Here is a 72,089-nt window from a genome sequence, read left to right on the forward strand (position 1 = left end):
CACATCCTCTTTGTAAGTTGCTTGAGAAGGAATCTACCTTCAACTTTGACGAAGCGTGTCTGTCACGACCCGAGCCTACACCCTGGACATGGCCAGCACTTGAGAACCATTGTTGGTCCCCAAGCGAACCCTCATCCTGGCTGACTACAAGTGAAAGACTAACTGACACATACATAAGCTTAAAAACTGAATTAAATTAATTAAACTCCAATAGTGAACTTTAAGAAAGTCTGGAAAATACTCAAAGAAAAGTAAATACAGAAAAACTCTTCAACTCTATCTATCTATGAAGCCTCTACTATTACAGAAAGATATAGGGACAAGATCCACGACATTTCAAAACTACTATCTGTAAGGTAAAGTTAAAGTCCTCCGAAATATAAGAAGGCTCACCAAAGCTGACTGTAATATCACATGACCTCTATGAAACGCCTATTGATGATCCTGAATACATATATCTCCATCATGAAATGATGCAGGCCAAATGGCTCAGTACGTGAAATGTACGAGACTGTAAGGGAAATTAAAAAGCATAAACATAGGCTTGAACTTGATAAAAATGAAAAATACTTACCTCTTCTCAACTCACTCAACTAAACTAAACTCAAGAATAAGATACTCAACTCAAAGATATGATACTCAACTTTAAGGTACTCAACTCAAGATATGACTCAACTCAAGGTACTCAACTCAAGATACTCAAGGATAAAGCAACAATAAAAGATGCAATATATGGAAAACTTTTAAAACATTAGATAATAACTCAATTGTATTAAAGAATACAATAATAACTCAATTTGTGTATAAAAATACAATATAACTCTGTGGGAGATTCTCTAACCAGCAATCATCACTATGAGCTATGTGATGATACATCATCTCGCCTACGCTGCCAAAATTGTTCTATACTTTGTCGGGGTATAGAACCTACTACTAAGTGGATCCACTAGTCTATGCTAAATAACATTAAGGAATCATCTAAAAAGTATGACCTTTTCTGCCCACATTGGCTACATAGTTTATGGAGACTTGAGGTGTCTGAACTCGTCCCCATATTAGTGCTCAATACTACTCCCAAAATGTAACTAGATCATATATTAAATAACATAACTCTTTCAGTGGTTTGAGATTATTACTCAAAATCTTTCACTTATAAAAACTTACTCACTACGAAGGATGGTTCAAGTCTTAGCTCAAAAAAATTTGCTGGGGTGTTACAATATCTCCCCCTTGGGATCATTCGTCCTCGAATGACGACTAGACTGGGTATGGAATGGGGTTACCCTTACTAAGGTCTGAGTTTAATGGTATGCTCTTACTATATTCAAGCTTAACCCAAATCCGAAGGTTCGGGTTCTATACCTCTCTATAGGGAGTCTCATCCCAAAAAACATTACTCTTTATCACCATATTTAATCAACATTGGGCTCATATCAAGAACTACCTCATGTTTAACAACACCACATTCCAGCTTAGTATTCTAACAACTCCATGGAATCTTACTAACCAACTCCCTAAGAATTTCTCACTCTCTCATCATCCCTGCCATACCAACTAGGATTTCCCGCATTACCATTTGAAACCAACTAATGGCTCTCATTTAACTATTTCTCATAGTAAAACCTCATTTTCTTCTTCCTCCTCATTTATAACCTTGGATAGAATTATCATACCATCATTATCACAATAGGATCATTAACCTTCTATTTCTAACATTACTCCATTACTAAAAGGACCTCTGAAAAGATATCTCTCATACTCCTTTGAACTCATTACTATCTTATTCTCAACACTTGACTTGATTTCCAATCTTATCATCTCCCTCTTAGGTCTAAAGTTGACGCTTGAAGGCTATGGACCTATTCCAACATCTCTAACTGGTCTACAATATCTTTACTCTAACACTCGGGAGAAGCTTATCTCATGACTACCAAACTCTCCAAAAGTAGGTACTATGACTTCTTTCTAAGGTGTTTCTGTTAACCTCTTCTTATTACATACCCTCTCGGTACACCTCGTAATGCTCTTTTTACTCTTGTGACTTAGCCACACTTCACTACCATTGTCAACAGGTTTAGGGTATCTCACTTGTACCACTCATATTTATTGTAGCTAATCACCTCAACTCCTCACCTACTCTGTGCCAAGTCTTCTAGATAAAATCTCAACTCTATGCCAAGTCTTCTAGATAAAATCTCAACTCTATGCCAAGTCTTCTAGATAAAATCTCAAGACTAACATCATCACCCTCATGCTGCCATCCTTTTGTCAAGACACTCATCTTAAATTCAAGCTTAATGTTTATTACTAAACCCAAATATCAATTTGATTGCTCGCTTACTATACTAACTTACAACTACTAGATACAATTTAAAAACACTCGTCCCCTAGGACCTCATGACAAGTAGTCAATCCTTACCTCTTAGTCTCCATACTCACGAATTACCATCATATTCGACTTCGAAACTTAAGTACTACTTACTCATTTACTGCGCATTATCTCTCGAATAGTTTTATCATCCTCTGAATATCATAGGGTTTCCCCCTTCAAAATTCATCAGCCTAGCTTGGGTCTACCACCTCATGAATACTCTCATCGATTATTCAACATATGAATTTAGTCTTATCTAACACGATGGTACATTGACATCAACTCTATTCTGGTTAAAAATATACTCTATCTCATCATGACTAGTAACTATTCCTCTTCCTTCTATCTAGAACTCTCTACAACAATATTATTCTTTATTTTTACTCATAAGGGAAACTCATCACTTATAACTGACTGGGTGCATGATTGCAGTCATATAATATGCCCCATCACTATCTTTTTTCCTTAGATTACTAAACCTCTGCATACTTTCCTCTAATCCTGGGAACTTTCACTACTATTGTTCATAACCTCGTAATTCATACTATCTTTTAGGTAAAAAATACTACCCAAGCTCTAAACATACCATCCTCTTAAATGTCTCAGTTGAATAAGGTTTAAGGAAGAGTGTACAACTCACTTTTAGCTCAAACGCACGATTCATATGAACATGAGTGTATTCCTTTTAAACTCAACACTTAACTCACTCATAGGCTTCTCTCAAGCCCATCTGGAGTCATATGACTTCCTCAAGACTCTTGTTAAGAGAAACTCATCGATAAAGGATTGACTTTTCTTTTTAACCTCCTCTAGTATGACAGGTAGTAGAATGAATTTGAGAAACGCACGAGTATGAATAAATCTCTCTCACATAGCTCTATTGCATGATTAAGAGTATAAAAGAAGTGATATAGTTCCTAAATGTTGCAGCCTTCTAATTATAGATGTGGTGCGCTTCACACCGATAACTAGGACTCTACAGTCATGGCTTCATAGACACCCTAGGATTCTTGAACTTTGTGCTCTGATACCAAGTTTATCACGACCTGAGCCTACACCCTGGATGTGGCCGGCACTCGAGAACAATTGTTGGTCCCCAAGCGAACCCTCATCATGGCTGAGTACAAGAGGAAGACTAACTCAAGCATACTTAAGCTTAAAACTAAATTAAATTCATTAAACTCCAATAGTGAACTTTAAGAAAGTCTGAACAATACTCAAAAGAAAGTAAATATAGAAAACTCTTCCACTCTGTCTATGATGAAGCCTCTACTATTAAATATAGATATTGGGACAAGATCGTACGATATCTCAAATCTACTATATGTAAGGTAAATATAAAGTCCTTCGAAATATAAGAAGGGTCACCAAAGCTGACTGGAATATCACATGACCTCATCAAAACACATGTTGATGATCCTGGATACATGTATCTGCATCATGAAATCAAGCAGGCCCAATGGCTCAATAAGTGGAATGTATGAGCATGTAAGGGCAATTCTAAAGTATAAACATAGGCTTGAACTTGATAAAAAGGAAACATACTTACCTCTTTCAACTCACTCAACTAAACTCAACTCAAGAATAAGATACTCAACTCAAAGATGTGATACTCAACTCAAAGGTACTCAACTCAAGATATGATACTCAACTCAAGATACTCAAAGATAAAGCAACTATAAAAGATGCAATATATGCAGACTTTTAAAACAATAGATGATAACTTAATCGTATTGAAGAATCCAATAATAAATTAATTTGTATATAAAAATATAATATAACTCTGTGGGAGATTCTCTAACCGACAACCATCACTATGAGCTATGTTATGATACAACGTCTCGCCCACGCTGTCAGAACTGTCCTATACTTTTATGGGGTATAAAACCTACTACTAAGTGGATCCACTAGTCTATGCTAAATAGCATTAAGGAATCATCTAAAAAGTACGACCCTTTCTACCCACGTTGACTTCATGGTTTATTGAGACTTGAGTTATCTGAACTCGTCCCCATATCGGTGCTCAATACTACTCCCAAAATGTAACTAGCTCATATGCTTAAAAACAAAACTCTTTCTGTGGTTTGAGATTATTACTCAAAATCTTTCTCTTAAAAGAGATGGTACTAAAATTGTTCATGAAAACTCATTTGGAAATCAGTGTTTCCTCTTATCCTTAATGTGAAAACATTTAATCTTGGGAAAACTTAGTTCCCATATATCATTTTAAAGAAAATGAAGTCAGCTCTACTCTTCCTCAAGCTCATATGCTCAAGTCTTAAAACAAGATTTAAAACAATTTGTAAGATAACTTCTTAAAATAGGGTTCATGCCGAATTATGGACATGAAGGACTCAATTAAAGGTTTTCAATAACCATGCATAAAACTCAATACTTGGAACTCAACAACTCCAGAACTCAAGGAGTCAATGATACTACTCATCTCAAGAATACTCGACTCGGAGGGTTCATGCAGAATTATGGGCACGAACTACTCAACTTAAGGCTCAATGATACTTCTCATCTCAAGACTGCTCAACTCATAGGGTTAATGCAGAATTATGGTCATGAACTACTCAACTCAAGGACCTTCATGGGTAACATGTAGTAGTCCAGCCATGATTAGGAATATAATCCCAAAATGATTAAGAACTCAATACTCAAGACTTAGAACTTGAAGATACTACTCCTCTCAAAGATACTAAACTGATGGAGTTCATGCTGAATTTATTGGCATGAACGACTCAACTCAATGGTCTAAATAACAATATGGAACTCAGGTATACGACTCTTCTCATTCTCATACTTACTTCCTCAAAACATAGCTCAAATTGATAGTTGATCTCAAAGGATTCACAATTGAACTCAAAGACTTTTTTAAACTGTACTCTTAACTCTTTCTTGAATTTGAATTATGAATTCAAGAGTTATGATTCATGATATGAAGGATTTCAATAACAATATAGCAATTCGATAATTAGGAATAGAATTTTTAAAATAAACATGAACTGAAGAACTCAAAATCAACAAATCTCAAGAATAGTCAAATCTAGGGAAAGTATCCTAGATTACTCTTTTACTGATCTGAAAGTAGATGTAGGGCGTGAGGAGGAACTAGTCCAACACAATGATAGCCTTAAATGCCTGCAAGAACAAAGTTCTTGAAGAATCTTGAAGAAGAACTTGATTAGAAGCATTGAAATTCTAGCTTGAAGATAAACGATCAAGAAAACCTTTCTTGAGATTATTGAATTAGTTTCTTGAAATATCTATGGCCAAGAATTATGATTTTAATTAATGATTCATAATTGTATGGAGGAATTTGAGTTGAAAAGAATGGAATTGTCATGCCCCGAAGCTACCTCCAGGATGCGGACACGGGACCTAGGATCACGAGTGACCTCAAGCTAGCCCTGCTGGCATATCATAAGCATACTAAAGTAATCTGAAGTAACTGTGTGAAAGATAAATCATATAAGAATCTGAAATGATGGGGAATACCCATATACTAAATCTGAATATAAGAAACTGAGAGTTTAAATACAAATGAAAAGTCAAACTCTAACACTAAAGTTGAAACTAACTATGTCTAAAATAAGCCTCTAACTGACTAGAAGTGTTGCGAAATGCCCCAGGTAAATCTAGCAAAACTGAAACTAAAACTAAGAGCAAGAAAGATAATCATGTCACTAGTCCTCAAAGAATGAGGACTCACCACTGATGCTGCTGAACTGAAGATCGGGAATCAATCTATGCATGATCTGACTGCTGAGGACCTGAACCTACATCACGAGAAGATGTAGCGCAGAGTATGTGTCAGTACTTGAAAGGTACTGAGCATGCATGATAGAGTAAAGTTGAGTAATGACATAACTGAACATGAAAGAAAGTTATGATGTAATCTGAATATAATAAGGATACTGGAAATACTGAACATGGCTAAACTGAATGCAATGACCAAGTTTATAACATGCTTAGACTGAATATTGAACTATATTGCTAACATGGTCAATTCAATAGAATCTGACTGAACTATAAGAAGCTACTAATAATGGACATAAAACCACATGAGCTAAATGTAGAGTCAGAAGTATACTCCCCATCAAGAGGACCTAATATACCCTGCTAGAGGTACAGAGGCATGCTGGCGTGATTACTAAAATGATACTCACAGAGGAGATTTACAACCTACGGGGCACGTAGTTCTGGGACTTGAGTGTGACTAAACATAGTCCACTCGATATTAAGCTTCTCCTAATTGATTAAGTAATTAACACTTTATGACTGAAATGTTGTAATATTGGATAACTTAAAATACTGACATGCAAACTAAGAATGCACCATTAATATACTGATAATAATGTATTCGAAAACTAAGGCATGTTTATATATATCTAAATTAACTAACCTAGCATGTGTAATTCATGAACTAAAAGAAGTACGTAGCTAGGGTTCTGAGTTTATGCATAAATCTGGGAAAAAACAATACTACAACATGACAACATGATCTAGATCATTCTAGTAGCTAGAACCCAACAATTCTAACATTCAAGAAACCCTAGGTTTAGATAATATTAAGGAAATCAAGAATCTGACTGAATTCTAGGGACCTAATGGGTGAAAGGAACCCACTAGTGAAATCCCAGATAACTGTTGATGAATTTAATTGAGAAATCTTTCGATTTCAGGGTTGGAACTGATGGAACCTTGATACGTTCTTGAAATAGGGTTCTTTACCTCTTTCTCCTCTCACGCTCTATTTTTTTTAAAGTTTTGATGAATGATTTGACTTAGGTAAGTTCTAGTTATGTTTCTAGGCTAAAGCTAACCAAGACTGCGTAGTTTAGGGTTTAAACGACGTAGTTTAGGGGTCTAACGCATAAGGAAAAAACCCTTGAGTTTACTGTTACCGTGGTCACCAATGGACCGCCGATCGACTGACGGTCCGTGCTGGTCAACCGTCAATCATGACTGGAGGTTGGAAACTAAGGGTCTAATCCACAAACACGGACCACGGTCCGAATGGGTCAACACTAAGAGAAATTTCTTGGGCTGAGTCTGGGGAGGGTTGCAGATGTGAATCACGGACCACCATCACGGGCTGTGGGTCACCCTACGATCCGTGGGTAGCAACTGTGGGTTGCACCTGTAACTTCTAAAAATCTACATCGAGGTCTGTTTTCAGATACGGGGTGTTACGTTATCTCCCCCTTGGGAACATTCGTCCTCGAATGTAGTCTAAACTAGCTGAAATGGAGGGAAAGAACTGCAAACCCTACCACTAAGTACTAGAAATTGATTTATGACTGAACTAAGTTCCAAGAACATGCAAATACACTGAAAATGCAAGTACAACCTGAAGGAACCTGATGCTAAGATTGAAACTTCGCATGAATGACTGAAAAAAAAAACTAAAGAGGAACTATTACCTCAAGCTGGAATGGAATCGGAAGGAAAGAGGTGAGGATACTTGTCCTTCATGGCTGCTTCTGCTTCCCAAGTAGCTTCCTCTACGGACTGAATCCTCCACAAAACCTTGACTGAAGTGACTTCTTTGTTTCTCAACCTTCAAACCTGATGATCAAGGATTTCAACTGGTACCTCTTCATAAGTGAGACTATCGTTCACCGCCATGCTTTCTAAAGGTACAATAGATGCTGGGTCACCCACACGCTTCTTCAACAACGAAATGTGAAAAATCGGGTGCATTGCTGCTAGTTCTGTTGGCAACTCTAACTCATAAGCCACTTTACCAACCCTTTTCAAGATCTTGAAAGGGCCTATCTCATCACCCCTTTCATGGGCAACACTTTCAAGAAAACCCAATCATCAACTTGGAATTCAAATTTCCTTCTCCTTACATCTGCATAGGACTTTTGGCGACTCTGGGCTGTCTTAAGTTTATCTCTAATGAGTTGCACTTTCTCTATAGAATCATGAACTGAATCTGGCCCCATCAAGGCTGCTTCACCTACTTCTAACCAACCAACTGGAGATCTACATCTACGCCCATACAATGCCTCAAAAGGGGCCATCTGAATGCTGGAATAGTAATTATTATTGCAGGTGAACTCTATAAAAGGAAGTTGATCATCCCAACTAGCCTTGAAATAGATCACACAAGCTCTCAACATGTCCTCTAAGGTCTAAATGGTACACTCTGTCTGCCCACCTGTTTGTGGATGAAATGTTGTGCTAAGATTAACTTGAGTACCAAGACCTTTCTAAAATGACTTCCAGAAATGAGAGGTAAACGAAGGACCTCTATCTGAGATGTTAGACAAAGGAACCCCATGCAACTTGACTATCTCATTAGTGTAAAGCTTAGTGTAGTCCTCCGCCAAATCTGTAGTCTTGACGCCAAAAAGCGCGCAGACTTAGTAACTCTATCAACTATCACCCAAATGGAGTCATGTTGTCTGGCACCCTATGATGAAGTCCATGTTGATCACTCCCCACTTCCAAGTAGGAATTTCGATCTCTTGAGTCATACCTCCTAGTTTCTGATGTTCTACCTTGACTTGCTGACAATTAGGGCACTTAGCCACAAAATCCTCTATATCCCTTTTCATACCATTCTACCAAAAGACTTCCAGCATATCATGGTACATCTTAGTGGCGCTTAGATGAATAGAATACCTGGAGTTATGGGATTTTGCAAGAATCTGCTGTCTCAAGTCACCCATCTTAGGAACACATAATCGACCCTCATAGCGAAGCACACCATTTCCCCCTTGGGAGAAAACCTCAACTCTCTGCTGATGGACTGCACCCTTTAGTTGCAGCAATATCAGATCACTATCTTGCTTTTCCTTAACCTCCACTACCAATGAAGATTCTGACCCATTCTGAGCTGGTACACCATCTGATATGCTCATAAAACGAACTCCTAAGAGATCAAGTCTATGAACATCCCTTACTAGTTCCTTTCTTTCTTCCTCAACATGTGCTACACTGCCCCATAGATAGCCTGCTAAGAGCATCTGCTACTACATTGGCCTTACTAGGATGGTAATGTACACTCATATCATAATCCTTAAGGAACTCAAGCCATCTCCTATGTTGAAGATTCAACTCTTTTTGGATGAACACATACTGAAGGCTTTTATGGTCTGTGAACATATCTACATGAACACCATACAAGTTATGTCTCCAAATCTTAAGTGCAAACACCACTACTGCAGGCTCAAGGTCATGAGTTGGATAGTTCTTCTCATGCACCTCAAGTTGTCTAGAAGCATAAGCTATAACCTTACTTCGTTGTATCAACACACAACCTACTAGGCCGACTCTGGATGCATCACAATAGATAACATAACCATCTGAACCCTCTGGTAGAGTCATAACGGGAGCTGTAGTCAACCTAGTTTTCAGTTCTGCAAAGCTTTTCTCACAATCATCTAACCATTGAAACTTAACTTTTTTCTGAGTTAACTTAGTCAATGGATAGGCTATGGATGAAAATCCTTCCATGAACCTTTTGTAATAACCAGCCAAACCCAAGAAACTTCTGATATCTGTAGGAGAGGTAGGTATGGGCCATTGTTTCACGACTTTTATTTTTTGAGAATCCACTCGGATTCCTTCGCTAGACACAATATGGCCAAGGAAAGCAACATATTGCAACAAAAACTCACATTTCCTAAACTTAGCGAATAAATGGTGATCTTTGAAAGTTTGCATGACAACTCTCAATAAAGACGATAACGAACAAGTCCAAGTACTGCTTGAACAACCTGTTCATCAAATCCATAAAAGCTGTAGGAGAATTGGTTAGTCCAAATGACATAATTACGAATTCGTAATGACCATACCGAGTTATGAAGGTTGTCTTCGGATTGTCACTATCTCTGACTCTGAGCTGATGAAAACTGAATATAAGGTCTATCTTTGAGAAATGACTAGCACCCTGAAGTTGGTCAAACAAGTCATCAATTCTAGGGATGGGATACTTATTCTTGATTGTGACCTTGTTCAACTGCCTATAATCAATGCACATTCTGAGAGAACCATCTTTCTTCTTCACGAACAATACTGGTGCACCGCATGGGGAAATACTTGGTCTGATGAAGCCCTTATCTAGAAGGTCTTTCAATTTCTCTTTCAATTCCTTAAGCTCAGCTGGAGCCATTCTGTAAGGAGGAATAGAGATAGGCTAGAAATAGATCAGTTACAAAGTCAATTTTCCTTTCGGGAGGAACTCCGGAAAGATCTTCTGGAAACACTTTTGGGAACTCATTAACTACAGAAACTAACTCAATAGTTGGGGTCTTGGAGCTTGAATCCTTAACCCGAACCAGATGATTGAGATACCCCTTAGAAATCATCTTTCTGGCCTTAAGGTAAGAAATAAATCGACCTATTGGCGCTAAGCTACTACCCTTCCATTCTAAGAATATGTCCTTTAGACTTTGCTAGAAATAGCTGAACACTAAAAAATTGGTGGAAAACTAGCTTAAGTTGGTTGTACTTTGAAGTTCGTTCAATTCACACAAACAGGGTGATTGAGGTGTGTGCTTCAACATCTAAGTTTCACACAAGGAACCTCCTGCTCTTAAGGATAAACTACGATATTTGATGGACTGGTAGGTCAGCCACATAATTTATCCCTCAAGCTGAACAAACTTGACCTGCTTATTTAGTTTAGGGCTATAGAGTTTACTTACTTCTCACTAACGGCATAATCATGAGCTTCATCACTCAACTCTAAACCAAATTAAAAACACGCAACTATATGATGACAATCCTTTACTCCGGAAGGGTAGGTTACATACCGACAAGACCTCTTATCCCAGAATCCGCTCATTTCACACCAAATAAAGCGGAACATCATCACCAAGGTAGAGTTGTATAAATTCCTAATGTAACTGAATGAAGTGGAAACCCACACTGAAAATAAACAATCCTAGTTCTACAATCGACTGAGGCATAACAGGAATGTAACTAATCCATGCCTAGAATGACATTGAAGCCTACCATTTCTAATTTTACAAGATCTGCTGAGGTGAATTTCTGGGAGACTGTGACATTTCTATATACCCGTCTAGCTATAACTGGGTCACCGACTAGAGTAGAGACTGACAAGGGTTTTGAGATAGTTTATGGACTAACATCGAATTTGACTGATATATAAGGAGTTGCAAAGGAAAGAGTAGCCCTTGGGTCTAACAAAGCATAAACATCTAAGTTAATGACTCGTAATGTACCAGTGACTACATCCGGTGAATCTTCCTGATCTTGGCGAGCCTAAAGATCATACAACCTGTTTTGGCGCTAACCGCCACCTGTACCAGATGAGCTATCCTTCTGAGTCGGGCGACCTCCTGGTGCTACTGAAGTTGTGGACTGAGCTCTACCATTGTTACCTCCTTGACCCTGTATAGAAGGACAATCTTTTAATCTATGACCAGTCTGACCACACCCAAAACATCCTTCCTTTCCTACAAGGCACTCGCTCAAATGGTTGTTACCACACTTTGGACAAGTTGGTTAGGTTTTGGTGCCTAAAATACTACCTTGAGATTTGGTGCCTCATGCCCTACCTTTCTGATCATTTTGGAACTTGGAGGATGGAATGCTAGCTGATGAAGGAACTGGAGTTGAAGACTTCTACTGAAACTGCGAGTGATTTCCATCACCCAATTTCTGTTGAGAATAATCATAGTTATCGGTCCTAGCCTTCTTATTCTCCTTAGCCCATTCCCTAAGCTTATCACCCTCAACCTGCTGAGCATGAGTCATGAGCCTAGAGATGTTCATATCTTCCAGCAACATAGTATTTCTACACTCTCTTTTCACAAGATCAGATACCCAATACATGAACTTGTTCATTTGTGCCCTGGAATCGGCTAGGATATAAGGACCATACCTGGAGAGTATGGTGAAATTGAGTCCATACTCTTGGACTGTCATAGAACCCTGTCTCAAATTCATAAACTCATGAGCTTTTGCCTCCCTTTACTCTCTTGGGAAGAACCTGTCCAGAAAGGTCTCACTAAAGCATTCCCAAGTGATAGGAGATGCATCTGTACCACTGTTCTCTTTCCACTAAGTATAACAAATATGAGCTACATCCTTAAGCTGGTAAGATGCCAACTCAACCCGATCATTCCCAGTTACCTGCATCACCCCAAAGATCTTCTTGACCTCATCAATGAAGTTTTGGGGATCCTCACCAGTCTGTGATCCTAAGAACTCAGGCAGATTCATCCTAATGAAAGCACGAACTCTAGCTGTAGTTAACCCAACATTAGCATTTTCCAGAACTGAAACCTACTGATTGTTCTAGTTGGTCACACTCTGAGCCAACAACTGGATAGCGTTCCAAAATTCAGCATTTGAAACTTCTTGATCTGGGACTGGACGAGCTGCGTTAGCATTGCGTGCATTCGCACCCCTTTCATAAGCTCTATGAGGAGGTATAATCTAAAATGTAAAATGACGAGTCAGAACGAGGAATTGATCATAACTTACGCATGATAAGAGTAACGAAGAGAGTGAAGTTCTTCCTAAAACACTTTGTAGCCTCCCTCTCATTATATGTGGTGCACTTCACGCCCATGAAAATGACTTCACTTAGTGTAGCTTTTTAGATATCCTAAAACACTTAAACCTAATGCTCTGATACCAATTTTGTCACGCTACGAAGCTACACCCAGAATGCGGACACGGGACCTAAGATCACGGGTGACCCCATGCTAACCCTGCTGGCATATCATAAGCATACTAAAGTAAACGGAAGTAAAGAATTACTGTGTAGAAGCTAAATCATATAAGAATCTGAAATGATGGGGAATACCCATATACTAAATCTGAATATAAGAAACTGAGAGTTTAAATACAAATGAAAAGTCAAACTCTAACACTAAAACTGAAACTAACTATGTCTGAAATAAGCCTCTGAATTGATTGGAAATGCTAGGACATGCCCCAGCTAAATCTAGCAAAACTGAAACTAAAACTAAAAGCAATAAATATAATCATGTAACTAGTCATTGAAGAATGAGGACTCACCACTGATGCTACTGAACTGAAGATCGGGAACCGATCTATGCGTGATCTGACTGCTGCGGACTTAAACCTACATCACGAGAAGATGTAGTGCAGAGTATGTGTCAGTACTTGAAATGTATTGAGCATGCAGGATAGAGTAAGGCTGAATAATAACATAATTGAACAAGAAATAAAGCAATGATGTAATCTGAACATAATAAGGATACTGGAAATACTGAGCATGGCTAAACTGAATGCAATGACAAAGTTTATAACATGGTGAGATTGAATACTGAACTATACTGCTGACATGGTCAATGTAATAGAATCTGACTTAATTTGTAACATCTCAGAATTTGAAATAACTAGAAAAGAAGTGTAAAATCAAGAAATAGTCATTTTTGGAAAGTGTAAGGAAATCTGGAAAATTTTAAGTTAAAGTGAGTTTTGGTCAAATTCAAATGACCATAACTCCTAGCTCAGAATGAGTTAGGTGCAGTTCCAAATATGATTAGCAATCTCTTGGAATGATGTTTCCAACGCCGCTGAGTTTGCATGATTTTGATATCGTATAAGTAAGTTATGCCTTTCGGAAGTTGGGCTGTTGGATTAGGAAATGTCCAATCCGGATTTTTGAAGGGTAGTTTGGTCTTTTCCTTACCTGATTTGTTTAAATCCTTTTTAGTAAATTAAGTGGGGTCAACTGAGTTAGTTCAGTTTACGCTTTTGAGAAATAGAGTTAGGGATTTTGGAGAAAGAACGCAAGAGAAAGGAGAAGAGGAAAAGCAAGATTCGCCAAGAATGATCGATTTTGGTTGTGGATTCGCCAAGGAATTGATCCTACGAGGTATGTGAGTCTCTCATAGCATTGGGCTCATTCACCCACATGCCAAGCATGTTTAATTCAGTGAGATTCATCCTAGAAGAGTTGGAAAATTGATGTTCTTGACAAATATTCTTGAATTCAAATGATGTTAGCGAATTAGAACGAATTCACAAGTCTATGAGATCCTTACTTTGAGTTTAGAGATTGCTTTGAGTTAGTTTCTTGAGTATACATGCTAGGCATCATGTTTTAAAATGAATTTGAGGAAGATAATCGAATTTAGGTGGTTTGAGAATGAAAAACGAAGAAGGAAAAAGTCGAGTAAGGTTCATAAAACAAGTCCGTGTCGCGGACGTATTCCCCAGTGAACAAAAATATGCTCAGCGTCGCGGAGAGGACGCAGTCTCCACTATCTCAAAATTTAATTACGCAAATAATTATTTAGGAACACCTTCGCGTCGCGGACTTGTTCCAAGACGGTGATTTCGTAACTTTTCTCAAGTTTAACTATTCGAAATCATTCCTAAACATCGAGAGACCTTTCCTATCATAAATCATAATCCTTGAATCCATAATTCAATTCAAGAAAAGTTAAGAGTCAATTCAAGTGAATTTAAGAGTCAATTCAAGTGAATTTAAGAGTCAATTCAAGTGAATTTAGGAGTCAATTCAAGTGAATTTAAGAGTCAATTCAAGTGAAGTTAAGAGTCAAGTCAAGTGAAGTCGTCAAAGTTTTCAAGGGTCTTTTACAAATGCTTTAACTTTGTTTTATGACTTAAGTTTCAAGTTAAGAAAATAGTAAATAGTTCAGTTCATTTCTCAAAAAGCTATTAGGGAACTAAGTATTCCCAATGAGTTTATAAATGTTTTCACATTTGAACAAGAAAAGGGAACATCGATTTCAAGAAGAGCTTTTAAGCTAAGTTTTGAGTAATTATCTCAAACCAAAGAAAGAAGTTGTTTTAAAACATATGAGCTAAGTATATTTTGGGAGTAGTATTTAGCACCGATATGGGGATGCGAGTTCATATTAACTCAAATCTCCATAAACCATGTAGCCATCATGGGTTTTAATGGGTCATACTTTTTAGATGATCACATATGTTAAGCTAGTGGATCCACTAAGTTAATTGTTCTATATGATGTCAAAGTATAGGACAATTCTTGCAGCGTGGGCAAGACGATGTATCACTACTTAGGCTCTTAGTGGTGGTTGTCGGTTAGAGAATCTCCCACAGAAACTATATTATTTTATTATATGAGTAAAGTTGAGTCTGTTATTGCATTTCCTTTAATGAAAAAGTTGCTTTTACTGTTTGATAAAGATTTTTCATATATTGCATGTGTTCATTGCATTATTCTGAGTTAAAGTTATTCATGAGTTGAGAAGAGCCAACGTAAGTGTTTCTTTCAAAATCTTTTCAAGCCTATGTATTATTTAGCATTTCAACTCGCATACTCGTACATTCAATGTACTGATGCCAGTTGGTATGGATTGTCTTAGGATGTAGACAGAGGTAACCAGGATCAACATGCATCACCTCGTTGATCCAGCTTGAGCACTCCGAGTTTATGGTGAGCCTCCTTGCATCCGGAGGACTCCTTTATTTGCTTTCTAGTTTAGTTCATTAGGATGTTGTGGGGTTTGTCCTAACATCCCTCTCAGTTGTTTTAGAGGCTTCATAGACAGTCAATTAATTGTTCTGTAGTCTTCTCATTTTATATTATGTTAAGACTTGGGTTGCCATTTTGGCTAAGTTAAATGTTTAATTCTTCTAACATTCTAAGTTATACTATTACGCTATTTGAGTAATTTCATTTGATAATTGTAATCATGCTTAGAGTCTTCCGTTGAGTTAAATAAGCCAGGCCAAGGGTTCGCTTGGGGCCATCAATGGTTCTCGAGTGCCAGTCCCACCTAAGGTATAGATTCGGGGCGTGACAAACTTGGTATCAGAGCCTAGAGTTCAAGAGTCCTAGGGAGTCTATAAAGCCATGTCTATAGAGTCCGAGTTAATGGTGTGAAGCACGCCACATCTATAATTAGGAGGCTGCAACATTTAGGAAATTCCTCAGTTCTTTCATACTCATTTCATGTGTTAGAGATTTATCTCTAAAAATCTTTCTTCTAATTCATTCTTGTGCGTGTTTTTAGATAATAATGCCTCTACAAAGAGCTATTAGAAGTCGTCCTGCTAGGCATATTGTTGAGGAGCAAGAGTTACTAAATGCACCTGAGGTGCAACCTCAAGGCGAAGTCACCAATGCTGAGTTATGTGAGGCTATCCAGATGTTGAGTCAAGTTGTTACCAACCAAGCCGGGAAGCAGAGAGGAGCTCGACAAGAAGAGGCTGACACTTCAAGGATTCCTGAGTTCTTGAGGATGAACCCTCCAAGTTTCACGGGTTTGAGCCCTACTAAGTATCCAGAGAACTTTATTGAGGAGCTGAATAAGGCATTTGATGTGATGAATGTGGCAGATACTGAGCGAGTTGAACTAGCTGCATATCAACTGAAGAATGTTGCTAGGACTTGGTTTGATCAGTAGAAAGGGGGTAGAGCTGAGGTGCACCACCTGCGAGTTGGGCATGTTTTGAAGAGGTTTTCTTGGGGCGTTTTCTTTCCCTGAGAACTGAAAGTGGCCAAGGTACGTGAGTTCCTCACATTTAAGCAGGATTCTCTAAGTGTTCATGAATATGGGTTGAAGTTCACCCAACTATCCCGTTATGCTCCGGAGATGGTTAAGGACATGAGGAGTAGAATGAGATTGTTTGTTGCTGGGTTGTCTCGTCTGTCGAGTAACGAAGGAAGGGCTGCAATGCTTATCGGGGACATGGACATATCAAGGTTGATAGTTTATGTGCAGTAGGTTGAGGAAGAGAAGTTGAGGGACAAAGAAGAGTTCAGAAATAAGAAAGCTAAGACAAGAAATAAGTTCAGGCATCAGAAGAGTAATGTGAACCGTTTGTCCTTTCAGCAAAGACAAAAGGGACCTGCTCCATTATCTGCTAGTGCACCTGCACCCAAAAATAGAGTCGAGTATAATGGTCAAAATTCGCAGAACTTCAGAGCTAGACCTGCACAGTCTCAAGGTAGTGTGGCACAAGGAGGTAATTGGGCTCCTGCATGTGCTAAGTGTAGTAGAACCCACCCAGGTAAGTGTCGTGAGGGCCAGACATGTTGCTTCAAGTTTGGACAAGACGGTCACTTCTTGAAGAGTGCCCAAAGAACAGGCAAGGTAGTGAAAATCAGGGCAATAGGGCCCAATCTTCATCAGTTTCTCCCCCAGATAGAGCTGCACCTAGAGGAGCTACTTCAGGTACTGGCAGAGGAACAAACCATCTTTATGCGATCACCTATCGTCAAGAGTAAGAGAACTCTCCAGATGTTGTTACTGGTATGATCAAAGTCTTTACTTTTGATGTTTATGCTTTGCTAGACCTAGGAGCAAGTTTATCTTTTGTAACCTCTTATGTTGCAAATAAGTTTGAAGTTATTCCTGATAAACTTTGAGAACCCTTCTGTGTTTCTACACTTGTTGGGGAGTCTATTATAGCTGAGTGAGTTTATCGTGATTGTGTCATTTCCATCAATCACAAAGACACCATTGTTGATTTAGTTGAGTTAGACATGGTAGATTTCGATGTCATTCTAGGTATGGACTGGCTTCATGCCTGTTATGCATCAATAGATTGTAGAACTCGAGTTGTCAAGTTTCAAATTCCTAATGAGCTAGTCATAGAGTGGAGTAGTAGTTCAGTAGTGCCTAAGGGTCGTTTCATTTCGTACCTTAAGGCGAGAAAGTTAGTTTCGAAGAGTTGTATCTATCACTTAGTTTGAGTTAATGACTCAAGTGTTGAGGTACCTCCCATTCAGTCAGTTCCTATAGTAAAAGAGTTTCCAGAAGTCTTCCCTGATGATCTACCCTGAGTCCCTCCTGAGAGAGAAATAGACTTTGGCATAGACATCATTCTAGATACTCATCATATCTCTATTCCGCCATTCAAAATGACACCAGCAGAGTTGAAAGAGCAGTTAAAGGATCTATTAGATAAGAGCTTCATTTGACCAAGTGTCTCACCTTGGGGTGCTCCAGTCTTGTTTGTGAGAAAGAAAGATAGTTCCCTTAGGATTTGTATAGATTACCACCAGTTGAACAAGGTTACCATCAAGATTAAGTATCTTCTTCCGAGGATTGATGATCTTTTCGATCAGCTTCAGGGTGCTTCCTATTTCTTGAAAATTGACCTCAGATTAGGTTACCATCAGTTGAAAGTAAGGGAATGTGACATTCCAAAGACAACATTCAGGACCCGTTATGGTCATTATGAGTTTTTAGTCATGTCGTTCGGTTTAACTAATGCACCAGCAGCATTCATGGACCTTATGAATAGAGTCTTCAAACCTTATTTAGATATATTTGTTATCGCTTCATTGATGATATACTAATATATTCAAGGAATGAAGAGGATCATGCTAGCCATCTCAGAATAGTTCTTTAGACTTTGAAAGATAAGGAGTTGTATGCCAAGTTCTCTAAGTGTGAGTTGTGGCTTGAGTCTGTGGCATGCTTGGGTCACATAGTTTTTGGTGATGGAATTAAAGTTGATACTCATAAACTTGAAGCAGTACAGAATTGGCCTAGGCCCACATCTCCAACTGATATTAGGAGTTTCTTGGGTTTAGTTGGCTATTAAAGAAGGTTTGTAGAGGGGTTCTCGTCTATTTCGTCCCCTTTGACCAAGTTGACTCAGAAGACGGTTAAATTTCAATGCTTTGAAACTTGTGAGAAAAACTTTCAGGAATTGAAAAAGAGGTCGACTACTGCCCCAGTTTTGACCTTACCAGAAGGTACTCAAGGTTTTGTGGTGTATTGTGATACATCTATAGTTGGTCTGGGTTGTGTTTTAATGCAGAATGGCGAAGTTATAGCTTATGCATCCAGACAGTTGAAACTTCATGAGAAGAATTATCCAACCCATGACCTAGAGTTGGCTGGTGTAGTTTTTGCTTTGAAGATATGGCGCCATTATTTGTATGGTGTTCATGTGGATGTGTTCACCGATCACAAGAGCCTTCAATATGTGTTCACTCAGAAAGAGCTCAATCTCAGACAGAGAAGGTGGCTAGAGTTACTCAAGGACTATGACATGAGTATTCTTTACCACCCAGGTAAGGCTAATGTTGTTGTTGATTCCTTGAGCAGGTTNAGAGCTCAATCTCAAACAGAGAAGGTGGCTAGAGTTACTCAAGGACTATGACATGAGTATTCTTTACCACCCAGGTAAGGCTAATGTTGTTGTTGATTCCTTGAGCAGGTTGTCTATGGGTAGCACCACCCATGTTGAAGAAGTAAAGAGAGAGTTAGCAAAAGATGTACACAGACTGGCATGCCTGGGAGTCAGACTTATGGATTCCACAGAAGGAGGAATAGTGGTGACGAATGGGGCCGAGTCATCATTAGTGTCAGAAGTGAAAGAGAAGCAAGACCAAAACCCTATTTTGCTTGAATTGAAGGAAAATGTTCATAAGCAACAAGTATTATCTTTTGAACAAGGGGAAGATGGTGTTTTGAGATATCAAGGTAGACTATATGTACCTATGGTGGATGGACTCCAAGATAGGATCATGGAGAAAGCTCATAGCTCCAGTTATTCCATTCATCCGGGTTCCACAAAGATTTATCGTGACTTGAGAGAGGTTTATTGGTGGAATGGCATGAAGAAGGGCATTGCTGAATTTGTCGCTAAGTGTCCAAATTGCCAACAAGTGAAAGTTGAGCACCAAAGGCCCGGTGGTTTGGCGCAGAATATAGAACTTCCATAATGGAAGTGGGAGATGATTAATATGGACTCTATCATAGGTTTACCAAGGTCTCGCAGACAACATGATTCTATTTGGGTGATTGTCGACAAAATGACAAAATCAGCCCATTTTCTACCGGTAAAGATTACCCATTCAGCAGAAGGTTATGCCAAGTTATATATTCAAGAGGTGGTAAAACTTCATGGAGTCCCAGTCTCCATTATCTCAAATAGAGGTGCATAATTTACTGTACAATTCTGGAAATCTTTTCAGAAAGGCTTGGGCTCAAAGGTGAACTTAAGTACTGCCTTTCATCCTCAGACAGATGGTCAAGCAGAGCGCACCATTCAGACATTAGAAGAAATGTTGAGGGCTTGTGTGATTGATTTCAAAGGGAATTGGGATGATCATCTACCTCTCATTGAGTTTGCTTAGAACAACAGTTACCACGCTAGCATCCGAATGGATCCATACGAAGCTCTTTATGGGAGAAGATGCAGATCTCCTATTGGATGGTTTGAAGTCTGTGAAGTAGGGTTGATAGGACCAGATATAGTTCACCAAGCTATGGAGAAGGTGAAAGTGATTCGAGAAAGGTTGAAAACGGCACAGAGTGGTAAAAAATCCTACACTAATGTTAGGAGAAGGGCGTTAGAGTTTGAAGTAGATGATTGGGTATATTTGAAGGTTTCACCCATGAAGGGTGTTATGAGGTTTGGTAATAAGGGGAAACTTAGTCCCCGGTATATTGGACCTTATCGCATAGCCAAGAGGATTGGCAATGTAGCTTATGAGTTGGAGCTACCACAGGAGTTAGCAACAGTTCATCTGATATTTCACCTCTCCATGTTGAAGAAGTGCATGGGCGATCCTTCATTGATCATACCAACTGAAAATATTGGGATCAAGGATAGCTTATCCTATGAGGAGATCCCTGCCCAGATTCTAGATCGTTAAGTTCGCAAATTGAGAACAAAAGAGGTAGCATCAGTCAAGGTCCTTTAGAGGAACCAATTTATGGAAGAAGCTACTTGGGAAGCTGAAGAGAGTATGAAGAAGAGATATCCACATCTCTTTGATTCTGAAGAAAGTGCAGATCAAGGTACTAATTTTCTTCTTAGTGCTCTTTAAATTATGAGTGAGCATGTTGTTTGTTTGCATTTACTTTTGGGATGGTTGAACTTGATGTTACCACCCTTAGTCTATTAAGGGTAACCTCATTTGAGGATGAATGTTCCCAAGGGGGAGATATTGTAACATCTCGCAATTTGAAATAACTAGAAAGGAAGTGTAAAATCTGGAAATAGTCATTTTTTGAAACTGTAAGGAAATCTGGAAAATTTTAAGTTAGAGTGAGTTTTTGGTCAACTTCAAACGACCATAACTCCTAGCTCGGGATGATTTAGGTGTATTTCGGGATATGTTTGAAAAGCTCTTGAAATGATCTTTCCAACTCCGCTAAGTTTGTGCAATTTCGATATTGTATGAGTAAGTTATGCCTTTCGGAAGTTGGGTTGTTGGATTAGGAAATGTCCAATCCGGATTTTTGAAGGGTAGTTTGGTCTTTTCCTTACCTGATCTATTTAAATCCTTTTTAGTAAATTAACTGGGGTCAAAACTGAGTTAGTTCAGTTTACGCTTTTGAGAAATAGAGTTAGGGCTTTTGGAGAAAACGCGCAAGAGAAAGGAGAAGAGGAAAAGCAAGATTCGACAAGAATGATCGATTTTGGTTGTGGATTCACCAAGGAATTGATCCTACAAGGTATGTGAGTCTCTCATAGAGTTGGGCTCATTCACCCACACGCCAAGCATGTTTTATTCAGTGAGATTCATCCTAGAAGAGTTGGAAAATTAATGTTCTTGACAAATATTCTTGAATTAGAATGTTGTTAGCGAATTAGAACGAATTGGGAAGTTTATGAGATCCTTACTTTGAGTTTAGGGATTGCTTTGAGTTAGTTTCTTGAGTATACATGTTGGGCATCATGATTTAAAATGAATTTGAGGAAGATAATCGTATTTAGGTGGTTTGAGGCTGAAAAACGAAGAAGGAAAAAGTCGAGTAAGGTTCATGAAACAAGTACGCGTCGCGGACTTGTTCCCCCAATGAACAAAAATCTGCTCCACGTTGCGGAGAGGATGCGGACTCCACTGTCTCAAAATTTAATTTCACAAATAATTATTTAGGAACACCTCCGCGTCGCGGACTTGTTCCAAGACGGTGATTTCGTAACTTTTCTCAAGTTTAGCTATTCGAAATCATTCCTAAACATCAAGTGTCCTTTCCTATCACAAATCATAATCCTTGAATCCATAATTCAATTCAAGAAAAGTTAAGAGTCAATTCAATTGAAGTTAAGAGTCAAGTCAAGTGAAGTCGTCAAAGTTTTCAAGGGTCTTTTACAAATGGTTCAACTTTGTTTTAAGACTTAAGTTTCAAGTTAAGCAAAAAGTGAAGAGCTGGCTTCATTTCTCAAAATGCTAATAGGGAACTAAGTATACCCAATGAGTTTATAAATTTTTTCACATTTGAACAAGAAAAGGGAACATCGATTTCAAGAAGAGCTTTTAAGCTAAGTTTTGAGTAATTATCTCAAAACAAAGAAAGAAGTTGGTTTAAAACGTATGAGTTAACCATATTCTGGGAGTAGAATTGAGCACCGATATGGGGATGCGAGTTCATATTAATTCAAGTCTCCATAAACCATGTAGCCATGATGGGTTTTAATGGGTCATACCATTTAGATGATCACATATGTTAAGCTAGTGGATCCACTAAGTTAAGCATTCTATATGACGGCAAAGTATAAGACAGTTCTGGCAGCATGGGCAAGACGTTATATCACCACTTAGGCTCATAGTGGTGGTTGCCGGTTAGAAAATCTCCCACAGAAACTATATTATTTTATTATATGAGTAAAGTTGAGTTTGTTACTACATTTCCTTTAACGAACTAAGTTGATTTTACTGTTTTATAAAGCCTTTTCATATATTGCATGTGCTCATTGCTTTATTCTGAGTTAAAGTTATTCATGAGTTGAGAAGAGCCAAGGTAAGTGTTTCTTTCAGAATCTTTTCAAGCCTATGTATTGTTTAGCATTCCAACTTGCATACTCGTACATTCAATGTACTGATACCAGTTGGCCTGCATCATCTTATGATGCAGACACAGGTAACCAGGATCAACATCCAGCGCCTCATTGATCCAGCTTGAGCACTCCGAGTCTGTGGTGAGCCTCCTTGCATTCGGAGGACTCCTTTATTTGCTTTCTAGTTTAGTTCATTAGGATGTTGTGGGGTTTGTCCCAACATCCTCTCAGTTGTTTTATAGGCTTCATAGACAGTCAGTTAATAGTTCTTTAGTCTTCTCTTTTTATGTTATGTTAAGACTTGGGTTGCCATTTTGGCTAAGTTGAATGTTTAATTCTTCTAATATTCTAAGTTATACTATTACGCTATTTGAGTAAGTTCATTTAATAATTGTAATCATGCTTAGAGTCTTCCGTTAAGTTAAATAAGCCAGGCCAAGGGTTCGCTTGGGGCCATTAATGGTTCTCGAGTGCCAGTCCCGCCTAGGGTAAAGACTCGGGGCCTGACAGAATTGTAAGGGAGCTACTAATAACCGACATAAAACCACATGAGCTAAATGTGGAGTCCGATGTATACTCCCCATCGAGAGGACCCAATATACCCTGCCAGAGGTATAGAGGCATGCTGGCGTGATCCCTAAAATGATGCCCACAGAGGGGAGTTACAACCTATGGGGCACGTATTTCTGGGACTTGAGGGTGACTGGCCCTAGTCCACTCGGTATTAAGTTTCTCCCAATTGATCAAGTAATTAACACTTTATGACTGAAATATTGTAATACTGGATAGCTCAAAATACTAACATGCAAACTGAGAATGCACCATTAATATACTGATAATAATGCATTCGAAAATTAAGGCATATTTATATATATCTAAATTAACTGACCTTGCATTTGTAATTTATGAACTAAAAGAACTACATAGCTAGGTTCTGCGTTTATGCATAAATCTGGGCAAAAACAATACTACAACATGATAACATGATTTGGATCATTCTAGTAGCTAAAACCCAACAATTCTAACATTAAAGAAACCCTAGGTCTAGATAATATTAAGGAAATCAGGAATCTAACTGAATTCTAGGGACCTAATGGGCGAAAGAAACCCACTAGTGAAATCCCTGGTGACGAATTTCACGAAGAAATTTTTCGATTTAGAGGCAGGAACTGATGAAACCTTGTTGTGTTCTTGAACTAAGGTTCTTGACCTCTTTCTCTTCTCACGCTCTAGTTTTTTTTAAGTTTTGATGAATGATATGACTTAGGTAAGTTCTAGTTATGTTTCTAGGCTAAAGCTGACCAAAACTACGTAGTTTAGGGTTTAAACAACATAGTTTAGGGGTTCAACACATAAGGAAAAGAACAAAAGTCCCCTGACTTAACTGTTGTCGGGGTCACCAACGAACAGGACCAAAGAACCATCGATCGACTGACGGTTCATGCTGGTCAATCATCAATCGCGACTGGAAGTTGGAAACTGAGGGTCTGATCCACGGACACCGACCACTGTTTGTGGGTCCGGCCGTGGGTCAACACTTAGAGAAAATTTTGGGGCTGAGTCTGGGGAGGGTTGCAGATGTGAACTACGGACCACCAGCACGGGCCGTGGGCCACCCTACGATCCGTGGGTTGCACCTGTACCTTATAGAAATATGCATCAAGGTCTGTCTTTGGATACGAGGTGTTACATGAATTCTTGGAGAAAGACTTACCTAAAAGAAGAATCTTGAAAAAGATTAAAAGAATCTTGAATGAAGTATCTTCTACTTTGAATTTTCCTTAGGGTTTTGCCCTAGGGTTTGAGAGAGAAGAGAATGACGGATTAAAAGATGTAAATCTGATTGTTTTGAGCCTTTTATTAGTCAAAACAATCATTTAGGATTTTCTTAGAGGTAAAAAGACAAAAACGACGTTTTTTAACGTTTTCCTGTTGGCCAATTCGTAACAGCACTGTATCAGGTTACTAAAATAGTCATAACTTTTTACGCCGAAATTGGATTGACGCAAAATTGTTGGCATTGGAAAGTAGATTCAAATACCTTTAATTTGATAGGCTATTGGCCATGTAACTCTTTATATTCTAAAAGATATGGTCATTTGTAGTTGACCCAAGTAGAATCTTAAATCAATACTTAATCGATAAGGAAACTTCAAGAACAATTATTAAGAACTCATCAAGAAATTAAATTTCTCAACATTTATGGATAGATTTGCAAAAGAAACTCATGATTAGTGTGTGGGTGAACAAACCCAACACTATGGAAGCTTACATACCTCAAAGAACTAGGTTCTTGGCGAAATCTTGAATTTCTTGAACGAACGCTTGAAACTTTAAACTTTTTCTCCTCTCGAATCTTCTCTCTAAATCCCTAAATGCTTTTGGTGATGAATGAAACGGATTCTAATCAGTTTAGACTCCTAAAACCTTACTAAAAACGTTTAAATCCGATTGGGTAAGGAAAATAACAAAATACCCCTCATGTTTTTCAAGTAACTTTCCTTATTTGGACAGCCCAATTTCAAATGGGCATATCTCCCTCATATGAGCTCAAAAATTAGCAAACTTGACGGCGTTGGAAAGAGGACTCAGATATCTTTCATTTGATATCTTGTGGGTCTCCTAAATCATCCTGTGCTAAAAGTTATGGTCATTTGAAGTTGACCCAAAACTTAAAAGAACTAAGGAATGATTTGAATGAATTCTCTTTAATTCTTTTTGGAACTCAAGGTGCTATATCTAGTGAACGTAACACTTAAGAAAAATTCAAATTCCTTGGTAAGAACTTACTCACTACGAAGGATGGTTCAAATCTTAGATCAAAAAATTTTCTGGGTGTTATAGTGTCTAAAAGCCTTTTTGTGCTTGAAAGAAAAACTAGTGCCGACTCCGATCATTATTGCACCCGATTGGAGTATTCCTTTCGAACTCATGTGTGATACTAGTGGTGTTTCCCTGGGAGCCGTTCTTGGACAACAAAGAGGCAAATTATTTCACCTAGTGTAGTATGCAAGCAAGACCTTGAATATGGCTCAAAAGAATTATACTATCACGAAACAAGAGTTGATTGCGGTGGTATATGCGTTTGAGAAATTTAGAGCGTATTTGTTGGGAACTAAAGTGGTGGTGCACATGGATCGCGCTGCCATTAGATATTTGATGGCTAAGAAAGATGCAAAATTGAGATTGATTCGGTGGGTGTTACTGTTGCAAGAATTTAATTTTGACGTAAAAGATCGGAAGGGTGTGAGAACCAAGCGGCGGATCACTTGTCTCGGCTAGAAACCAATGTTGTTGATCCCAGTTAAAAGGACATTGAGGAAGAATTTCCATGTCAACTCACCTTGGTTTGCGGACTTTGCTAATTATGTAGTGTGTGGAATTATTCCCGGAGGGTTGAATTTTTATCAACAAAAGAAGTTCTTGTTCGTTGTAAAGAAGTACTTTTAGGACGAGCCGTACCTATTTAGAGAATGCGCAGATCACATAATTAGAAGGTATGTGCCGGAGGTGGAAGTCAATGCAATTCTCAACGCTTATCATGCTTCGCCAGTTGGTGGACATCATAGCGATGCTGATGAGTTGGGGGTGTTGATGAGTTGGAGATTTCGACTCATTTAAGGCCTAATATCTAGAATTTTAGTTTCCTCAATGCCTATTATATGCTCTAAACATATGTTTAAATGCTAATTTGTAGCAATGAAGGCAAAAGAGCAAGGCAAGGACATTATCAGGCAAAAAGGAGTGAAAAAGCTTAGAAAAGAAAGACTGATGATAGCCAAAGACACTTAGTGACTGACCGAGTGGCTCTTCCGCTCGCCAAAAGTTCAAGCAGGACAGCCCTTGGACAAAGATAACTCAGCGATTGAAAGGGAAAATTGGCGAACCGCCGACTAGATCGGCGAACAAAGTTTTGATCGCCCAAAGTCACAGAATGAAAGTGTGGAAAAGCCAAGCCAAGAAGACGATGGAAGGGAGCACACGGTGAGTCGCCGAATTGGTCAGCGAAGCTCGACTTACTTCGCCGAGTGGTTCCGAAACTGAAAATCTGGAAGTGCGATTTTAAAAAGAAAGTTTGGAGAGTTCTGAAGTTTTGGGTGATAGTTTTGAGATTTTGAGAGTTCCTACATTGGGTTTTTTATTCCTAACACTATTCTTTAAGTTTCTAAGTAAATGTTTAGAGTTTAATTATTTTGTAAGTCAGTTCAAGTACTTGGAAGGCTTGTGAATTGTTACCCAAGCTAATGGAAAACTTAGTTGGTAGCTATTTCTTGTTCTTTACTATGTGTAGCTAAAATCCCCATTCCTGGGGGTGTAATTATGTGATTGAATGCTTAAATTAGCTTATGGGTGTTAGTATTTATTGATTTGAAACGAGTTCAATTAGTAGTTGAGTTTTAATTGATGAATACTAGTGGCAAATGCAATTCTTGCATAGTATTCTAAGCTTGCCTGAGAAAGAGGTTTTAGAGTTAAAACTATTAATTGATGATTGAAGTGATCGGGTTATTGTGGACTTAGCTTGAGAAAGTGGGTCTTAGACATCTAGCTTGAAATAGTAGATTAATTGAGGTATTGGGTTGTTTATCTTGGTTATGCTTGTCTAGGTTCAAGATAACTCTCTGATTCGTGATAGTTGATTGAGAAATGACTATTGCACCTAAAGTCTTGCCTACCCGCTAAGATTCAATGACTTTTAGTAAATATTAATCACCCATGTAGCGAAATTGGTGTTCAATTGATCACACCGCCAAGGATCCCTTCCTACTTGATGACCCCTGTGTGTTCATGGTTGTTAATTGTTCACTCTGATCCCCCCAATTGACATTAATTGTCAAACCCCTGACATTTACTTTAATTGCTTCGAAAATGTCTATTTATACAATCGATTAGAACACTCGTTTCACTTCATAACTGAATTCTTTACCGTATCACTCCCGGTGGGATCGACCCCAGACCCTAACTCTTCGTTGGGTTTATACTTGATTGCAACCACCTACACGTAGAATTGGATGAAGTGTAGTAAAGCGTTATCAATGACCCTAAACCTGAATTTGAAGACCCTACGTTATACCATTATGCTATATTTTCGGATAATGTAGTTGCAGTATCAGTGGTTATGAATTCAGTTAAAGAATATAGAGGAGCCATGGAAACATGTTTTCCATATCGTTACTGACAAGATGAATTTATCTATAATGAAGGGTTGGTTTAAGATGAGGCCGATTGGAAAGCACATATCGAAATCAAAGTTGGTGAGCATTTTAAATTCCTAAAGTCCTCATATGTACCAGTACCCCAGCAGCTTGAATCCATAAATCTATAGAACTTTTACTTTCGAAACAGAGAAGAATATTCAACAAAAGATGTGAACAACATGAAATTTAGGAATCCCAAGTACTTTTCGATTGAAACAACCCGAATTGATCACTATATTAATAAGAACGGAACATGATTGCAACTTTAGAATAGTAATTATAACTCTCAAACTACTGGGTTACAATAGAAATATTGAAATTATAAGTATCTAAAGGATACAAATGAGAATGGGATGAGAAGGTTAGACTCCTTGAAAGAAGATAAGAGGAACAAACAGTTTCTTCACCATCTGCATAATCCTCCAAAAACCGCAGATGAAAACCATTATTAAACTCTACTCAACCTAGATCCCAAGCAAAACAAGTATTGGGCTGTCTAACTCTTGCGCCTCTTTGTAGTTTAGCTTCAAGACCAATAGCTTGGCCAGCCCTGTTCGCAACAATACTTCGCCCTGAAATGAGAACCTTGTCCTTAAGGTTCAAGTAGAGCCAAATTAGCAAGGGAAATGTAACACTGCAGTAAAAGAATTTCTTAGAAAAGTTCAACACAAAAACATTTGTTTTTGTATAAATTCTTGGCCATGTGTTAAAGCATAGAAGACATTGGCACCCGCAAGTTCTCGACGACAACTTCTGGAATCATGTAAAAGATTCCAAGAAGTGTTGAAGAACCTGGAATAGCTAATAGCTAGCATTACCACATTGGCTCGAATTGGATCATTGTTAAAACGAATAGATAAAGAGAAAGATGTAGCATTTCTAGAACCAATTTGTTCAACCAAGTAACACGGTAGAAAAAGATCAATAAGAGAGCAAGGAAGCTTCATCCTTGTTTTCTCCATGTAAGAAAGTCACATGCGCCCCTCATTATGCGTACAATTAAAAAATGACAAAGGACTCCATGGCATTGAACAATTTGTCTCACTTAGTATTGCTTCTTTGTGATAAATTCACACTGATAGACATGGCAAAGAGTATGATATGTCCATGGAAGTTTACTACCATTCGTGAGGCCGTGCTTTACATCTTCATGTACATCTGCATTATAAGTTTCTCGGCATTTTACTGGTAGAACATGAAAATCCTTTTCAATGAGAAATCTTTTCATAAAAATTAGCTCAGTTGAAGCAAGGAGAAATAAGGCAGAGTCAGTTCGTTTGGAAGATTCAACGACATAGTAGAAATATAGAATGCCAATGTGCCGAAGGAATAAAGATTTATGGCTAGATCGTTGGTCATCATTCACACGAGGAGGTTCCTGCACTATGTCTTTCACATTTGCGGAACAACTAATCAAATCTTGTGCAAGCACAAAATGGATTGCAAAATGTTTTCTTGAAGTATTCCACATAACTTCATGTTTAACATCAAAATTTGTATATAGGAATAGTAGGTGTACTTCCCCTGCAATGTAAAGGCCCTTGGATGCATTACAACTATAGCCAACAAAGAACTCAATGGACAAGGTTTGACCACCTATAATTGTAAAATATGAACTCAACGGTTCTAATGGTACCAACGTCAAGTCATGTGTTGTTGAGTTCAAGCAAAACCAAAAATGATCTGATCCTTTAACTGGTGAATCATCAGTGTCACCTTTATCTATCTGCAATAAAATGTCGCTAATATCCACACCATCAATTAATTTTTAATTATTCTACTAACGTAAGAATTCACAAGCAAGTGATGTCCGGAATCCCACACTTCAAATGGAAACTCTAATCCAATTTGATCAGGTGGAAATTGATTCAAAGTTTAGATAAGTATAGCATGACCAAGTTCACGAAGAAGATCAATTATACCATTGTTTATAAGCTTTGCATAACTGCAAGTAGAAGTAATAGAAGACATCTCCTCCGAACGTTTAGCAAGACCGAGAGGTAAGCTTTTCTGAAGTACCCATCAAATAATTGATTCCAACGATCATCTAAAACATTGTGAACATCAAACATGAGAAGGTCACATGGAATAGATACGGTAGAATTATTATATAATGAAGGCTTCTCCACATTTGCAATAACGAATTCTATGGTTTGTCTCTGATAGTAACAATGTCCTCTTCATCATTCTTGTCTTCATTTTTAGCATCATCATTACAACAATTTACCACAGAAAGTCGGGAGACAGAATTTACCAGATCATTAGGGGAAATGAAAAGTTCAATAAGCTTGCTAGATGTACAGAGAGGATTTGAGTCTTTGTACCTACCTGGCAGTTCATCAAACACCTTACACACATTGGTATTACTTTTGTATTCTAATTTCTCACCATGGACATGCGGTAAAAGTGAGTTGGTTATGTTGCTCCATCGTGGATGAACATATATGTTGCCTGGGAAGAGTAAATCTGACTCACCAAAGCTCGACAAAATGTCCTCACAACGATTTTGGTACTCTCACATAGGTTACCTGGCTGAGAGTGATGAATCTCCCTGCCACGGATTCATATTGTTTCTGTTTAAATCGAATTCTCACCTTATCAGCGAAATGCGGCAAATTACTAATTGATTATTCTTAATAACTATTGGTGCCATTTCAATGCTTCACCATCAAGGTAGTGCAATACCACGATAAGCTTTTGATCTTCCTCAATTTTAAAGAAATCGAAATAATGCTCCGTTTGGACTATCCAAGCCTCCGAATTCTCGCCTTGAAACTACCATAATTTGGCGTCCATATAGTGTTTCGGGCTTCAAAAGAAGTCTTATCCTTTTCCCCCAAAATCTCCAGCAACATTGAATGAAATTCAGTGAGATCTTTAGAGATAGAATTCTTCATTTCTTAGATTGAATCATCAACGAAAGCCTTGAGTACATTTTGGTCGTCCATTAGAGAGACCTCTGGATGGAAGCAACAATGAAACAAACCCGAATTAATCACTGTATTAATAAGAACGGAACATGATTACAACTTTAGAATAATAAATACAACTCCAAAACTACTAGACTACAATGGAAATATTGAAATTACAAGTAACTAAAGGATAGAGATGAGAATGGGATGAGAAGTTGACAGTTTTTTCACGATATGCATAGTCCTACAAAAATCGCAGATGACAACCATTTAAACTCTACTCAACTCGAATCCCAAGCAAAACAAGTATTGGGCTGTCTAATCCTTGGGCCTCTGTGGTTTAGTCTCAGTCCCAACAGCTTGGCCAGGCGTGTTCACAACATAGATGCTCAATCACTTAAGATTTTATTTGTTGGCTTCACTGTAATCTTTGTTCTTGGATGATGATGTTGTGGTTCAGAAGGATTTGACAGCATTGTGGAGTAATGATATAGAGGAAAGGTCAATGGGGTATGCCTTGGCTCTTCTCATCAATATAGTTAGGATTTGAATTTCTCGGATCCTCTCATTCGGGAGAAGTTCAATCCTAAGGCTTGTCTCTGGGCGTTTAGTATGAATATCTTTGACCTTGATGCTTGGAGGCATGAAAAATGGACAGAGGAATATCATTACTGCAGAACTTGGTGAGTGTTGTTGATGCTTCATATTTGATAGTATCTTCTTTTGTGTCATCTATTCTATTCTATATAAGCTTAGAATGTGAAAGATTCAGTTTGAGAATTCGATGTAACATTCCCTTTTCCCATCTTTCTTACTGAACAATTCGTTCTTGTCAAATTAAAAACATCTTTATCAATATGAATGGTTGGAATTTATGGAAACCGGGAACACTTCCAGCTGGTTTAGCCACCTTCTACTTAAAAACAATCCAAGTATTAGCATGAATGAGATCCGTAATGCTTCTGTGATTCACTTCAATGGGAATATGAATCGTTGGTTGGACATAACTATGACACAATACAAGGAGCTTTGGACCAAATACAATTATTTGCTATTCTGAAATGGAGTTCGTGTAGATTTGCATTTTTGGCTTGTAGCAAAGAGCTTATAAAGAAACCAAATCACAGTCAGTTAACATGGAAGGTTCATTTCTTCCGTTTCTTAATTAATTCTATATTCTTTCATAGAGAAGCTCACGCTGTTGATTATTAATATTGAGAAAGGCCTGAAGACCAATGGTGTAAGGGTTTGAAACTGGGTGTATGATAGGCTCACCCCTCTACCCTTTTCCACTTAGATACTAAATCTTGTGATTCGTGTTGCATCTAACCTATACATCATGCCCTATACCCAAATTTTGTTATGTTTCTTGTTGTTGTATCAGTTACGTACAAGTTTGAAACTAGAATTCTCAACTTCTCTACATATATAGTGTAAGTTAATTATTCTTTTGTAAAAAGGATTAGCACTTGCATTGAGTTTAGTGACTTATGAAATACTCTTCAACTATTAATGTTCTTACAATTATATTAGCTAAAATGACCTTGAATACTACTTGGGGCTAGTATATCCAGAATACCAACTCGTACGTAAGGTATTGGATTTGACTTCCCCAAATTATCACCTTTTGCTTGTATAATCACTCCTCATTTGTGAGATTACATCGGATATGTTGTTGGTGGTGGCTTATATAAACATTGTGTTCTGTAAATTGTAAAGATATTTACTTCATGAGTTCAACTTCTATATTCTTACAATGTAAAATGATTTTAGATTAGATCACCTAAACAATAATGATATGTGATTGTCCTTGAAAAGGTTTGTTAATAAGACTCATCACCTACTACAACAGGTTTATGATACATTTAATGGTGTAAAGAAAAAAATTCTTAACATTATCCATTTATATATATAAGTGAAATCCTTATTTCGTAACTTAACTCAATCGGCCTGAAGGGAAGTCGTTGAATCCAGTTGGGAGAGGCTAAATGCGCATATGCCCCTTCTGATCAACACTAAAAATCTGAAAATGTGCGTCGTGTGTACAACTAGTCAAGCAAGAGATGGAGAAGCCAAGTAGCTAGGCTTGTCGTCTCCAGCCATGACGACAACAATCTTTGGTTTAATTGTCACGACCATTTCAGTCTGGTTATGAATATCATCTTTATAAAGTGATGATGATAATGACAAAATTCGAGATTTCTTCATGCAACGTGAACATGTGATGGCGATGAGTGCCATGAAAATGGCGAGAAATATAATGGTGATGCCACCGTAAAGGTGAGGTGGGACTGAAGAGATAGTAGACCTTGAACACCCCATGTTTGTTCTGAAGATATTTGTGTGGCTATATATATGCGTGTTATTATGAAGTGTACATTTTGGTGTTGCTCTATTTGGCTATATATATATGTGTTATTATGAAGATGTTTGTGTGGCTATATATATCTTAAATGACAAATTACTCATGAGATTCCTCAAATCGGTCTCTTTTCTAATAAACAAGGTGAAATATATTTTTATAAACAAATATGACTTCTTTTTTAAAAATTGTGATTCATGTTATAACAAGAGGTTAGCTACAAGAAGAGACTATGTTACAAATTATAGACGCCATTATTCTAAAGATCTTATAAAGCACATTGTGGTATTATAGATTAATATCACGAAAATTATTTATCATTTAATAATAATAGTTAAATGTCAGGTGTTGCTTGGTTGTTGACTGAAAACATTAGAATAAAAGAGCACAGAATATGCCATGATCAGACATACACAATCCCCCACACAATTGTCACAAATACAAATTCAAAGAATACATATTATTCTTGTACCTACAACTTTTAACATAATGGTGCAGTGACTTTGAGACAACTTCACCTTGCACAAGAGATTTTAGCTTCGAATTCTAGATATGGAGGAAATTTTATTGGGAATATATCTCCAAATTGGTCATGCAAACTGCAGTATCAATAGTGGCGGATCTAGAATTTTTACCAAGCGGGTTTAAATATGAAGAAAAAAAAACTAATAAATTATTGTGTTGTTGTCTGGCAAACCCGACCACTTCCACAAAAATGAACCGACTTTACCACTGGACCAAGAGCTGTCATTTATTTAAGGAAAAATTACCTTACTACACATCTTTTTTTACCCTACTTTCTATTATTCCCTATCATTTCAAAAAATAACTAAAATTCATTTTTTCCTCAAAACTTTTCCTTTTTCGGATACATTACTTCTCCAATTCAACTCCACGATTTCTCTTCCTATTTTCACGCCAACAATCACAACAATTACCTCCATCAATCATTTTTTGAATTTCAAATCTTTTCTCCCTCCAGTCAATCAATTTCAACTAGCTCAATAGGTAGTTCTTCTTCTCCAATTTTCAGTTCGTCGGTTTTTTTAAAAAAAATATAATTTATCTACAAATTTCCAATACTTATAGATGATGTTCCATCTTTTAGTATTGAAATTACTCAATTAGTCTCATCTGATGCAGGGCGTGTTCTTAATTTTGACGACAAAGATTTTGAAATCGGCTATGGAAAAACCCTCAAAAATGGAAGAAAAAGATCGAGTTATTGGTGTCCCAGGTAAGGTCTTTGGATCGAGATCCATAGGTGACGCCATTATTGAAAGTGTAAAAAAGCTACAGGAGTTGATACATAGCAAAAGAGAAAGTGTACAAAGATTTCTTCATCATTTTTTTTTCTTTCAACAGATCAAATTATTGATTTTTTTCCGCTTTTTTGTTGTTTATTTTTCTGATACATATGGGTTTTGGTCCATCATTTTAGTTTCACAAACAGAAGATCTAGTCCCTTGTGTCTGTGATTTGAAATTGATGAAAGATGCATTGCAAGTTCTAAATTACACATTGTGAAAGATTTCAAAAAAGAGAGGAAGTAGAACCTGTTACTAAACACTCCTCTCTACCCGAGGTTCATGTTTTCAATGTATCTAGTTGATTTTGATTGTTAATTTAATGTTTAATGCCTTCTTTCCAATTTTATTATATATTACAATGTTATAATGTACAATGTATCCTGTTCAAATATTATGTATATGACACATTACTACGTTAAATTGTCTAATTGACTATGTATCAGATGTTGTTTTGTATCTGCAGTATTATTTTATAACTAAATCATTGTTTATCATATTCATAGTTTTTTTTTTTGTGTATGATACATAACTACGTCAAATCGTATGGGCATGATACATAAATACTAATTTATACTAGATGTATCAATCTCAAACTGAACAATTTATGGGCAACAATTACTTGATTAATGTATCCCGTAAGAAATACAATACTTATCAATTTAAATGAGATACATAAATAGTAATGTGTCACGCACTAATTTTTTTGGCATGATACATAAATTTGAAATTATACTAAATGTATCTGATACATAGCAACTACCTCACAGTGATGTATCGATCTCAAATCTAACAATCGGTATTTATCATATTCATAGTTCCTTTTGGCTATGATACATAACTACGTCAAATTATATGGGCATGATACATAAATACTAATTTATAATAGATGTATTGATCATAAGCCAAATAACTTATGGGCAACAATTACTTGTTTAATGTGTCCCATAAGAATACAATACTTATCAATTTAAACGAGATACAAAAATAATAATGTATTATGCACTAATTTTTTTCAGCATGATATGTACATTTGAATTTATACTAAATGTATCTCATACATAGCAACTATCACACAATAATATATTGATCTCAAATCTAACATCTTATGGCCAAGAACTACTTATTTAATGTATCTAGTATAAATACAATACTATCAATTTAAGCAAGATATATAAATAGTAATGTATTGGCAAATCTATCTATCTCGAAAAAGCAATTCAAAAAATAATTTCATAACATTATAAAAGGTATGGATGATCCATCAAAGCTATGTACTCTTCAGCCTTTTTTATGGTATCAATGCATAGCAGATACATTGAAAATTCAGGTTCTTGTTTCTTCACCTCAACGATGTATCTGATTTACAAATTTTTCCTCAACTTATCGATCTCTAATTCACCTGCAATGAATGATTTGATAGTAGTTTTATAGTAATTGAGTTCTGAAAAATAAAATCATAAAAAAGTAGGGAGAATACTATTTCTACCCATCTTCTCTTGTTTTTGTTGATATCATATGACTATTCAAGCGCAGTTGTATACTTATAATCTTGGGTTTTCGTTAGGTGGTTCGATGGATTTGATGGAGAATGCTTGTGGATTTAAACAGTTTTGTTTTACTACCAACAACAACTCTTTCACAAAAAAATGCAGTAGAAACAGATCTCTACCCAGAAAATCATGAATCAAAATTTGATGAATAGAAACAGAGGATTGAAATTGATCACTTCATCAACTTACATGTATGCGTTACAATTTTTTAATTTTGAATTGTGATAACTTGTTACAATTTTGCCCGAGATTGAATTCCATTGTCAATAACAATTTTCTCTGATTTCCTTTTACTATATATCGAATTTCCAAGTTTTTTCGCATTTCATCAATCTCTTGCAATGGTGGATTTGAGATTCACAAAAAGAAATTGTTTTTCCAACAACTATTAATTTGTATCTTATCAAAATTTTGGTAAATTTGAATCTAATTTGAATAGTTCTTCGATGAATAGGGAGACGAAATTTGAATTTTGAATTTGTTGATTCTGTTTGGATTTGCATCTGTCTTATTGACAGTAAGAAGAAATGTTTAAGTGTAATTTAAGGGATTTTAATTGAATTTTCAGTTGTTTTTCTTTTTTTAGATAACAACTTGATAAATAAAGTAACAACATTAATGTATCCAGATAGTGAGTTATGTATCCAGATTGTATAAAAATTAAGGGATTTTTGTAATTATTACAAGAGTAGGGATATGATGTAATTTACTCCTTACAGTATGAGATTCTTAAAATTTTTACTTTATTTAAATGAGGTCAATTTTTTATTTATATGTTTATTTTTAAGAAGACAAACCAAATATACTTACATATACCATGTACTTTTGTTATGAAGTGGGTTCATGTGAACCCTCTTAACCCAACTTAGGTCCGCCTCTGGCAGTATATGATCTGAATTTAATCAGGACTCCAAAGCGGGCATAGATATCCGGTGACAAATAAAAATAAAAACTTAAACATAAAAAAGTACGAATTTTTACATAAATAATATAGTTTATTTGATTATTTACGCTTTTAAGTGTTACTTTATTTCTATTACCATATATGACATAATTTTAGCTTTAATAACCATTTGATATAAATCCGTATTAAAATTGTATATTAGGTGAAGTTCTGAAAAGTTATGTTAAAATTTTGGCAAAACTGTATTAAATATAATCAATCGGTAGTCTGGTGGTGGTGATTACGAAAAAGAGAGGTGAAGCTCTGAAAATATGTATAAAAATTGTATTAATATAAATGATAGTTACAATACAATTCGAATTCGATATTATACATTACTATAAATTTGATAGTTATTATTTCAGAATAAATATAATACATTTCTAAAATGTAAACTAATTTAAATAGTACCAGAATGTTTGAAATTCACATATAATACATATAATATATTTGTATTTAAAATATTGTAGTTATATATTAGGTGAAGTTCTGAAAAAATGTATTAAAGTTGTATCAAAATGGTATTCCCATCTGCATCAGTTTCTACCTTTTTTATTTTTTCACAAATTCATGTTTTATTAACTACCATTAGATTTGTTGTTAGTGTTCGTGTCTTATTTGTGCAGATGCAAATAGTTGATCCAATCGTCTCACATGCGAAAAGATGTCTCACCAACGTCTTGTTATCCATTAGCTTTTTCATTGCAAATGCAAGACTCAAAGTTATAAATGGTAAAATATATTATATTGCTATAAATGATAATTATGAGGGTAATATTTGTTGTTTATGTAAAATGGCTAAAAAAGGAAGCTATTTTTACTTACGAGAGAATTTATATTTTAGGTCGTATATAAATTCCTTTTAACTTTATATGTTTTTTTTACGTAGAAGTGATTTTCATTTTTATAATTAACAGATTTTAAAATGTTATTTTTTTCTATTCATTTTATAAATGATGAATAAAACTTATTTTTGCTTTTGGATTTGTAAAAGTGTCCTTCTATGCCCTGTGACATTCACCCACATACTCTTCCTTGCACACCTTTAAATTTATTATGAAATCAAAATTCGAGAGAATTGTTTTGCCTCTAGATTATATGGTTTAGAGTTATACATTTTTCTTCTTAATGTACAAGACTTTTATCAGTACTATATAACCAAATTTAATACTTTAAGAATAGAGTTACCTAAGGCAATTAAATTATTATTTAACCAAATGTAACAATTGAGCATTTTATTTTTAGTTTTAAAGCTTCAATTTTTTTGAGATCTTTATTTGTCAGCGGTATCATTTGATACTTATATTTGTTAGCATTTTGTTAATGCTGAGTTGGTCCGTATTACATGGATCCATTATCCCACTTCATGGACCATTATCCCACTAGTGGGAGGTTAGTAACTACCCATTATCCCACTAATGGGAAGGTAGGTACTTACCCATTATTCCACTAATGGGAAGGTAGGTAACTACCCATTATCCTACTAATGGGAAGATAGGTAACTATCCATTATCCCATATTGTAAAACATCCCATAACCTCTTAACCGTTCTTGATGGAAACATGGTTATAAATACGTCATTTAGTTCAATGGTCCTTAAGCACATTACTTCTAAAAACTCCATACCATCTAAGAGTGAGGTTTTGAGTGCTTAGAAGATCTTTGAAGAAAAGAAGAATTGTCGGATTGGAAAACAAACACTGACGACTCCGACTATATCGCTAACAATGGCTGGAGGTATGTCGATCACACTATATTTTTGCTGCGCCATTGCTCTGTAATGTCTTACATTTGGTATCAGAGCCATTGAATTTCCTTTGTTTTGTTAGTTTTCGAAATTCGCTAAAATCGCTCAAAATGAATCATAAAAATTCAGAGATTTGAGTGCTTAGATGATCTTTGAAGAAAAAAAGAATTGTCAGATTGGAAAACAAACACCGACGACTCCGATTATATTGCTAACAATGGCTGGAGATATGTCTATCACACTGTATTTTCGTTGCGCCATTGCTCTGTAATTTTTTACATTTGGCATCAGAGCCGTTGAATTTCCTCTGCTTTGTTAGTTTTCGGAATTTGCTAAAATCGCTCAAAATGGGTCTTAAAAATTCAGATCTTGTTTTGAAATTTTTGAAACATTTTCTAATAATAAAAGGCAAAGAGTTTGTTGTTTTGTTGCATAATGTTCAACAATAAATCTTGTATATGATTTTGATTTAATATTTACTGATTCATATAATTTTATTTGATTGAGATTTAGCCACAACAATCTTAATTAAATGATATAATATATTATATTTTGGATCACTTAAAGAAAATAATGTCTAAGTGATCTAGAATTTATTTGATTAAAGTTTAGTCACAACATCTTTAATTGAATAAAATTTTAAAGTTAAGGATCACATAAAGAAATTTTTAGACATTAGAGTTGTAATTAATTATGCATGATATGATAACTTAATTTCTTTATTATTAAGTTGCATAATTAATTAGGATGAAATATTAAATACTTTTCATAATTACCCACATGAATTATGAATGCGAGTTTAATAGTTTTGTCATAAAGATAGAATATCATGCTATTAAATTGATAATTTTATCATAAATATGAATCTAATTGAAATAAAAATTTAGCCCACAGACAATTTTTATGTCAGTAGATTCAATTTTATATTACTTGCCTCAAATTTATGTTAAGTATGTATGTATATTTTTGCAGTTATGCAACCTGCAAATTTCTCTGATATTTGTGATATTCCTAAACTAAATGGTGAGAACTATAAGATTTGAAAGGAGAGAATTATCCTTCACTTAGGGTGTATGGATATTGATTATGCTATAAGGAAAGACGAGCCACCTATTAATGAAATCAGCACGAACAATGGGAACGATCTAACCGTTTGAGTGTTATGTTCATTAAGACCAAAATCTCTGCTGGTATTCGTGGTTCTGTCGAACAATATAACAATGTCAAGGCATTATTGAAGGCTATTGATGAACAGTTTGAGACTTCAGATAAGGTATCTGCCAGCACCTTAATTATGAAATTCTCATCAATAAGGATCACTAGTGTGAGAAATGTGCGTGAGCACATTATGAAAATGCAAGACTTAATGGCTCAACTAAAGATTCTTGAGGTCGAAATGTCTGAAACTTTTCTTGTGCACTATATCTTGAATACTCTACATGCACATTATGGTCCCTTTAAGATCTCTTATAACACACATAAAGATAAATGGTCTACTAATGAACTCATGGCCATGTGTGTTCAAAAGGAAGGTTGACTGCTGATGGAAACGGGAGAAAGTGCATTCATGACTACTCAAGAAAATAAGACCAATCCAGCCAACAAGAGGTCTAAAGGAAAGGCACCACTTGAAACTAACATAAAAAAAGAATCCAAGTGTCACTTCTGTAGAAACAAGGGGAACATAAGGCAGGATTGTGTCAAGTTTCAACATTGACTTGTTTAGAAAGGTACTTCTATCTCTCTTGTTTGTTATGAAGCTAATATGATTGATGTTAACCATACTACGTGGCGGATTGATTCTGCTTCTACAATCCATATTACGAATTTCTTGCAGGATTTAAGAAACCTTCGGAAGCCAGTGGGAGCTGAGCGAAACATCTATTCTTGAAACAAGATGCAGCCACATGTGGAAGCTATTGGGACATGCAATTTAGTTCTTAGTAGTGGTATAATTTTAGAGTTAGAAAAGACTTTTTATGTTCCTAATTTTTCTAGGAATTTAATTTCAATATCAAGACTTGTACCTTCGGGATATTCCTTCTTTCTAGAAGGTGATTCCAATCTATTTTATAAATCTAAACTTGTTGGATATGGTACTTTGTCTAATGGTATTTTCTCTCTTAATTTGCAAAATGATTCCACTCATACTGTTATGTATGTACAAGCTGGCACTAAACAAAGTGTTATAAATGTATATTCATCTATCTTATGGCATCAGAGATTGGGACATATCTCCATTGATAGAATTAAGAGATTAGTAAATGATGGAGTACTTAGTACTTTAAATTTTACTGATTTTGATACTTGTACGGACTGCATTAAAGGCAAGCAGACCAACAAGTCAAAGAAAGGTGCCAAGAGGAGTTTAACCGTATTAGAAATCATACATTCAGATATATGTTGTCCAGACATGGACGCACATGTTCAGAAATACTTTATCACTTTTATAGATGATTACTCACGATAGATATATCTCTACATGCTTCATAATAAGAGCGAAGCATTAGAAGCCTTTAAAGTTTTCAAGGCTGCAGTAGAGAAACAATGCGAAAAACAAATTAAGATTGTGAGAACTCATAGAGGTGGTGATTATTATGGTAGGTATACAAAAGATGGAAAAGCACAAGGTCCATTTGCAAAGTTTCTTCAACAAAATGGGATTTTGCCCAATATACTATGCCTGGTTCTCCGAATCTGAATGGTGTAGCAGAAAGAAGAAACCGAACATTATTGGACATGGTGCATAGTATGTTAAGTAGCTCTAAGCTACCTAAGTCCTTGTGGATTGAATCTCTTAAGACAACAACATATATATTAAACTGAGTTCCAACCAAGGCTGTTCCAAAGACACCTTTTGAGTTATTCAAAGGTTGGAAACCTAGTTTGACACATATACATGTATGGGGATTCCCGTCTGAAGTTAGAATTTACAAGCCACACGAAAAGAAACTGGATCCTAGGACCATTAGTGGATATTTCATTGGATATGCCGAAAGGTCTAAAGGATACATATTCTACTGTCCATCTAATAGTACTAGGATTGTGGAATCAAGAAATGCAAAATTTCTTGAGAATGACTTAATTAGTGGGAGTGATCAATTTCACAATACAATTTCTGTAAGAGATCAACCTTCCACTTCAAGTCAAAGATTGATTGTTGTACATAATACCCCTCAAGTTCAATTGGGTGTTGAGCAACCAATCAATGAGATTCCACAAGCTGCTGAAAATATGCCTATAGATCAAGTTGTTCAAGTAATTCCTTAAATTATTGAACCCAGTTGAACAACATGATCCAAAGAAATATGTTAGTGCAACATTGAGAAGATCTACTAGAGAAAGAAAATCAGCAATTCTTAGTGACGTTGTTGTATATTTGCACGAATCTGACATTGGAGTTGAAAATGATCCTGAGTCTTTTTCACAAGCCATGAATTGTAAAGAGTCTGAATTGTGGTACAATGCCATGAAAGAATAGATGAATTCTATGAAAAGTAACTAGGTATGGGATCTTGTCGAGTTGCCTAATGGTGTTAAAACCCTTGGATGTAAATTGGTCTTTAAGACTAAAAAGGACTCATCAGGCAACATAGAAAGATATAAAGCAAGACTCATTGCTAAAAGATTCACTCAAAAGGAGGGAATTGATTACACAGAGACCTTTTCTCCTGTGTCTAAAAATGATTCATTGCGCATAATATTGACATTAGTAGCACACTTTGACATAGAATTGCAACAGATGGATGTGAAAACCACATTTCTCAATGGTGATCTAGAGGAAGCGGTTTATATGAAAAACATGAAAGATTATCCTCTAGTAATGGTAAGCACTTGGTATGCAAGTTAAAAAAATCCATATATGGAGTAAAACAAGCTTCCCGTCAATGGTATTTGAAATTTCATCATGTTAACGCTTCAATGACTTGCAAGTCATCTGATCGTTTGTACATAAGCATGTAGTCTTTTGTTCCTTGAAGATATCTTAAGACTTTCTTTGCTGCTCTCCAGTGGCCAAGACCTGGATTACTCTAATATCTTCCTAACATTCCAAGAACAAATGATATGTCAGGTCTTGTACAAACCTGAGCATACATCAAGCTTCCGACATCATAAGCGTAAGGAATGTCCTGAATTTGTTCCCTCTCAAGATAGTTCTTCGGGCACTGATTCAAATTGAACTTGTCACCCTTCACGATAGGAGCTACATTTGGTGAACAATCTTTCATTTCGAACCTCTCTAAAATTTAATTGATATAGGATACTTGAAATAAACCTAAGGTACCTTGATGTCTATCTCGATGAATCTTAATACCAATAACATAAGATGCATCACCCATGTCTTTCATATCAATACTTTTTGAGAGAAATTGTTTCACCTCATGTATCATTCCCTTAACATTGGATGCAAGTAAGATATCATCCACATATAGAACTAAGAAAAATATTTTACTCCCACTGATCTTATTGTATATACATTGATCCATAATGTTCTACTAGTATGTTTCTTATTATATTTCTTTTCATCCATAGCTCTGATACCCTTTTTTTTTCTTGAAAAAAAAGGGTATCAGAGCTATGGATGAAAAGAAATATAAGAAGAAACATACTAGTAGAAAGTTAAGAAAAATAAGAAGAAAATTAAACAAATTATACCCGAAATATAAACAACTCAATATCACAAAAACTGATAACGACAAATTAGATCAATTAATTGATAATATATCTAAAATAGAATATAAATATATTCAATATTTAAAACCCCAATGAATAACGAGAATAACGAATATAGACAAAAACTTACTAAAATAATTACAGCAAATAGACAAGAATTAAGACACATGCAAGACAGACTTAATAGTAATATATTTGCATGAACTTGTCACAAATCTATAATATCACAAAGAAAAATTATTTTATATCTAGAAATACAAATAAATAACTTAGAATATAAACTACAACATAATTTATAAATGAATAAAGAAGAATATGCAATAGATGAAAAAACATATGAAAACTATGACGGATTAAAAATAAATATATTATTTTCTAATCTAGGAAGAAGATACAAGAAAATAGGTGACAATATAAGTTTAATGTTAGAAAAAGAAACGGTAAAACTAGAAGATAGTTTAACTGCTATGATAAGAATAACAAAAGAAAATGAAGAAATAGATAGAAAAATGGAAATTGAAAAAATAAAATAACAAGCAAAAAAGGAAGTACAACAATTAGAAGAAGTAAAAAAAAAACTAAAATAATAGAACTAGAAAAAGAGGTGGCAATGTTAAAAGAAATGTATGAAATAAAACAAAAAGAAAAAGAACAAAAAACAAAATTAGCAAATGAGATGATTAAATTTAAAGAAAAATTGCAATTAGAAGATGAATTAGAAGAAAAAGAAGAAAATAACCAAGATAATCTACCTGAAATAAGAATTAATGAAATAAATAATGATGATCTAGATGAACAACATTCGGAAACAAGCAAAACATATACGGAACTTTTAGCAAACATAGATAATACTAAGAATTTAAAAGTAAATACAGGAGACGTAGACATGGATGAAAAACCTAGCACATCAGGAGTAAAAACCCAAAAAATTTAAATCCAAAATATTATAATGAAAACTATGAACAATATGATAGAGAAAAAACTCTATGGGATAAAAGATTAAATAAAAAATGGACGCCTAAACCAATAACTGAACAACATAATTTTTTAGATTTAGACTGTGTAGCAAATATAAATAAAGCAATCCAATTATGGATGAGATATTTATCAAAACAATTAATAGATAACAAAATAGTAATAACAGAAACACCATGAAATATAGAAAGAATACTTATAAGAACAGTAAAATTATGGCTACAAAATTTATCAGATCAAAGTTTACAAACTCTAAGAAGTAATAAAAAATTTGATGGTGAAATAGCTACTACAACTATGGAAATAATAAATAAATACGAAATAGCTATAAGAAACGAATTTAGTAGTATGACAACAGAAGTAGAAGAACAAGATAAAGAAAAAATCATAAACCGGAATCTAATGACAAAATTAGCGATATGTAACATGTGTTATATAGATGAATATATATGTGCATTTAGAAAATACTATTATAAAGGAACATATAGCATAGACGAAAGTAAAGAAATAAGAAAATTATATTTTACAAAATTACCGGAACCTTTTAATTCAAAAGTAATAAAAAGCTGGAATGAAGAAGGATTAACAGATACCCTAGGAGCTAGAATAAAATTCTTACAACGATGGTTATAGAATTATGTGAAAAACATAAAGAAGAAATAAAAATGGAAAAAATACTAGTAAAAAACTTAGCATGTTGCAAAACTAAAACGGCACCCCAATTTGGTTGTACGGACAAATACTATAAAAAGAGATATAACAAAAAATATAGATCAAAATATAAATATAAAAAACCAAGAAGAAGATACTATGTAAAAAACTGCAAAACCAAAAGACCATATAGACCAAAAAGAAAACTAACGGAATGTATTTGTTATAATTGTGGAAAATTAGGACATATAGCTAGAGATTGTAAATTACCTAAAAACCCAAAGAAAAAATAAATATCAGAAATAATAATAGACAATGAAAAATATACACAAATAGAATACGTAGATTATGAATTAGAAAGTGAAGATAGCATATATGAATTATCAAAAAACGAAACAGATGAAATGGAAAATAATTTAGCAATAGAATCAGATAATGAACACTATATAAATGACTGAGACAGATATACAAATAATAACTAAAGAAAAATATCAAGATGAAGTGTAACGACTCGGAAAAATGATAGGTTAAGCAAGAGCCTAGGACTTTGTGTTGACTTTATAATGAGGTTCTATGAGGGGTTTTTATGTAATTTCGTTTTAATTGTTTATTATGTGGGGTTGATTTTAAATGGTTTTGGGTCTTAACATTCCTTTAACTCATTATTTTCCCAAATCAAATCCCAAGTTCTTTCTCTCTCTATATATCTCTCTAACTCAAGGAAGAAGAAGAAGAAATGGGAGCTAGGGTTGTGGATGCAAGACGTTTTCTTCATCAAATTTCTTGGGGAATCTCAGTAAAGGTATGGGAGTTCTTTATCTAGGGCAAGCTATCACCCTAGAGCCAATTTCAAATGGTTTTCAACTTTTCCAAAGTTTGTGAAAAAGCCTAATTTCTACTCAAACTCAAGGGTTCTTGCATGAAACGATTTCAAATGATAAGTTATGATATTATTGATGTTTATTTGATGTTTTAAGATGAAAAACTCCATGAATACTTGTATTCTACAAAACCCTAAAATGTGTTTATGAAGTGGGTATATTTCTATAAATTCAAAGTTGATGGAATTATGTGTAAAGTGAATTGTATTGATATCTCTTGTGTTGTTTAATGTTTATTCATGATTAATTGTTGATAATGGGTGAATTAAGGGTGGTAAGCCTTATGGGTGAAGTATTGGTGATTGCTTGGATTTTGGTGATTTTGGCTATGGCTTTTAATTATGGTAAGAAAGTTTGAACTCTCTTTATTGAATTGATTGTTGTTGGTAGGTTGAATTCACCTTTGATGGAAGTGTTATATCTTGTTCTTGTGTGGTATTATTGTGAATTGTAGCCATAAAGGCATTGGGGAAGTTGTTGCATAATGTTGGAATATTGTATTATTGTGAATTGAGGCCATAAAGGGCATTATAAGAGTGTTATTGTATTGTTATATTATTATATATAAATGATGCTATATGTAAAGTCATATATGAAGCTATATGTAAAGTTTTATGTGAAGTTATAAGTGTGAAGGTATGATGTGAATGAGTTTATGTGATCTTCTGATGATCCTATGTAAAGTGGATAGCATTGTGATTTAAAGTATGATTTTTCTCATGATGTATATATGGGATGATGTTGGATTATGAAGTATCCTTAGATGATAATGTTGTGACTTGGTTTGTAGACTAAAGTGCCTCTCCTTGTTACTTAAAGTCTTGAATGTATGAATGTGTGAAGTGAGCTAGAACTAAGAAATGGTGCCCTTCCCATGAATGGTAAAAGAGGACTCTTAGACTATGTCTTGATTAGGCTAGACCTAGCATGGTACCCTTTTCATGAGTAAGTCTAGGCTCCTAAATGTGAATGTATAACCTTGAAAGATGGGCCTTAGGGCAATGTTCCCTTCTTGAGTGAAATGATAGACTTAGAGATGGATGGAGCCAGAACGGCATAAGAATCCTTATCTAAGAAAGTCAAATGAGCAATCCTTATGAACCTCGATTGGCCATGACTAAGAAATGGGGCCTTTCTTGGGAAGAGGTACTATGAGTTGGTTGAACTAAAAAAGGAACCCTCTCTAGTACATATGTGATTGAATACTCTATGGGAAACAAGGCTAGCACCGAGTGGATGTGGTTAGGAAGGTGGCCTAGTTGAGTATGAGATTAGGAACAATGAACTTCCTTGGACATCTCCTAAACCATGTGCCTGCATGGGTTGCTTACTAGTTCTACCTTTGGCAAGTAGAACAACCTCCACGGAGTAGGATAGACTTCAGATTCCATACCTAGCTAGTATGGTCTATGTCGGTTATGCTTATTTCCATCGTGTGGGATGTGCACTCTAGTTATTGGATAGGTTCTACAACGTGTAGGTAGTAGTATGAGATGCTATCTACACATGATACGAGTAGGCTTTGAAGATACTAAAGTGAGTTCCCTAAGTCTAACGACTATTATGTGAAAGTCCCCTTATGTGCTTGAATGTCTCCTAAATGGTTTCTTAAAGAATGTTGGGCTATTGATGTTATGTTGTAAAGGAGATGCCCTTATCTAAGGTAATCTTGAGGAACACTTAAGTGTGCTTGAAGAGGTTGTATAGGCGGCCACTTCTTGTCTCACTCAAGTGTGTCTTAAGGTTATAATAGGTAGAGGTCCTATGGTAATGAAATGACATGTGTTCTTTTAAAGTTAGCATGGGTTGTATATGGATATATGTTGAGTATGTGTACGGTTGGCTATGGTTTTATATGTGAACATTGATTTGTATTATGTCTCTTATACTTGTGAAGTGAAGGTTTTATCAAAGTGATATGAAAGCATACATTCCTTTTAAATGTCCGTTGTGCATGTTTTCTTGCATGGCCTCCATACTTAGTACTTAATTGTGCTAACCCCTTTCTTTTCCTTTTTGACTAAAGTGTAGTGATTTGGAGATGGTGACATGTCATGGCTACTTGATAGGTTTCTAAGTGTTGAAGATGAAGACTTGGTGAGTCCTCCTAGATTCGAGGACAATACCCTACATGTTCCTTTTGATGTATTTCTAGTATTTTGTGTAAGTCTTGTAAGGGCTTAGTTCTTATGTTGTACTCTAAAGTATTAGATGGTTTATGAGACATATATATTGTAAAGTTAGATGTTTTAAATAGTCTTCCGCTTGGTTATTAATGAAAGTATTCTTCGTGTGTGAAGAAAGTTTTAAATTCCTTGTGGTTTTTAGCTTTATGCGATGAATGAATGCTAAGAGGCTTGTATTAGACCTCTGAGAGATCGAGTACGCCGGTTACGACTAGGGGGTGCTCTCGGGTCGTGACATGAAGAATCGGCAAAACAAAAAATAATATTTGATAATAATATATTTGAACAAATAAAAGGAAAAGAATTAGACCTAAGCGTAGAAAAAATATTCGAAATACCAACAATAAGAAACTGGTTTAAACGACAAAAATAAGAATATTATGTAGTAAGCCAAAGAGAATATATCATAGATTGCAAATACACTAAAGGAAAGGCTGAAATACCAATAATAAACAAACGAATAATAAATAAACAAATACAAGATATTAAAGCTAAAAATCCAATTAAATATGTATATTTAGGAGGAACATAAATACTAATAAAATCATGTTTTAGAGAAAGAATAGATACACTCATAGAAATATACTTAACGAATGATAGAATTATACAACCCATAGAAAAAAGTATAATAAGTGCAGTAAAAGATAACCTCATATACCAAAAATTCAAATTTATAATAAGTGCTAACTACTTAGTAGCAATAAATGACAGAAACATAGATAAATCACTAGTATTATATTGGAGAATGTCAGAGATAGAATTAGCCCGGGAAATAAAATATTTACAGCTAGATGTAAAAAATTATATGTTTTAACAACAAACATAAAATAACAACAAAAAATAATATAAATAAAATAAAAATAGAAGATCCTTTTGAAAGGATAGTTACAGTCATAGATAATAATGATTATAGTTATAATGAGATTGATATAGAAGAAGATTTAGAAATAGTAAAAGAAAGATTAAGCACATCAAAAAGAATAAAGATTTAGAAATAGTAAAAGAAAGATTAAGCACATCAAAAAGAATAAACTGTGACTGTGAAATACCACAAATCTCATAAAAAATGAGTACCTCAAGAAGAATAGATAAAACTCTACAAAAATCAATGGAAGAAGAAATAAAACCACATCATTACTACATAACGGGAATAATGGAACAACGAAACTATTTAATATTAATAAATACAGGACTAGAAGAAAACTATATTACAAGAGAATTAGTGATGGAAGATGAAATAATAACTACTGAACAATTATTCCCCAAACTACCAAAAGCATTAATGTATACCGAAGAAACTACATAAAAGGAAATAATCATTCGAGGAGTACCAATAGTAATAAAATTTAAAATATATCAAGGAGATGAAAATATCACTTTAGGAATAAAATGGCTAGAACAAGTAAAACCATATAATCTAGAAGACAAACAGTTAATAATAAATTATGAAAATAAAAGAGTAATAATAAAAAGGACTTCAGTATGATAAAAATATGAAAATATATATACTTGCAAATATAATAATAGAGGGATATTACAACATATATTATACACCACTGATAGATACGGGAGCAGAAACTAATATATGTAAATACAATTGTTTACCAGAGGATAAATGGGAAAAATTAATAACACCAATAGTAGTAACAGAATTTAATAATGAAGGAAGCATGATCACATATAAGGCAAAAAATATAAAAATACAAATATGAGATAAACTATTAACTACAGAGGAAATATATAACTTTGAATTGACTACAAAAGATATGCTATTAGGGATGCCATTTTTAGAAAAATTATACCCACATATAATAACAAAAGCACACTGGTGGTTCACAACACCGTGTAAACAAAAAATAGGAGCAAAAAGAGTAAATAACAAAAAACAAAAAATAATCGAAAATAAGTTAGAACTATTATATAGTGAAGATCCTTTACAAGAATGAAAAAAACATAAAACAAAAATAAAAATTGAGCTAATTGATAATAATAGTATCATAACCCAAAAACCATAAAAATATAATTTTAATGATTTAACAAAATTTAAGATACATATAAGTGAATTACTAGAAAAAGGGTACATACAAGAAAGCAATAGCAAGCATACAAGCCCAACATTTATAGTAAATAAACATAGTGAACAAAAAAGAGGAAAAAGTAGAATGGTTATTGACTATAGAAATTTAAATGCAAAAACTAAAACATATAATTACCCAATACCAAATAAAATATTAAAAATAAGACAAATACAAGGATATAATTACTTTAGTAAATTTGACTGCAAATCAGGATTTTACCACTTAAAGTTAGAAGAAGAATCTAAAAAACTTATGGCATTTACAGTGCCACAAGGATTTTATGAATGGAATGTATTACCATTTGGATATAAAAATGCACCAGGTAGATATCAACACTTTATGGATAACTATTTTAAACTATTAGAAAATTGTGTAGTATATATTGATGATATATTACTATATTCCAAAACACAAGATGAACATATAAGATTATTAGAAAAATTTATACATATTATAGAATATTCAGGCATAAGTCTAAGTAAAAAGAAAGCAGACATAATGAAAAAGCAAATAGAATTCTTAGGAATGCAAATAGATAAAAATGGAATAAAAATGCAAACACACATAGGACAAAAAATAATTAACTCAAATGAACAACTAGATACAAAAAATAAATTACAATCATTTCTAGGACTAGTAAACCAAGTAAGAGAATACATACCAAAATTAGCAGAAAATTTAAAACTATTACAACAAAAATTAAAGAAAGATGTAGAATACTAGTTTGATATAAAAGACCAAACACAAATATAAAAAATAAAACTATTATGTAAAAACCTACCTAAACTATATTTTCCTGACGAAAACAAAAAAATTACTTATATAGTAGAATCAGATGCCAGTGAAAAGAGTTATGGAGGAGTCTTAAAATATATATATGATAAAAAAGAAATAGAACATCATTGTAGATATTATTCAGGAACATTTACCAATACAGAAATAAGATGTGAAATAAATAGGAAAGAATTATATTCAGTGTATAAATGTTTACTATCATTTGAAACATACATTGTATATAACAAATTTATTATAAGGACAGATAACACACAAGTAAAATGGTGGCTAACAAGAAAGATACAAGATTCGGTAACTACAAAAGAAATAAGAAGATTGGTATTGAATATATTAAATTTTACATTTACAATTGAAGTAATAAAAATTGACAAGAATGTTATTGCAGATTACTTATCAAGACAAAACTACTCAAACTGACAAAGAAAATATAATGGAAGAGATACTCAAAGTCATTACTACACTTTGCATAAAAGTGGACAGTATGGACAATGAGATACAAAAGCTAAAGACTAATGAAGATAATCTGAAGTCTAAAGCTAGTACAAGTCAGCAACATGACTATAAAAATGCGGAGCTAAGTCGATCGGAAGACTCTAAAAATCCAGAGATAAAAGGTGACGTTGGGAAACACCTTAAAACCCATAATGTTTGTTTAAACACAGCTGCAGGTACAGGAAAACAAGTTAGCGATAAAAAACATAAAAATACGAACTTAAACTAGCTATTCGAAAAACCATTTACCTAAAAGACACCTAGACATATGTCCATAGAACCACAAACATCTACATACGCAGATAGTTTGCAAAAACAAAATGATAAAAAGACATATAACTACATCACACGAACCTATATCGAAAATATACACAAAATCCAAACTTATTTAAACCTCAACCCCAGATCAACTACAAAAGAACCAAACCAGGATTATTTGACACAAAAGTTACAAGGATATAACAAGTTAATTGCACGACCAAAAACTAACGCTAATTTAATAAGAACATATTACAACTACAGACTGTTAAATACTGTATACACATACAACAGAGAAAAAGTTAGTGGAATACCAGAACTACACAAAGCATTCGTCACATACAAAAAAGTTACAAAAGGAAATTTATTTTACATAAAATTCTATACAACATCAGCGGAGATATTATACGAGGAAATAAAACCTCCAATACAGGTTATCAAGATAGGACTAACTAAATATATGATTATACCCGAGGACATCGGACAACAGGAAAAGATATGCAAAACAGAGATACCAAGTTTTATGCCAACAAAAGAATAATTGGTATATCAACTATTATACAAGAATTAGCAAATAATTATTTAAACAAAAATGCTATATGGAGTTATTACTGGAGAGATCAATTAATGATATATTCAATATCAAGAGAACTACGAAGAGCAGATATGGATGAAGTCCAGCGATGGATCTTATCATTATTAAAACCAGAAGAACGACCTACGACAAGAGCACTAAAGAGATGATTTATTTCAACAGAGTTATTAACCATATATTGCAAGTTAATTGGACATAAATACCTTGATCATATATGTTCAAAGTGCAACGGAGAAGATAACATAATTCTAGATGTAGACTTGGAATGATAATGAAGATAGAAACAAGGATAACAATGAAAGATAGAAGGGGACAAAGGAAGGTGGACAAGATAAGAAGTCAAGAAAGTTAAAGTCATTTATGTATTAAAAATTATTGCAAAGATGTAAAAGTCATAAAGTTATTTAACTTATTAGAAATAGTAGTAGACATGTGTAAAGTAGGAATAGTTAAAAGATGTAAAGTGTCATAAAGTAGATAAGTAGATATGGTGAGTCATAAAGTAGATAAGTAGGTATGGTGTGCCAGAAAGTGGATATATTATAAAATTTGGCACATTATTAAGTAGGATAGTACGTGCATTATGATGCATGATTGTAAAATATCCTATATAAAGGAATGTATACATAACATTAAAGGCAGGCAATGCCTAATATATAAAAAATCCCTTTCAAAAACTCTCTCAGCTGAAAAATAATATTTTAAGATAATGGAGCAACAATCTAAAATCAAACCAGATATTTCAGATAGCATGAATAAGCAAGAGGCAAAGGTATATTGCTCAAAAAATATGCGGAACTAATTTCATATATTCCTGAATATCATATATATGATTGAATAAATTTATGTTAGTTATTATGTATTAGAATTATTTGAATCATGATTTCTAGTTTATTCGCACACTGGAAGCAGGGAGAAAAATTCTATACTATGTCATCCTAATGTTGAAACCGGTAGACAAGGAAAGCCGTTTAGGGGAGTAAACAAAGTTGAGGCGCTGATAAGGAGGAATTATCCGCTAAAGTACGATGCTAGTAGTGACAGAAGAACATGATAAATAGATAATCTAGTTCATAATGATCTAATATGAATTTAATCAATTATGAATATGATAGGAATGAATATTTTGAAATAAAAAACTTGCATGATAAAGAACATGACTACATACATGCATGATGAAATGATAAAAAACTATGAAACTTTAATCTTATATATACTTAAAGCTATAGAAATAATTGAATTAAGAAGAATCATATGGGAAAAAATATTTAATGATAACATTAAACCAACAATGGTATGAGATAGACCTACATGATTTAGACCACGAAAGAATATAATGGTATGATTTAGAAATAAATTCAGAAAAAAATGAACTACGAATATTTACAATATTGGACAGAATCTATGGAAGATATAAAACTATTAGAACAATTAATGGAGAAAAATTTATATATGTACCTAAGAACCCAAAATATGTTATATCTAGAATATATCATAAATAATATTAAAGAGATATCAAGATTAAGACCCTTGAAAAAAGAATATTATAATAAAATCTTTATTATAAATTCCTCACCTACCACACTAACACCTACCACACTACCAAAAATATAAATTCAATGAATTCATCTACTACCAATTCCGCACCAAAAAATGGTATCAGAACTTTGATATTTTAGGGGTCTAAACTGAATTGGGTCAGTTTTCAAATCCTAAAATATGCCTAGGGTTTTAGAGATAAGTTCAAGAAGAGAAAAAGAGGAGCAATCAAGATTCTTGCGAAGCTTCGAGGATTTCCGCCAAGAATTTGATTCTTTCGAGGTATGTAAGCTTTCATAGTGATGGGTTCATTCACCCACAAGCCAATCATGATTTACATTATCGAATTCATCCATAAAGATTGAAAAAATTTGAGTTCTTGATGAGTGTTTTGAAGTGTTGTTCTCCATTCTTGAATTATGATGTTTGGTTGAATACTTGAGGCGAGAATCTTGTTAATGAGTATTATTCTTCAAGGTTTTTGAGTAGATTTTCATGTAAATAAGTTGAGTAAACAAATCTAAAAGGGTTTGGTAGAAACCATTCATTTCTAGGTGAATTAGGGTAAGAAAACGAGAAAGAAAAATTCGTCGGATATTCAGGGCAGAGGCTGGCGCGCGTGCGCCAGGAGTTGCCTCTAAAGTTCAGGTGCTGGCGCCCCGTGCCACTCAGTGCGCTAGGGTCGCCTACCCCGACCTATTTTCAGTTGTTTGCTCCGTCTGAGTTCTTTTAAAGTGTATGTTTACTTCATTCTGATTCTACCTACTCTAAACTACATCTAAACATCGAGAGATCCTTCATAACGTGAAATATAACCCTTGAATTCATAATTTGAATTCAAGGTAGAGTTACGAGTAAAGTCTTGAGACTTCTTTCGAGTCATTTTGAGAAGTCTTTTACAATCTTTTAAAACTTTTTTTAAGACTTGACCACTTGAGTATGAGGATGAGTAGAGTTGAGTTTCATTTTTCAAAATGAATATGTGGGAACTAGGTATTCCCAAAGAGTAAATGTTTTTACATTTAAAATGAGGGGAAACATCAATTTCCAAATGAGTTCATGAGGAGTTTTAAGTACTATCTCTTTAAAGAGAAATCTTTTGATTAATAATCTTAAAGTTTGAGGATGAGAAAATGTTTTTAAACCTATGAGCTGGGTTATATTTTGGAAGTAGTATTAAGCAGCGATATGGGGACAAGTTCAAATAACTCAAAGTCATCATAAACCATATAGCCAATGTAGGTAGAAAGGGTCATACTTTTTAGATGATTCCTTATTGCTTTTTAAGCATACCTTAGTGTATCCACTTGGTTGAGGATGTCTTATAATCAGGCAAGATACAGGAAAGTTCTGGTAGTGTGGGTGAGACGTATCATCACATAGCTCATAATGATGGTTGTCGGTTAGAGTGTCACGACCCAACCCACTGGGCCGTCTGGGCACCTACTATAACACCTAATTAGGAGAACCCTCGATTCCAAAATGTCTTCAAAAATGTGGAAAATTAAAATACTATAGCTAAAAGGAAAATTCATGGGGATTTTTATAAAATAAAGAATTCAAACGCTTCAAGTTAAGACATGTACAATAATTAACACCACCAAGGATCTAGTCTAAACAGGTACAAGAGATTCTAAGAGTACAAAGAATAGCATGATAACAAATGACGCAGCTCCCACCACATAGAAGGAAAATAGGAGCTGTTGGAGATTGTCTTCCTCTTTAGCTATGAAACATCACTGACCCTGCGACCAGACTATGCCCAAGGCATAACAAGAGTAGTATCAGTACAACCACACCTACTGGTAGGCTTCATCGGTCAACCCGATACCCACCGCTTAATATAAGAAATCAACTAGCAAGAAACATGCAACATGACTGTTCATTCCTCCACCTTTATATCCTTCTACTCTTACCATTCTGAATATTTTACAACATACCAGATACACTTTACTTGAACATCTTAGTCGTTCCATTCTTGATCATAGCTTAACCATTCTAACTCTTAGAGGAGTTCCCAGATGTAACCACTACCAACCTGGCCAACCACTCACGATATACCGATTACTTCTTCCACACCTCCAACCAACCCTTGACCGCATGGTCTGGTCTATTAAGGCTTGTTAACCATTTCAATACTACTCCCCTTCCAGGGAAATACCTAACTATTAACATTTACGACATATCACCACCCCAATTTTCAACGACAATACACATGTCCCCTCTCTAAAACAAGACATTTTAACAGCTGGACCCTTGGTCTCCACTTAACATACTCTATCCCGATTGGGGCCTGACCATTCACAGTTCATTCATTAACGAGATATACCCAGTTACCTTACGATACCACAAAACCATGTATGCGTATATAATGCACAATCCAGTTATTAGTTCCGAAGCAACATACATTTCCACATTATCAATAACAAGCAGATAAGAACATATCATACACACATGGTTCTCTCATGGAACCCACGCCTAAACTGTTAGTTTATAGGAACGTGACACCCGATCCAATAATGTGTCAAAACGTGACACCTGATCCGATGTATATGTCAGAACATGACACCCGATCCAATGTATGTGTCGGAATATGACACCCGGTCCAATCAACACAACCACAATCACAATCACATCCACAACGAACATACTTAAATCACACAATCAAGTATTAGGTTTATGGCATGTAATTATACATATTTAGTCCTTTCCTTAGGTTCGATTCATAAATCTCTAATCCCATACATACATATATATAACGAAACCATTAATAGGTTTATATTACCCCACAAGAAAATTAACCCATCATATAGCCCTAGTTTATGGGAGAGGCTTTCCTCCTACGGTATATGCCTGATGTATTACCTACGAATGCGTGTATAACTATCATTTTTTGGTGCACAAAAGCCTATGCATTAATTCTACCGTCAATTACCAATATACTACGCAGTGAATCATGGATTTACAACTACTCAATTGACGAACCTAACCTACTTGGGCGCCAAGCAGTCGCAGAGGGGTTGTAACTCCAATCCTGGCTTACAAATGACGAGACGGTGGATTTTTGACCGGAAATTCCCAAGCTATCGACATGTTTATGCTAGAAATCTCTTTTTTCTTCCTTCCTAGTCTTAGAGAAGCATTTTGATGTTTTCTGGGATGATCCTCGCCTTTTTTGATGTTTTAAGAAAAAGGAGAAAATAAGACTTTGCGTCATTTAAGTTCTGGTCCCATCAATCCCGCTCTGGCGCTCCTTGTCCCGCTGGAGCACTGCCGCCCTAACGGCATTTGGCCCGCTCTAGCGAGATTATGGACCCAGTTTTCCTGACATTTTTTCCTTTCCTAATTAACGACGGTTCAAGTCGTTACAATAGATACCAATTTGCATCTTATTCGTCCCTGAACGACTAGTGAAGGGATAAACATGCACCCTTTTTCAGAGTACTTCTAGACTAACAAATCGTCTCTCTACAGAACCACGAAGGATGGTGGTTCTTCAAATCTTAAGCACAAAAGGGTCCTCTACTCAAGGGACCGGTTAGGGAATGAAACAACACAAGTAGACAAAGAGACACGCTGACTGGTCTAGCCTGACTCCGCTAGAACGGTAGGCTTCCCGCTGTGGTGATGACCCTCCTGCTGTAATGAGAGATCGAACACAGTAAAAGGGGGGGGGGGGGGGNNAGGGGAATGGTTTCCCCATTTTATCCATTTCTCCCTCACTCCATAAAACTCTCTCAATTGCTTCACTCCGAACGTTGAATTCAAGGTAATGTTCTTTCTCCTTACTCTCTTTACTTCATTACTTACTTAACTAAGATTACATGACATTAAACGATTAATTAGAAGGGCATTGGGATAGTTTTCAAAGATGGACATAGGTTTCTTGATTTGTTAGTAACACATAGCATGGGCATTTCCTTTACGTTCACAAAGTCTCCACAACGTTCTGAGCATAAGGATTTCACGAAAATACGGTTGAAACAAAACCAAAATGGGTGGGGGAAGTTGAAAGGTTTTCTTGGTGCAAAACTCAGATTCAGACTCATTTAGGGGTTATTTTGCTAGAATAACAACATATTTAGGTACTAGGGTACTTTATAGACTATGATTTGCCAAAATTCTATGAAAACGAGCTTTTACGGATGAAGGGGCGCCATGATCGCACATGAGGTTTGTCCTGGCGGCCTTCATCCCACTATAGTTGCCTTCTTCATCCCGCTGTGGCAAGATTGGGTGGGCAGTGGCCCCTTGCACTCCAATTAGGTTTTTTTCTAAGCAAGATCATTCCTAATCTAAAGGAGTTCTGACGTATATGTTTCATAAAATTTGCAAGCTTGTCCAATATGGCTGGTATTAACGAGAAGAATTTGCCTTTCGTCCGGTTTTCCCGATGCTGCCAGTTGGGAAAGGTACCATGATCACCGGAACACCAAGGAGTTTGGATGGCCCCACTGATAGAGGCTCCCACTACTGCACTTTCGACATGGGTGAGGGAGTTCTATGCCATCCTACCTACAGTTCGTTGGGACGACCCTCACCCTACCATCCACATCTGAGGAGTTGACATCCCCCTGAACACTCAATTCATAAATGAGGTGCTCAAGGTGCCAGAGGTCCCCAAAATGGAGTACGAGGCAAAGCTGAGAGAGATGGATTTGGGTTGGTTAAGGATACATTGGTGGAGCCTACGCGTTGGGACCGGGTTTACTGGGCTACTACGGAGGGCATCACCAGTGCCAACTGGTCACCAGATGCTAAGAGGTGGCTGCACTTGGTTACCGAAAAGATCCACCCATTGGGCAATCGTACCAACGTGACCTTTCCCCAGGCTCTAGTGGTGGCATGTGCTATACAGGGGATCAAACTAAATGTGGGCGTATAGATGATTTCTGAGTGGAAGATGTTCTACTGGGCAACAAGAAAGCCTATTTCCTACATGGGCTGGTGACAGCGATGTGCAAGCGTGCGGGGGTGCCACTCTTGGAAACCAACGAGGTACTTCCCATGGTTCCTTTTTTTCACCCTTTTTTGATTAGACAGGCTTCCACCTCTGGGAGTAAGAGGAGGAAGACGAACAAGGCCAGTAGCAGCCAAGCGGTTGCAGAGGCGGATGCCGAAGGAGGGGAAGATAATGATGGTGGTGACGCTCTCCCTACCCAGTCCCAGTCCCCAGTATCAGGTGCTTGGGTGGAGGAGGACCTGGCGGTCGTCCGGAGGAGATTGGGATGATCCTATATTAGTGCCACTTTAGTCCCACCCGCCATTGCTCTTGAGGTCGAGATGCTCCACCGTCAGTTGATACATGAGAGGAGGAAGAGTACAGAGCGAGATCGTCTGATGGCCCGAATATGGATGACCATGAAGGCCATATTTTATTGTGTTGCCCTCTAAAGGGAGGTTCCCCGACTCAAGCCGGGAGAATATGTGGAGTTCCCTTGGTTGAATGAGGCCTGGTCTGGCATGATACCACCAGAGGATCTAGACTCGGACAGAGATACTTCCAGCTCCTAGGGACATTGATTTGGTTTTCTCCCTTATTGGCATGTAATAAACAATATTTCATTTTCTCTTTTGTTTTTCCTTACACTTTTTTAAGCACATGTATGCTAGTTTTTGCTGTTTATCACCGCTAATGTTTAAATGCTAGGATTATAACTGACTGTTCAGTTCCTGAGCACTGGTTCAATTGCAGGGATTAGTTCATACACGATTCGGGGTCTATATACGTGACTAGGGGAAACAGGGGGCACATGGCTGAGATTTTGTCTCGCCATGTCCCGCTCTAGCAGGAGGAATCCCGCTCTAGCGGCCTCACCCTGGCGGGAATAATTGCGCCCCAGCGGTGTAGACGGAAACAATACCACATGTCAACAATTTCCTGGGGTTCTTCCCGTTTCTAAAATTTTCCCTTGATTCCCAGGCTATAACTAAGTATGTAGGATATTCCCCTTAGCTAGGTTAGTCACTGTCTACCCTGAGTTGACCCACGGTACACACTCAAGAATTCCTTCTCATTAATTCAATACCACCAACACGCACATCGCCAGAACGTGCTCATAACCTCACACGGTTATAGTCGGTCACACGTCTAGATTTCGTTTACGAATCACATCGTAGTTTATCTAGACCCTCGCACTAAACAAGTGATGACTCTCTTTTCGACACAAATTCCCGATACTCAAGCAATTACAATTCGCACAGTTTCAAACATTTAGGCTAGAATATTACACATATCGAAATCCAGACAAGCAATACTGTGCAAATAATCATATCATATCATCCAAGTAAATATACCTTTCACACCAATAGTTATTTCAGACAACAATATGCACACATTTACAGTTTTAAGCTTCAACTAACACGCAAGTCAAAATTATTAATTAATTTGTTCCAAGGATGATCATTACTGATCATCCATGCATTTACACAGCCCCTAGGGCAAGATACCAATTGGAACCTTCTCAGTTCCAATTTACCTTACTTGTGTCCCTTCAGCCATGACCATGACGTCCAGTTTACTTTGTTGACATACCAATTGGACTAAACTCATACCACAAGCGACAAATTGCATGAAAGGAGAGAAGAAATGGAACGACTTCCTAGAATGATTCATAGCTTCCTAAATATTAGATGTGGATGTCCACCAATCCACAGGAGTTTATCCCACATTTCCTTATGTACTGGGAGACCAGTAACCTGGCCTCTGATACCAATTTGTCATGACCCAACCTACCAGGCTGTGCGGGCACCTACTATAACACATAAGTAGGAGAACCATCGATTCCCAAATGTATTTAAAAACACAGAAGATTAAGAAACTATAGCTAAAAGGAAAATTCATGGAGATTTTTATAAAAATAAAGAATTCAAACGCTTCAAGTTAAGACTTTTAAAGTAATTCACACCCCCAAGGATCTAGTCTAAACATGTACAAGATCTTCTAATATTACAGAGTATAACATGATAACAAATGACGCAGCTCCCACCACATGGAAGGAAAATAGGAGATGTTGGAGATTGTCTTCGTCTTCATCTATGAAACATCACTGACCCTGCAACCAGACTATGCCCCAGGCATAGCAAGAGTAGTATCAGTACAACCACACGTACTGGTAGGCATCATCGGTCAATCCGATACCCACCGCATAGTATAAGAAATCGACTAGTAAGAAACATGCAACATGACTGTTCATTCCTCTACCTTTATATCCTTCTACTCTCACCATTCTGAACATTTGATAACATACTACATATGCTTAACTCTAAGCCCGTAGTCGTTCCATTCTTGATCATAGCTTAACCATTTTAATCTTAGAGGAGTTCCCGGATGTAACCACTACCAACCTGACCAACCAATCACGATATACCCATTACTCCTTCCACACCTCCACTCAACCCTTGACCCCATGGTATAGTCTATTAAGGCTTTTTAACCGTTTCAATACAAGTCCCCTTCCAGGGAAATACCCAACTATTAACATTTATGACATATCACCACCCCAATTTTCAACGACAATACACATGCCCATTATTTGAAATAAGACATAGTAACACCTGGACCCTTGGTCTCCACTTACCTTACTCCATCTGGATTGGGGCCTGACTGTTCACAATTCATTCATTAACAAGATATACCAGTCACCGTACGACACCACAAACCCATATATGCGTATATAATGCAGTTATCAGTTTAGGAGCAACATAAAGTTTCACATTATCAATAACAAGCAAATAATAACATATCATACACACATGGTTTTCTCATGGAACCCACACCCAAACTGTTAGTGTGTCGGAACGTGACACCTGATCCAATGAGTATGTCAGAACATAACACCCAATCCAATTTATGTGTTAGAACGTGACACCCGTTCTAATGTTTGTGTCAAAATGTGACACCCGATCCAATGTATTTGTCGAAACGGGACACCCGATCCAATTAACACAACCACAATCACAATCACATCCACAACGAACATGCTTAAATGACACAATCAAGTATTAGGTGTATGGCATGCAATTATACATATTTAGTCCTTTTCTTATGTTCAAATAATAAATCTCTAATCCCATACATACATGTATATAACTAAACCATTAATAGGTTTTTATCACCCCACCAGAAAATCAACCCATCACATAGCTCTAGTTTACGGGAGCAGGTTTCATCCTAGGGTATACGCCTGATGTATTATCTAGGAATACGTGTACAACTGTACCTTTTTTGGCACACAAAATCCTATGCATGAATTTTATTGTCAATTACTAATATACTACATAGTGAATCAGGGATTTACAACTACTCAATTGATAAACCTAACCTACCTGGGCACCAAGCAGTCGCAGAGGGGTTGTAGCTCTAATCCTGGCTTTCAAACGATGAGAAGGTGGATTTTTGACTGGTAATTCGCAAGATATTGACATCCTTATGCTAGAAATCTCTTTATCCTTCCTTCCTAAGCTTAGAGAAGCCTTTTGAGGTTTCCTGGGGTGATCCTCGCCTTTTTTTGGTATTTTGGGAAAAATGAGAACATAACGCTTCGCTTCATTTAAATTCTGGTCCCGTCCATTCTTCTCTGGATCTCCTTGTCCCGCAGAAGCGCCGCCTCCCTAAGGGCATTTGGCCCGCTTGGCAGGATGATGGACCCAGTTTTCCTGATATTTTTTCCTTTCCTAATTAACAACGGTTTGGGTCGTTACAATGAGAATCTCCCAAATTGAGTTATTTTGTATATTTACATACAAAATGAGTATTTGTTGTATTTTTAAATACATTGAGTTATTATCTACTGTTTTAAATACTTTATATAAACTGCATCTTTATTGTTTCTTTTCTACTAGATTGAGTTGAGTATCCATGAGTTAAGGTTGAGTTGAGTAGAGTTGAGGTGAGTATGTTTCCTTCTTTCCAAGTTTAAGCTTTTATGTTATGTTCAGTGTTCACCTTACATACTCGTACATTCAATGTACTAATGCCATTTGGCATGTATCATTTTATGATGCAGATATATGTAATTAGGATCATCAATCGATGCTCCATTGATCAATTCGAGTTCTAGCTAGATTTGGTGAGCCTCCTTACTTTCTGGAGGGTTTCACATAGAGTTTTCATTTCAGTTTTTTTAGTAGGATGTCGTGGGTCTTGTCCCGACGTCCATCTCAGTTAGTAGAGGCTTCATAGATAGTATAGCTTTGAGACGTCTGTTTCATTTTGTTTTGTTAATGTTCTATACTTGAGTTACCTCTTTTGGCCAGTGAATGTTTTTAACACATTATGAGTTATTTATTTTAAGACTATGAGTAAATTTTATACCTTTGAGTTCATCTAATGTTCAGTAAGTCTTCCGCTGAGAGTTGAGCCAGGCCAAGGGTTCTCTTGGGGCCAACAATGACTCTCCAGTGCCGACCATGTCCAGGGTGTAAGCTCAGGGTATGACAACTTGGTATTAGGAACAGAGTTCAAGAGTCCTTGGGTGTCTATGAAGCTGTGTTTGTAGAGTCCTAGTTAGAGGTGTGAAGTGCGCCACATCTATAATTAGGATTCTACGATATTTAGGAACTATTTGACTTCTTTCATATTCTTTTCGTGCGATAGTGTTTAACTTCATAAAGTTTCTTTCAAATTCGTGCATGCGCATATCTTTCAGATCATGTCTCCAAGAAGAGTTGTTCGATATCGTCCTGCTAGGAGGAATGTTGATCCCCAGGATCAAGGGGTTCCCAATGCACCAGAATATGCTACCCCAAGGAGAGGTTACTGAGTTTTGGGATGCTATCTGGATGTTGAATCAAGTTGTGACCAACCAACCTGGGCAACAAAGAGGGAATCAATAAGATGTGGCTAATACATCCAAGATCCATGAGTTTTTAAGGATGAATTCTCCTAACTTCACTTGTTCAAGTGTCATTGAGGATCCGAAAAACTTTGTGGAAGAGTTGTAGAAAATGTTTGAGGTGATGCATGTTGCAAATGTTGAGCGTGTAGAACTAGCTGCATAGCAACTGAAGGGTGTTGCTAGAGTCTGGTACGATCAATAGAAGAAGAGTAGAGTTGAGGGTGCACTAATTGTGAGATGGGTTGTGTTCGAAGAGGCCTTCGTGGGGAGTTTCATTCCCCCGTGAGCTGAGAGAGAAAAAGGTAAGAGAATTCCTCACTCTTAAGCAAGAATCCATGAGTGTGAATTAGTACAACCTCAAGTTCACTCAACTTTCTCATTATGCTCCGTAGACGGTTGCTAATATAAGGAGCAAGATGAACTTATTTGTGTCTGGATTGTCTCGTTTGTCAAGCAAAGAGGGTAAGACAACTATTTTGATAGGGGAGATGGATGTAGCAAGGATGATGATCCATGTGCATTAGGTTGTGGAAGACAAGTTGAGAGATAGGGAAGAGTTCCAGAATAAGAAGGCTAAGACAACATGAAATGAGTTTGGGCAGCAAAAGAGCAATGTGAACCGGTCATCCTTTCAACAAAAGCCAAATGGACCTGCTCCATCATCTGCTAGTGCACCTGTACCAAGGAACAAAGGTGAGTTTAAGAATCAAAATTCTCAGAACTTCAGAGTTAGATCTGTACAATCCCAAATTAGTGTGGCACAAGGAGGTAATTGGACTCCTGCATGTGCTAAGTGTGGTAGGAACCACCTAGTAGCATGTCATAATGGCTCTAATGGTTTCTTCAAGTGTGGTCAGAATGGTCACTTCATGAGAGAGTGCCCTATGAACAGGCAGGGTATTGGTAATGGGGGCAATAGAGTCTAATCTTCTTTAGTGGCTCTGCCAGACAAAGTTGTACCTAGATGAGCTACTTCAGGGATAGGCGGAGGAACAACCCAATTGTATGCTATCACCAGTCGTCAAGAACAAGAGAATTTCACCAGATGTTGTTACTGGTATGATCAAAGTCTTTACTTTGGATGTTTAGGCCTTACTTGATCTTGGTGTGAGTCTACATTTTGTGACTCCGTATATTGCTATGAGGTTCGATATTATTCCTGAACAACTTCTTGAGCCCTTAAGTGTTTATACACCTGTTAGTGAGTGTATTCTAGCTGAGAGAGTTTATCATGATTGTGTAATTTCTTTCAATCACAAGGACACCATGGCTGACTTAGTCGAGTTAGATATGGTAGACTTTAATGTTATTCTAGGGATGGACTGGCTTCATGCTTGTTTTGCCTCAATTGATTGTAGAAATAGAGTATTCAAGTTCCAGTTTACTAATGAACCAGTTATTGAGTGGAGGGGTATTTTAGTAGTGCCTAAGGGTCATTGTATTTCGTACCTTAAGGTGAGAAAGTTAGTTTCTAAGGGGTGCATCTATCACTTAGTTCGAGTTAATGACTCTAGTGTTGAGATACCACCTATTCAGTCAGTTCCATTTCTGAGTGAGTTTCCAGAGGTCTTTCCAAATGATCTTCCTGGAGTCCCTCCTGAGAGAGCAATAGACTTTGGTATAAATATCTTCCTGGTACTTGTTCTATTTCTATTCAGCTATCTAGAATGGCTCCCGCTGAGTTAAAAAAGTTAAAAGAGCAGTTGAAAGACCTTCTTGATAAAGGATTCATCCGACCAAGTGTCTCACCATGGGGGGCTCCATTCTTATTTGTGAGGAAGAATAATGGTTCACTTAGGATGTGTATTGATTACCGCCAATTGAACAAGGTTACTATAAAGAATGGGTATCCTTGTAACATCTCACAACTTGAAAGAAACTAGAAAGATCTGGAATTAGAAAGAGTGATGTTTGGAAATAATAAAAATCTGGAAAATTGGTTAAGTTAAGTTAAGTTTGAGTTTTTGGTCAACTTCAAACGACCATAACTCCTAAATCAGGATGATTTAGGTGTGTTTCTAGATATCGTAGGAAAGATCCTGGAATAATCTTTCCAACACCGCCGAGTTTGCGCGATTTCGAGTTCGTATGGTGAGTTATGCCCATTTGAAGTTGGGTTGTTCAAATAAGGAAAGTCCAATCCCGATTTTAGAAGGGCATTATGGTCTTTTAATCACCCANGATGATTTAGGTGTGTTTCTAGATATCGTAGGAAAGATCCTGGAATAATCTTTCCAACACCGCCGAGTTTGCGCGATTTCGAGTTCGTATGGTGAGTTATGCCCATTTGAAGTTGGGTTGTTCAAATAAGGAAAGTCCAATCCCGATTTTAGAAGGGCATTATGGTCTTTTAATCACCCAATTAAGTTAATTAGTTTTTAGAGATTAAATTGGGGTCTAAACTGAATTGGTTCAGTTTAGACAATTGGAAATTTACGCTAGGATTTTTGGATAAAGAATCCTAGAGGAGAAAGAGCAAAGCTCATCGTTCTTGAAGGTTTAGCTTGTGGATTTCGACAAGGGTTGATCCCTAAAGAGGTATGTGAGTCTTTCATAGCGTTGGGTTCGTTTACCCACGCGCCAATCATGTTTATTTCAGCGAAGTTTGTTCTAGAAAGTTGAAAGTTGATGAATCTTGAATGGTGTTCTTGAAATTGGCCTTTGTTCTTGAGTTAGGTTGAGATTGAGGAGTTCCTTGAGGTTAAAATGTTGTTTCCTTGAGTTTTTTGAGTTAGATTCTTGCGTATACATACTGGGTATCTGAATCTAAAGGGAATTTGAGAAAAAGAACCGAGTGTAGGCGAATTGGGGTTAGAAAATGAAGAAGGAACATGTCGGGCAGAAACTGGGTACCAGGTCCGCGTCGTGGACCTGTTCCTCAGAAGTGTAACTTTCTCTTCGCGTCGCGGAGAGGTCACATACCTCTCTGCCTCAAAAGTTATTTCACGACCAAATATTTATAGACTTACACGCTTAGGAGTCCGATTAATGGATTCCACAGAAGGAGGAGTAGTGGTGATAAATGGGGCTGAATTATCATTAGTGTCAAAAGTGAAAGAAAAGCAAGACCAAGACCCAATTTTACTTGAATTGAAGGCAAATGTTCATAAACAAAAAATATTAGCTTCTGAACAAGGGGGAGATGGCGTATTGAGATATCAAGGTAGATTGTGTGTACCAATGGTGGATGGACTCCAAGAGAGGATCATGGAGGAAGCTCATAGCTCCAGATATTCCATTCATCCGGGTTCCACAAAGATGTATCACGCTTTGAGAGAAGATTATTAGTGGAATAGCATGAGGAAGGGCATTGCAGAGTTTGTTGCTAAGTGTCCGAATTGCCAACAAGTTAAAGTAGAGCATCAAAGGCCTGGTGGTTTGGTTCAGAATATAGAACTTCCGAAATGGAAGTGGGAGATGATTAATATGGATTTGATCACAGATTTACCAAGGTCTCGCAGGCAGCATGATTCTATTTGGGTGATTGTTGACAGAATGACAAAATCAATCCATTTTTTTACGGTAAAGACTACCCATTCAGCAGAGGATTATGCTAAGTTGTATCTTCAAGAGGTGTTAAGACTTCATGGGGTTCTGATCTCCATTATTTCAGATAGAGGTGCGCAATTTACTGCACAATTTTGGAAGTCATTCCAAAAAGGCTTGGGTTCAAAGGTGAACTTAAGTACCGCATTTCATCCTCAGACTGATGGGCAAGCAGAGCACACTAATCAGACCTTAGAGGATATGTTGAGGGCGTGCGTGATCAATTTCAAAGGTAATTGGGATGATCACCTAAATCTCATCGAGTTTGCTTACAACAATAGTTACCACTCTAGCATCCAAATTGCTCCTTATGAAGCTCTTTAGGGGAGAAGATGCAGATCTCCTATTGGATGGTTTGAAGTTGGTTAAGCTGGGTTGATAGGACCAGATTTAGTTCATCAAGCTATGGAGAAGGTGCAAGTGATTCAAGAGAGGTTGAAGACGGCGAAGAGTTGTTAGAAATCCTATACCGATCTTAGGAAAAGGGAGTTAGAGTTTAAAGTAGATGATTGGGTGTATTTAAAGGTTTCACCCATGAAGGGCATTGTGAGATTTGGTAAGAAGGGAAAACTTAGCTCCCGGTATATTGGACCTTATCGAATAGGCAAGAGGATTGACAAAGTAGCTTATGAATTAGAGCTACCACAAGAGTTATCAGCAGTTCATTCGGTATTTCACATCTCCATGTTGAAGAAATACATGGGCAATCCTTCATTGATCATACCAATCGAAGATATTGAGATCAAGGATAGCATGTCTTATGAGGAGATCCTTTTTAGATTCTAGATCGCCAAGTTCGCAGGTTGAGAGCAAAATAGGTAGCATCCGTCAAATTTCTTTTGAGGAATCAGTTTGTTGAGGAAGCTACTTGGAAAGCAGAGGAAGATATAAAGAAGAGATATCCACATCTCTTCGAATCCGAAGATGTTCCAAATTAAGGTACTAATCATTTTCTTGGCTTTTATTTATAAGATTATCATACTATAATTGCATTGCTTGTTGGGTGTTTGAGCTGAATGTTAAATGTTACACCCTTAGCCTACTAAGAGTAATCTCATTCTAGGATGAATGTTCCCAAGGGGGAGATATTGTAACATCTCGCAAATTGAAAGAAACTAGAAAGAGCTGGAATTAGAATGAGTGATTTTTGGAAATAATAAAAATCTGGAAAATTGGTTAAGTTAAGTTAAGTTTGAGTTTTTGGTCAACTTCAAACGACCATAACTCCTAGATCAGGATGATTTAGGTGTGTTTCTAGATATCGTAGGAAAGATCCTGGAATAATCTTTCCAACACCGCTGAGTTTGCGCGATTTCGAGTTCGTATGGTGAGTTATGCCCATTTGAAGTTGGGTTGTTCAAATAAGGAAAGTCCAATCCCGATTTTAGAAGGGCATTATGGTCTTTTAATCACCCAATTAAGTTAATTAGTTTTTAGAGATTAAATTGGGGTCTAAACTGAATTGGTTCAGTTTAGACAATTGGAAATTTACGCTAGGGTTTTTGGATAAAGAATCCTAGAGGAGAAAGAGCAANAATAATTAGAATTAGTATAATTTAGTAAATGGTTAATTGACAAGTCCTTTGGGTTTAGTAATCCGACTCTTTTAGGGCCACTATATTACTTGCGCGACCACGTATACTTGCATGTGCAATTGGAAGCACCACACGCGCCAATCACGTTTATTTCAGCGAAGTTTGTTCTAGAAAGTTGAAAGTTGATGAATCTTGAATGGTGTTCTTGAAATTGGCCTTCGTTCTTGAGTTAGGTTGAGATGGAGGAGTTCCTTGAGGTTAAAATGTTGTTTCCTTGAGTTGTTTGAGTTAGATTCTTGTGTATACATACTGGGTATCTAAATCTAAAGGGAATTTGAGAAAAAGAACCAAGTTTAGGTGAATTTGGGTTAGAAAACGAAGAAGGAACAAGTCTGGGAGAAACTAGGTGCGTCGTGGACCTGTTCCTCAAAAGTGTAACTTTCTCTTCGCGTCGCGGAGAGGTCACGAACTTCTCTGCCTCAAAAGTTATTTCGCGACAAAATATTTAAATGTGTCTCTGCATCACGGACTTACTTTCAGAGTGATTTCATGATCATTTCTCATGTTTAGCTATCTAAAATCATTCCTAAACATCATGAGATATTTTCTATTACAAATCATAATCCTTGAATCCATAATTCAATTCAAGGAAAGTTAAGAGAAGTCAATAGTCAAGTCAAGAGAAGTTTATAAAGTTTTCCAAAAGTCTTTTATAAATGTTTTAACTTTGTTTTAAGACTTGAGTTTTGAGTTGAGTAAAGAGTAAAGTTTGAAGTTCATTTCTTCAAAAGAGTATATCGAGACAATGTATTCCCAAAGAGTAAATGTTGTCCCATTTAAACAAGAAAGGAAATTGAGATTTCCAAAAGAGCATTTGAGCTAGTTTTCAGTAAAGAGTAGTAGTAAAGTTCATTCTTCAAAGATTATACGGGAACTAAGTATTCCCAAGAGTTAAAATGTTTTCACATTTGAGTAAGAAAGGAAACTGAGATTTCCAAGAGAGCTTTTAAGCTAAGTTTTTGAGTAATTATCTCAAACCAAAGAAAGAGTTTTGTTTCTAAAAACATATGAGCTAAGTATATTTTGGGAGTAGTATTGAGCTCTGATATGGGGATGAGTTTGAGTTCACATAACTCACGTCTCCATAAACCATATAGACATCATGGATAGTAAAGGATCATACTTTTTAGATGACTCCTTAAGCGGCTTTTAGCATAGACTAGTGGATCTGCTTAGTTAAGCCTTCTATATGACGGCAAAGTATATGATAGTTCTGGCAGCATGGGCAAGACGTTGTATCACCACTTAGGCTCAGAATGGTGGTTGTCAGTTAGAGAAACTCCTACAGAAACTATATTACATTATTATATGAGTAAAGTTGAGTTTGTTATTGCATTTTCTTTAACGAACTAAGTTATTTTCCACTATTTTACAAGTTTTCTATATATTGCATGTGTTTATTGCTTTATATTGAGTTAAGTTAGTCAGGAGTTGAGTAAAGCCAATGTAAGTGTTTCTTTTAGATTCCTTTTAAGCGTGTGTTGTGTTTAGTATTCCAACTCACATACTCGTACATTCAATGTACTGATGTCAGTTGACCTGCATTTTCTTATGATGCAGACGTAGGTAACCAGGATCATCACCCAGCGCTTCGTTGATCCAGTTGAGCACTTAGAGTTAGTTGGTGAGCCTCCTTACATTCCAGAGGACTACTTTTGTTTTGCTTTCAGTATTTCATTGTTAGGATGATCAGGGGTATTGTCCTGACATCTCTCTTTGTTTTAGAGGTTTCGTAGACAGTTAGTAGTTCAGTTGTCTTTATATTATCATTTATTATGTTTAGACTTGAGTTGCCATTTTGGCCAAGTTGAATGTTGACTTTTAAACATTCTAAGTTATTTTATTTAACAGTTGAGTAGAGATACATTGAATCCTTGTATTTATGCTTTTAAGTCTTCCGCTGAGTAAGTAAGCCAGGCCAAGGGTTCGCTTGGGGCCAATAATGGTTCTCGAGTTCCAACCATGTCTGGGGTGTAGGATCGGGGCATGATAATCCCCTTCCGAGAATTGATGATCTTTTCGATCAAATTCAGAGTGCCACCTGTTTTTCTAAGATAGAAGTTAGATCTAACTATCATTAGTGGAGAGTAAGAGAGAGTGATATTTCAAAGACAACTTTCAGGGCCCGCTATGGTCATTATGAGTTTTTGGTTATGTCTTTTGGTTTGACTAATGCTCCTGAAGCGTTCATGTTCAATATGAACAGAGTGTTTAAGCCTTATCTTGATTTGTTTGTTATCGTATTCATTGATGACATTCTGATTTACTCGAGGAATGAGGATGATCATGCTAGTCACCTAATAGTAGTTCTCCAAACTCTAAAGGATAAGGAGTTGTATGCCAAATTTTCTAAGTGTGAGTTTTGGATTCAGTTAGTGGCATTATTAGGCCACATTGTTTCTGGTGATGGGATTCGAGTTAACACTCAGAAGACTGAGGCAGTGCAGAACTGGCCTAGACCCACATCTCCAACTGATATTAGGAGTTTCATAGGATTTGCTAGTTATTATAGGAGGTTTGTCGAGGTGTTCTCATCTATTTCATCTTCGTTGACTCAGAAGACAACAAAGTCTCAATGGTCTGAAACTTGTAAGAACAACTTTGACGAATTGAAAACTAGGTTGACTACTGCCCCAGTGTTGACCTTACCAGAGGGTACACAAGGCTTTGTTGTGTATTGTGACGCGTCCAAAGTTGGATTGGGTTGTTTATTAATGCAGAATGACAAAGTTATAACTTATGCCTCGAGACAACTTAAGATTCACGAGAAGAATTACCCAACCCATGATACTTGAAAATATGGCGTCACTATCTCTATGGTGTTCATGTTGATGTGTTCACCGATCGCAAGAGTCTTCAGTATGTTTTCAGTCAGAAAGA

At 36.1% G+C, this 72,089-nt stretch overlaps 1 pseudogene; it reads left to right on the forward strand.

Annotated features, from left to right (window-relative positions):
• The first annotated feature begins 17,366 nt into the window (after positions 1–17,366).
• On the forward strand, positions 17,367–32,269 carry LOC125859073 (probable galacturonosyltransferase 9; annotated as a pseudogene).
• Positions 32,270–72,089: the final 39,820 nt, after the last annotated feature.

Source organism: Solanum stenotomum, chromosome 3, assembly GCF_019186545.1.
Source record: "Solanum stenotomum isolate F172 chromosome 3, ASM1918654v1, whole genome shotgun sequence".
NCBI lineage: Eukaryota > Viridiplantae > Streptophyta > Magnoliopsida > Solanales > Solanaceae > Solanum > Solanum stenotomum.